Below are 58994 nucleotides of genomic sequence, written 5' to 3'. Positions count from 1 at the left end.
GGGTTAGGAAAACATCTCTCATGGTGAGCAATCTGCCAGGATCCCAAGGGAAATGGTGAAAACCCTGCGGCTTGAGTCACTGAAAACTGGACCCTGTACAGGAAAATGCAGTGAGGGAACAAACCTGCCCCCAGAGTGGGGAAAAAACATGGAGAAGTTGGCTGATCTCAGATCTTTCCCATCTCTGGTTTTTGTGATTCCAGAGATGTGCAGAGGCGATCGTTAACACAGAGCAGAAGAGGTAAGGCAGATGATTAACAGTTGCTCAAACAACAGCATTTGGGCCCTGGACTGCTCAGACCAGGCTCAGCTTGAGAAGAGGAGCAGCTTCTACTAAGAGGAGAAAGATCAGCACCCACAGGAAAACCCACAGCCAGGACAGCACGAGTTTACAGCAGCCACCTTAGTGAATTTTAATCTTGGCTGGTTAAATCTGAAGCTCAAATGTTTGAGACGGAAGTTATCTGACAAAGAATTTAGTGAAAGCACAACGTTTACGTGTTTTCAGACAAATTCTTCCACATACTTACGAGTCCGAGGCTACAGAGCAACTAATAATCAAGGGAAGAAGCCCAGTAACACTGAATAGGACACTGCTGGTTTTGTTTTTTAAAAGCCATGTGCTTCAGAAACAGACTTACCTGCCATAAGCTGGATCAAGGAAGAAAACACCAGGAAAAGCTCATTCCTTGATTAAAATCAACCTCTCGTGCTTGCTTTCAGAGACAACAGCTGCTGATGCCTGGAATGGAAGATGCAGGACCAGACAGATCATTAGTTTCCAGCAAACGCAGCAAGGACAAGATAACACACAGCTCACCCATCAGAGACCCGCACTGGCCACTGTCTCCCCCAATACTATAGCAGATACAAGCTGGTTTAGACACCAAATTAAGACACCTTTAAAAGCAATGTCATGGGGATCCACTTCACGTCTGTTCTGTTACAAGATGTTTTATAAGGGCCACACGTTCCACAGAACAACTACAGCCACAGCCACAGGCTGGGGCAGAGGCAGGGAAGGAGCAGAGAGGCCCTGTGTTTCATGTTAGATGTATTCGGGCAGGCAAGCTGCTATTCAAAGAACAAGAGAAATTAAGGGCTGGATGGAGGCACCAATTTGGGAGAGAACAGCTGAAGAGTGCTAAAAAGGAAACAACCAGCCTGCAGATACCAAAACACTCATCCTGTGGACAGTGGAATTATTCCGGACAACGCAAAGGACTGTGGATATTTCCTAGAAGTCATGGGATGAGAGGAAAAGGAAAATTTCAGCTGCCTACCCGGGACCGCTCCCAGGAGGGAGGTTCAGCTGAATCTCTTCTTCCAGGGAAGGGACAGAGTGTTCTCCCTCCAACCAGCTTATCACCCCACAACTGCACATGGGAATATAGGAACAGCCCCACCATGGCCAAGAGTATGGAGGAGATTAACTCATCCCCTCCTCTGCGCGCTTGTTCCTATAGATCGAGCCACTCGGAATATTTATTCCTCTGTTTCCTTCTCCAAGACAGGACAATACTTCAGAACCACCTCTGTGGTGAGAAAAGACACGAGTTGTTACCATTACAGCAGATGACTTCATACAGACATGCAGGTTTCACCCCAGCAAGCGTGTTTCACAGAGATGATATTTCCTCATTTGGGGAATAGCTCCCGGGAGCTTCGAGCATCGGTCTCTCTCTAATTACTGCATTTCACCCAAAGCAAACACAGCTCACATGGCGAGGGCTGCCAGGGCCACTCATCCCTCCCTCGCCCAGCACGAAGGGTTCATGGGTAGGCAGAAGGAAAGCTGAGCACATGTCCTGGCCCAAAAGGTTGGCATCAGTGCTCCTAAGTTTGGATTTGGAGCTGGACTGCCACAAAACTCCGAGAAGCTCAGGATACAGCCTGTGTCACGTCTATACATGTGCCCAGGTCTGAGCCAACTGTAAGTCCTGTGGCTGCATTAACTCAGCGTTAAGTCAGCACTAAAGGATCCCACCTCTGCACTGAGTTCACCACCGCTACAGGGTGCCACTTCAGACCTGGTTCACATCCAAATACCTCCGAACGCAGACAAAACGAACACGCACCTACCTGCAAAACACCGTGCAGAGGCGCCCAGAAGGAAACTGGCCGGTTCAAAGTGAAGTCAGGCTCTCCAGGGACACCATCTCAGTCTCTCAAAGGCTGGTTCTTCAATATCCTGGAGCAGGCCGCCATGAGCTCAACAAACCACATGCAGCAAGTTACCCAAATTCATAGGAGACACAAGAAAAACTCAGGTTTGCTAAGGCTCTGTGTCTGACCCAGAACACCATTGTAACAACTAAAGTGTCTGACACCATGGTTCGTATCCCACAAACACCCAGAGACACCTCTAACTGATTTACTACCTCTTTCTCAAAAACGTCGAGAGAGGTTAAGGATGCTTCCCAAACTTCCCCACCAGACCTCATCTCCGCTCGCAGGCATGGGTGGTGCTGAGCATCGCTGCTGCTGGGCAGAATTGTTCAAACACACTTTGAACAGGATCCACAGAGAAGAGGTTTGTGTTTCCTGAATGGAAATGAAACCCCTTTATATAGGGCTGGATTGGAGCTTCAATGGCCAAACTGTTCCCTTCAGACCTTATTTTCTTTGGACCTCCAGGACACCCCACACGAGACATCTGGCGCAGAGCTTACAGGACACAGTTTGCTTTGGCACCAGCCAGGGTTTGGAGCTCTCGGTGTTTAAATAGGATTTTATGAATTGAACAGTCTTGCTCTCTTCTATAATGCCTCAAATTAAGGTTTCCACATGTGCCTTTAATAGAGATTCACTAAGACACTTATTGCATGTTAAATAAACATCGCTCAGTGATATAGAACACCCTCACTGAGGATTAACAAACATACAACTCACTCAGGCTGCTGCAGCTGTTGAACCTCAAGTACAACTTCAATGTCATAATCGGTCACTTTATTAAGATAATAATTGCCCTATTAATACTAATTAAATGACTAATGTCTTCACACTCCTGCAACACTGTCCACTGATAACCCCTAAAGGTTGGTTAACAGGAGAGCCAGGACTTCCTCACTGTCTGCTACCCCAAACCAGCTTCTAGACAGAAGTTAGAGAAGTGTGATCTGGTTCTTTGGAAAATAAAAGAGGATGTGCACAAAAACAAAAACCAAAAACACCAGCATCTTCCTGAAAAATTGTGGCCCCCACCAGGACCTTGCTTGGAGGGTTGGGGCAGCCCCAGTGAGCCACCAGTCTGCTCCGAGGTGCTCAAGCCACCTGGGAGGTAGAAGGGAAAGGGAGGATGATGATGTGCAGCCTTCACCTCCCAAGCTGAGCTCTTCCTCCTGCAGCAGTCGGGCCCAGACTCCGTTGCCCGGCTTGTTCAGGCTGACCTTCCATCGTGAGATGGACCAGATGTTCCTGCACCAAGGGGCTGAGCAGCATCCTCAGCCTCTGAGGCCAAAGATGTCGTAACACTTGGCTGCCCATGCAGAGAGATTCCCCTGCCCCTCATTCCTAGATTTTCGGTAATGATTATTACTTGAAAAAGTTTAAAGAAAGCAAAAGTGAATTCCTTGCAACCTCGTCATTTTAATGGGAAGAATATCTTCCCTAAATGGTAAATGTAATTGAGCTCATCTCAAAACAGGCAGGGAGGAGCAAGTCATCGCTTGCCATGTGATAGTAACCTTTATTGTAGCTCAGGGATTCGACTATTGGCACAGACAAGATCCCATTTATTAGGCTATAAAATAACACATTGCTGAGCCCTATAATGGCCTGCAGATATTGATTAATTGTTAAACTATCTCCGCTATGTACTATGTTAAAAGGGAAATGACCTCACGGTTCCTTTGGGACTCTTCACCTTCCTCCTGCTCCAAGAATTTCTCCAGCACGGCTCTTGCTGCAGTCCCTGCCATCCCCTTGCTGCGTGGGACTCAAACGAGCCCTTTTTCAGAGTCCATTCTGTAAAGCAAACCCAGCTTGAAAAAAACTCCAAACAGGCTCCTTGTTAATCTGTTCACCTCTCACTCAAGCTTCTTCTGCTGACATTGAAGAAAAAACAAGAAAAAGGGGGAAAAAGTCAGTTTCAAGCCAAAGGCTCACAAAGAATCACCCCCATGGTTCACTTTTAAACTAGACAGGCTGTGGTTTGAACACATGAGGTTCAGAAAGGACCCCCTTGCTTTCTAAACTCCTTCTCAGAAAGGAGCCTACGTGCGGCTGGATCCAGACTTAGCCTCAGACTTGGTCTACAGTTTACGTCTAAAGGATTATATATGTGCAATCAATCCTTTATGTGACTTAGCAAAGGTTTTAGCAACCTCAAGAGGTGTCCCTACTCAAGGCTGACAGAATCCTTGCCACAACACACCCTTGGTAAATAACTAATAACATGCTAAACTTCATTATGCGTCTCCCCAAACCCACTTTAAACACACCGATTCAGTAAAAAGATAAGGGCACCAAAGGCTCTTGAGAAACCCAAGCACATGTGTGTGCGTTAGACACCAGTTTACCAAAATGTGCACATTTGAAATTCAAGGTGCCATCTCAACAAGAAACACCGAATCCTGCTCCAAACCCAAGGCTCCAGGGAAGACATCTGGCAAGCCCAGAAAGGGGAGGCCGGTAACCATGACAACTGCTCATTTCTCAGTATCAGACAACAAAAATCACTCCTGAAGACACAGGCCCCGCGACCACCGCTTCCATTTCCCTGTCCTGGGAGGGCTCTCCATGAGTTATGTCACACACAGGACTAAAATGCAGTAAAAGAGGCTCCCTTTTAATGGAAAAAAGCCCAATAACCTTACCTTCTCTCAGCACACACAGGGGAAGCTGCCAAATTTCATCCTTCTGGGTCACAATCTTCCCCATTTCAAAACTAATAAGGACAGATGCCAGGCAGTCACTTCCGAGCATTTGGCTTCAAAAGGCCGAGAAAAAAACACAAATGGGAAAGTCAGAGGAAAATTAACAACATGGATGCTAAGAGACAGACAAAAAATGGAAATCCACCATTTTGTAGCATAGCTTCATTCATCTAGGACAGCAGAAACAATTCTGAAACATGCGACTTAATTCTCATTGTTATTCACCGTACATATCAGGTGAGCAGCTTTCATCTCCACTGAGCAGCCACATCACTGATTTTTATGATCTGTGCACGGTGCATAAAATTAGGAATAAAATTGAAACTGTTCAGACCTCAAAACCAACACAACTGTGGTGCAGGCAAAAGGCCCTGAACCAAGGGGCATCCTCACCCTCCCAGGCATCTTAAACAGCTCACACAGAAGTAACTTCCAACCAAAATGATTCTATGATTTGAAGTTCCACGTCTTACCTTTCGCTGCCTTCATGTCAGCTGCATCTTCCCAGCACTCAGGGCACCTCTTGATCCTGTTGTCCTCCCAGGGTGTTCAGCTGGATACAAGACAGAGAGCTGCTCCAGAAAAAGCTTCAGTTCTTCAAATAGCTACTCACTTGCCACCTTGGTTCTCCTGCATTTTGATCTCCTGGATCTGATACAGAAGAATTTCAGCCAATCTGAAAAATAAAACAACATAGAATCCTGTTGGAGCTCCTCTCCTTCAAGCTTCCCCTTCCCCAGGAAGCAGCCCAGAAGCTCACCAAGCAGAGGGCAAGGCCAGACAGCTCTCCCCCACACCCAGCACGGTGTTTGTGTTGAGCCTAATTGGCAGATTTGAGCCAAGCTGCACCTGGCCCGTCACAGACACACCACCGCAGCACCCACTGGCCAAGCAGCATCCCCACGTGCTGGCTCCCTGCTGACCAGTTAACCTGTCAAACTGGGAGTCATGCGGACAGCGATTAGCGCCTGGTTTTGTGGGTGTCACACCACTTCTGATGCCAGGATTAAACGTCTGCTCTGGGGGAACCTTTGGGTGGCCGTGGACAAGGACACGCATCCTTCCTGTGTTAATTCAAAAGCTGATGCAGGGCAGGTTCACAGCCCTGGATAAGCTCCTGCCTTCCCATAAAACTGTCTCAGAGGGCAGTGGTCGCTTACTCAGATAGGACAAGGCTATATATTCTGAGTTAAGGGTTCATCATCCTCAAGCACCTGCTTTCCTGGCCTGTGTTCATCACGAGGCACTGTGTGCAATGCACAAAGCCCCAAGAGAAACTCCATGCCATAAAGAGAGCCAGGACTGTTTCAGATGTCAGCGTCTACAGCTGCTGTGTTGATTTTTTGAGGGAACAAATGTGCTTAGTGAAGCAGAGAGGTTAACATAACCCTGTCACTGCTCGGCGCTACAAAAAGCATTAAGGTTCAAGGAGTGAGTACAGAGATCAGCGGTGAGCACACAAAAACCTTATTTGGAAATGTGCTGATTTAAACACACAAAAGAGGAGGAATGGAAACGAAATGCGCAGAATTTCAAAACTGACATCAAATGAGCTCTGCAGAATGAGCATTTAATTAAATCATATTACAGACTCCTTTTCCAGAAAAAAAAAATGGCCAGAGGCTTAAATCTGAAAGTTCTTCCTCTCACGAGGGGACAAAGAGGCTGGGGGATTGAATTTTGAGTTTAATTTTGACAGGTATCACCTTTAGGGGCTTTATATCTGGAGAGCAGATGCACACATGTTGGGAAATGGGGAGGGAATAGGAGGAAAATATGGCAGGGACAGGAACAGTGAAAGGTAATCAGGGTCTATAACTCCATGCTGTATTTCAAGCCTGTGGCTGCAAGTTTCTTTATTTCCAAAATTCTTCTTAGCCAGCTTTGCCAGGTGCTTCGCAACAGGGAAGAAGGTGCTATGTGAACACAGGGTGTTAATATTGCCTGGGAAACCTTCGCTTGTTGAAATAAAAATAAATGCAGAAAATAAAATTATAAAGGATCCCACAAACAAAAAAAATCAGGAAAAAACTGAGCTGGACTAACTAAGGAAATGAATTCCCCTAATTACCACAAGATGCTCCCCAAGTCTGACGGTATCTCTTGGAGCAGATGTGTTCAAATACTATTTCCTCAGCTTCCAGCCTGCGTGGGCAGATTCCAGCACCAACCACTAATGCTAAAAAGTACCTAATGAGCACCAACGTTAAGAAACTGCCTTGGCTTTTGGTGTCTGCATTTTTCCCATCCTCCAGGCCAAGCTGCAAACATTTTCTTGGTGTTATTCACATCAGAAAGTGCTTTATTTAAAAAAAAAAAAATAAAAAAACTCAACAAACCACTAAAATCTGGATCCATGAAAGCAATTGCTAGAAAGGAAGGACTGGAGTCCTTGAAGTTCTTTACACAGCGTAAGTGCAAAGGGGCAGGTCTGAGGTTTTTCTCGCAGTGACAGCAAACTCTGCCTGCTGTGCTCAGAAGCCCCTGCAGATGTTATTATTTAGGGATGAAGAATTATACACACTCACACATGCACCCCAAGCGGGTTTCGCCCACTGATTTCCCTGCACGGCGATGGAGGTTCTCAGAGGGATATCTTTGCAGATCAACAGGCACGTTTGCTCCCCTTGCTGCCTCGAAAGGGACTGTTCGAAGAAATCAGAGATCTTGTTCAGATCAAATATTCTGAATTCTGCCATCCATTGCCTCCCGTCTACCACTGGTGTTACATAGCGGCTCTACAAATGTCTAAGTGGAGATGATTATAACAACTTGTAAAGGATGACTTCTCTTTTCCACTTTCTTCTCCCCTCTCCCCATTCTGATGTTCAGAGCAAGCTCGCTCTCCTTCTCACCCCGGTAATCCACATTCATGCTCAGAAAGCAACTGCTTTAATTAGACAATGATTGCTTTAAGCAGAAAAAAATGCACTGGAACGAGGGGACTCTGGGAAACTTCGCCTTTAGCCCGTGGGAGCCACCTGACTTCTTATCAGCACGATGCTGTGTGCAGCTCCACCAGGACGGAGAGAGGATTGCTTCTTGGAAGAGCTGGAAATTAAGAAACGCTCCTTGAAACCTGGCCAGTTAATCCTTCAAAGGGTGCGGGACGGGTCCCTACAGCCCTATGCTGACAGCAGGTATGTCCCCTGCTTGTTCCGAGCTCTAGTTTCAGAATCCAAAATCTCGTCCTCCTCAGGGCCCCCCTCTCTACCCCCGCTCTCCATCCTCATTTCTGAACGAGCTCCAAGGTTGATTTCCTGCATGTTTGAATAGGACCAGCTTGACACAGCCTGTCTTGGGATGAAATCACCAACTTGGCTTGCCTTCTGTCTGAAAAACAAATCCTTCTGCAGGGCTTTCATCTAGAAAAAGGACAAGGATTCTGAAATGCAGGCAGGCCTCTGCCAAGTTCCTGTGAACTGCTGCCTGAGTACAGCTTATGTTTGCTGTGTATTCAGCTTGGCTTTAATAAAGATTACCTAGCTGAGATTTTACGCTACAAATAAGCAATGAACCTCCTCCTGTTTGCTCCCGTAGTAGATCAAAATAAGGAAGTGCAAACACAGGTAAGTGAGATCCAGAGGGCTGGCAGGGAGGAGCTGTTTTCAAAGAGGGATGGGAAACCACGCGTGGGGAAATCTCGCACGCCGCTGTGGTTCCTGTGCTGGGTTTGGGACTGGGTTGCTTCTACAACAGCCTTCCAATTTGACAAGTAATTGCTGGGCTGTTCTAGCTAGGGGTGGTAGGTAAATTTGTGTCCTAAATGAGCGAGATGCCAAAATTTTAATGTACCTATTGCACTTGGTTTGTCCATAAAGCTTGAAAAAGTAGCCCAAGGCCCATCTCTGCCCTTCCCCAACCCCTCTAATTTTCTTTGCCAGAACAGAAAACAAAGTTTCTGTGCTCACACTGCAGTGGAGATGGGTAGCACTATCCTCTCTCCCCAGCAAAGTGCCCAAGCAGAGGTTCTGTACCTGCTCTGCAGGAGTTTGCGCTGGTTTTTACAAACACTTCTCCTCATCGGAGAGCTGGGGTCCGAAAGCCACCATATGGTTATCATTGGTACCGGAGAAGCGTGTGGCCAGGACATGTGTAACTCACATTTTCCTCTGGACCACACTCAGCCTGCACTTGTTTATTGTGGGGGAGGGACTGGAAAAATCATTGACTCACCATCAGGAGCAAACATTTAAAATCTTGAATTGAAAATGTCTCTTTTTTTATTTGTTTTTTTTTTAACAAAGCTTTTCTGTTGGTGCTGAGGAAGAGGAACAGGTATTGATGGGGAAGTTTTTGATCTACACACTGTGGCTCTAGCCAATGTCACGTTTGTACTCTGGCCTTGCTTTACTCTGGACCTGGTTGAACCATACAGAAAAACAAAGAGCTGCACTGCCTCTGTTCCTCAAGCCATGTGTGATTTAGGTATTGCCACACTTAGAAATGGCTCCATCAGAAATGAAACTCAGATGGGACCCCTGTATCTCAAACTACACACCCATCAGCTAGAATATGATGTCGCAGACAGACCTCAACTGCAGTCTGCAAATGGCATGTGGTGCTAAAGTGCAGCGTACTGTGAGAAAAGGGGATTAGAGGTGGAATTTGGGGCATTTCAGGTACCACACACAGCTCTGCTAAAGGTTTGCAGGCAACTTTGCACATGTCGTTTTGCAGCTTTGTGTCTCAGGTTATGTATATTAATGGGTCAAAGTCTGCAATGCATGTGTCTTGTATGATCTACAGCAAAAGAAGAAAATCGGCCTGTAGAAAAATCAAAGGCATAAAATGGCTGTGGGCAAAATGACCTCAAAATTGGGCAACGCTACCCACTGCCCTGTTCCACAGCTGAATCCAACAGCTGCACTTGTGTCTGGTTCAGTGAGGCTGGCTCAAACGCATTCGTCTACTCACAAAGCTCCTGCAGATCTAAGGAGGCTCTGCTGGGTCTAAGATCTGAGCCAAGCTTAAGCCTGGATTCTGTTGCATCCAGCTCCATTTGCCACGACGGATTCTGCCAAGCTCGCCTGAGCACGGGAAAGGCTTCCAGTTCTAATTCTCAGCTCTGCTCTCCTGCCTCTTTCTGTTCTTCCTCTCTCGTTCTGCTGCCGGAAAACACATGAACAATGGAGATTAGCCAGAGCTCAAAGGCCTTTCAAGTGTTTTCCAAAAAGCACAAAACCTCTGCCTCTATTCCTTGCTGGCGTCACACGAAACCAATTCTCCCCCCACCCCACACACTCTCCCAGACGTCTGAGAACAGTGAGTGCCTCACATAACTGAAGGGGGTTCCTGTCCTCAAACCTAACAAGCAATGAGATGACCGAACATCTGGAAGGAACAGTTGCTTCTCATATCCCCGGACAGCACATTTCAGTGTGTACTTTATGCCACCCAGGGCTGCCTGCCCACAATGAAAGGGAATATGGGCTCCTTGGCGCCCATCAGCCATGAGTCAGAGAGCTGTTGGTTCACCCGTCTGTAGATGCGCAGTCGGTGTCTCACTGCAAAGAGACTGAACAGCACAGTTCACCTGGTGATCTCAAAACACACAGCAAAGATAGGCAGGTATTCACAGCACACATGGGTAAGACAGATCCAGGAATAACTGGGTGCAAGCTGCTGGCTGAAGATGGTGCAAAATCGGCAGGTTAGGCCCAGCTGCCCCATGGTCTCGTTCTTTAGCAAATCTCTCCCAGCTTACAGCAGAGTGCCGAGGAGAACTGACTTGCTGGAGTCTGCAATCAGAAAGAGCGCCACACATTTGAACATCAATAACAGTGACCGAACCCACAACCACTGACTGCAAAAGAGCCAAAACCACTACTGGAGCAGGAGCTTCTTGTTTCCTGTTGCAGATCAAGGAACAAAATACACCTGTCCTTGAGCCACGACATCTGAGCACCCTGCTCAGGTATCACATTTTCTCTGCCTAGTGCCCAAGAAAGTGGGAGCCGCTCACTTCATTTTCCAGAAAGTGAGTGGCAGCACAGACCCACTGAGGCTGCCAAGCCAAGGTTTTACAGGAAGGACACTCTGAAGGCTGATCCTGCGCTATTTTCACTGCCCAACCCTTTGCGGTCTCACCTTTGGAGACAGTGAGCGAGAGCGTACCTGCTGGGTGAGAACAAGGTGTTGAGAAGTCCCACCTACCAGCACCGGGAAAGGGAGATGAGGATGTTGCAAGTCCCGTAGCTCTAGTCTGCGCTCAGCTAAGCTGAGTCCCAGAACTACAACCTCATGGAAGTTTATAGTTCAAATCCACAAGGCATTAATCTAGTTCAGTCACTTCCAACGTGGTCACTAAGCTGCCAAGTAGCAGCGTTGGGAGTTACACTGAAATAATCCCAGCCCGAGCTTCTTGTGGCATCATAAATTGCCTGTGTCGTCAGTCAGCAGAAACCTGAGATGAAATTCTTTCCTTCGCAGTTAATTATTTCCAAGCCTTTGCAGCCTTGGTAGAACTGATGAAAGGTGCCGAACTGACAGCTCTGGAGAAACAGGCTTTCCATTTGTTCACAGAGGTGGGCAGAAGTGAGCCAGCAGCGAGAACTTCAACCTGGTCTGCAAACCTTGTGCTTGAGCTGGACTATTCTTCTTTCCTACGAGCCCACACTAAGCCACTCTGCCTGCATGCCCCTGTAGAACCGCAGCCTTGGAATAATGCAACTTATTTGCAGGGCCAAACCCAATGTGGATTTTAGCCCGTACGTCTGACAGCTCTCCAAGGGTGAAGCAGCCTCCTCCAGACCCGTTGCTGACGTTTATCATGGCCAGGTGCAAATCTTCTTGTGCTGGCCCAGCGCCATGAGACCAGCATGTTTTTTAAGAATTTCACTCTCCTACCAGACAGTGTTTTTCAATATTTTGCATTAAATCTTCTGCTGTATTTGATTAGCCCACAGCAGCTGTTTTCCACTCTCACAACAAACCATAAATCTATAAGCTTATGTGTGAGAGCCTGTCTGTGCCCGAGAATGCTTGTGTCTGAGCAACCGGGTGGCTGCACAGCTGCGTACGAGCTGATACCTGAATACAGGCTCGAGTGAGATAGAGCAAATCAATAAACCCTCATATACCACCACCAGTGTGAACCCATGTATGTGCATGTGCCTCTAGGAAGGAAGGTGAGTTTCAGCACAAGCATATACAACCTGTGAGCATGAGATTATCAAAGCACAGGTAAGAAAGAATTATGAACCCCTGATGCAACCGTTCTGATGCACAAAAACATGAGCCTGTGTGCAATCAGGTTTGCGATTGTGTCTACTCGGTCAAGAACTGCTTGTTGTGAAGCCAAGATCTCCCGTGCCACGGTCGATTCAGATAAGGAGAGCAAATGGCTGAAAGAGAAAAGGGAGGGGAAACTGCTACATACATTTAAAAAAAAGGCGTCATTCAAAGACTATAAAAGGCAAAAGTTTGGATGAAGGAGAAGAGAAAGGGTTGCCAAGACACTACAAAAAAAAAGAAGGAGCAAGCTGCTGCCAGGTCTTGGCACGTGTGCTTTTACTTGTATAAATCAGTCACTCTAGACCTATGGTAGTTCTTGCTGACAAGCTGTCAAGCTCCTTGGCTGGGGGAACAGGGCATGTGCTTTACATGCACTTACAGAATAGTAAACTGTTATTAAAAGTGGGGAAAAAAACCCAGTCTGATTTACTTGCGGTTTTGCCTGCTCGGCTGTATTATCACAGAAGAAATTCACTCGTGCGCAGAGTAGTCTGGGTGCATGGAAAACTCCAGGCCATCCTCCCCGTGGAAGCACTTGACCTCTGAAGGGGATGAGCAGAAACCAAACCTCTCCCAGAACAGAAAACATGAACTGGAGAAACAGGCTAAAGCCACAGAAATGCTGTGCAGGCTTCAAACGGCCCAAAACACCGTGGGACGTGGTTCATCCGCGCCTGAAACCGGACAGACACCTGTGAACATCTCAGTCTGGTTCAGGAGACGGGAAAAGCACCTCTAGGCAGGCTTAGGTCAGGGCTGGGATTGGGTCCATCGCTACGTAAAAACCAGACACATTAACTGGGACCAGAGCGGAGAAACTGCAGATCAGCCCTGGGCTGCTGGGACCGGTGGTCCGCAAAAGATATGAAGGATAGATGCTCAGCCTAGGGGAGGAAAGGAGAATTAAAAGCAGAAAAGCCAAAAAAAGGATTCAGAGAGATGTTACAGGAAGTGAATAAACAGATAATTGTCTGAGGAAAATCTGACCAGACTAGTTCTCTCTTTTCAGTTCAGCACAGCCTCATCACTGCCTGCCCACATTACAGAGATCCATCCTGTTTTATCGCTTAGCCAGCTGCACAAATGCACGCACGTATATGAACACAGGCACGTATATGAACACAGGCACGTATATGAACACAGGCACGCACCAGTCAGGATGATGTGCCTGTGTTGCCCCAGCGAAACACCACGTCGGGTCTCATCCCGACTCCCATCTGAACCTGTCAGCCTTCCCAAGACAGACATCTGAGTTTCTACTCTATCCAACAGAAAGCGCTTGGAGCAGTAATACAGCAACCCCGGTGTCAGCCCACGCACCAGGTTTTTAGGAAACTTACCGGAATAAAAGTGAAACCCAACAAAGATATCAAATTTTATCGTGCTGTTTGCAGCAACACTTCCAAAACCAGCATTGCCTGGAACGCAGAGTGCTGATCCAAGAACCACACACACATTGAGCATCCTTATTGGAAGGGACTGAGTTTTTCTGTATGTTTTTTACTGTATTCTTCAGCTTATGGGGTGTAACCCCATACCCCTGCTGTAAACTGTTCTGATTAGTCCTCAGGGCTGGTTTGTCCTTGACAGCACATTCACCCCACTCATTCTGAGTTTTAATGCTTATTTATTGCAGTCACGTTTGGAGGAAAATGCCTATAAGATAAAAACCAAACTATTTTAAAAACCAACTGTCTGCTAACACCACAAAACTCAACAACTACTACAGTCTCAATCTCAGCCCAGACCGAGAGCTTATTTGAGCACGCAAGCAGACAAAATTCCATTAATAATCCTACCACTAATTCACAGGGAGTACGAGTACTTCAGGACACAGACTGCGAACACAATGGAAAAAAAATGGAGAAAATTAGATGTTTGTGTGGATTTGCAACGCAAGGCTGTAGCCAAATCAATCACTCAGGGTTTCCCAACCACAGCTCCTGGCCCCAGCTGATGGAGTTCAAGACATGACCAGAACGGCGCGGAGGATGCTCTGTAATGGCTTAAGCTGCCAAGGTCTCGGGGGGGATGGCGGGGAGAAGGTCAGACTTGTGCAAGACTCGGTGTGTTAAAGTAGGTCACTGATCCAGCCCATCCATTTAGGGTTACGCGCCTTCTCGATGACTTCAGCATCTAACTGTCCTGACAACACCGGCGAGGAAGCGCTGCTGCCAAAACGTGAAGGGATCTAGGGCAAACCTCAGCCCCGAACAGGAAGCCACGGTAACACCCAGGTGCCTAAATCACCTTTCAAACAAAACTGAACCAGGATCTGAAGTTCATGTAAGCAAACCAAATCGTCAGTGAGCACCTTAACAACAGTGATGTTCTTGGGTGGTCTCTGTGGTTACACAGCAGTTGCATCCAACACATTCGACTATTCTATGTGCTACTGAGGATCGCCGTCTGCCTTTCGCTTTATTTGCCTATATGGCAAATCCAGGGACAGACCCTGGCCCAAATGGTGCGTTGTGCTCGATGGACATCATCACAAAAAAAAACACAGGCTCTTTTTGAACAGTAACAGCAAACCAAAACATCAATTACAAATACCTCAGTTGTTCAGTACTTAGTTATCTCAGGTTGTTTCCTTTGCTCTTCTTTAAAAGGTGTGGCTGTGAACAAGGCATGAGGCACGGGGGATTAAAGGAAGAGGGAGTAAGAGGTTAATTGGATTCTATATGGAGAGGGATTTAGGTTGGCGGAATTTCTTCAGTCAGCAGCACATAGTGGAACATGTCACTTGTAATTGAGCTAATGAAACACCTCTGGAGATAAAAAAACATGAGCTAAATTCAGACTTGGCTTAGAGACTTGAAGTTCATTCACCACAAGGTTACGCAGAGATGCGACTGCTTTGTTTAAGGACAGTGGGCTGGAAAGGTAACAGCGGAACTGGTTTTGCTTTCGCAAAATCTGCTTTTTCTCACTCAAGGCTGCTGGACCTAGGGGTAATTAAGCAGATTGTTTTGTTATGGACACTATTCCAATATGCTAATGCAATTTACTAAGTCCAGCCTCTCTCCTGCTCTAATGATATTATAGTTGTTCTCTATAAATAGAATAAAGACAGCAAGCTGCTATATTCCAGCACAGTTCCTTTCATTTTTTACAGGGAGAACTAAGGGTTTGTTTCCTCGTCTTCAAAGCCGCAACAAAACCCCCTCTGCCCCAAAGCCAAATTACCAAACATGACTTGAATGCAAGTAACGGAGAGCTGGCTTCTTGAGGCTGCCAAGGGGCTACGCCAGAGTCCTGCAGGGATCTGCATCCCCTTCGTGAAAAATGTTAATGACCTAAAATTACCGTGTCTTCCGAATCAAGAAGAAAACTTTCAATGGCAAGGTATGTCATGACAAAAAAAATCTGAGAGGTTTTCAGGAGGAAATTTCAAAATCGCAGAAGTATTTTGTCAAAAAAAAGCCTGCTTTTTCAAAATTAACCACCAACTCAGATTGAAAGTTACTTTCTAAATTAAAAAGTTGTAGAGAAAATTGGCTTCCAATTCGGCAGGTTTTAGATTCTTGCTTTGGAGATAATTACAATAATCCAGTAATTTTCTTTCCAAGACACTTTCAGAAAACCAGAACTCCATGTCTTTATTCCCCCATCTCCCTTCAGGAGTTTAGGAATAAACTTAGCTTTAATGAGAAAAGAGGACGCACTTGACATCTTTGACTTAAAAAAACCTGCAGTAATGAATTTTATGCAATTGCATAAAAATTATTACGGGCATGAGGATCTTTAAGCGCACTAGAACACTTCTGTGCCAATCTCACAAGAAACCCTGAAATGATGTGGCTGTACCCTGTGTAAGACAAAGCCATAATTGCACACAGCATCACATAAAACACCAAGTAATTGCATGAGGAGACAGAGTGTGGACTTACGCCTAAAAGATTGAGATGATGGCAAGGAGATGCAGGAGGTTGTGTTTTTATATCCTGGTAAGAGAGATGTTTGTTCAGCAGGAATTGCCTCTTCCTCTTTGATTCTTCCTGCTGTGGTTTGATTTTTCCCTCTTCCAGTTGAGGTTTGATTCTTCCTTCTCTGGCTTTAGGGAAGAAGACAGATAAGTAGCTGCCTGGTCTACTAGGAGATATCTAGAAAATGGAATGTCTCAGGTTAATTAAGGGATCAAAATAGCGCTGGAGGAGAGGAAAATGTACCCCAATACGTCAAACTGTGTTAGGCTCTTTGTCTCTCCCAACATCCAGCGCAGTGTCTCTGTGCTGGACAGCAAACACAAAAAAACCCACAACCAGGTTTTTTAGGAACGCAGGTCCTGCAAAGCCACTTTGAGACCGGAATTCAGGCTGCAAGCTTCCTGGCACCATCACCAGCAATACAGATGAACACGCATCGCGCCCAGTGACTGCTCTGCAGCTGATGCAGTGGATTTGCACCAATGGCAGCTGATGGGGAAAAGGCACCGTTGCCACCAGAGTCCAGCTAACAGTGCAGCTGCCAGTTCTCCAAAGGAAGGAATCCAGCTCCCTCCCATAAAGCTGCATTGCTCCTACAATGCTGAGACAAAGAGGGGCAAAACCAGTAGCTAAGAAACTACTTAAGACATCAGACAGCAAAAAGGATCATCTCCACGGAACAGCTTTATTGTACCAAGAGCTCTATAGCCGCTTTTTTGACGAGAGCCATACTTTAAAGGCAATCTGTCCTGGATTATAAACTATGTAATATTCGAGGAGCCAAGAGCTTGCTATTTCACATTAAGTGCTATTAATTGTTCTGGTTATCATGTTGTGCAGTTTGACCTCACCTACCGATTTCCGCCCACTCCTGCTGCAAAAACATCCATCACTTTTTAAAGGGTTACACAAAGCTACAGGGAGAGGTTCTGGTTTGTGTTAGCTCGATTGCTATAGACTTTAATAAAGCACCCATCACAGCTGTCTAGCCACACTATAGATCAAACTCCTATAATTCTTTTCATGTCTCCAGAGGGGAAGGCTAAGCAAAATGTAAAATTTAACCTCCCAGGGCTTTATTTCTGGCTTGGAGAGAAGTCAGAGGCCAGGCGAGCTTCCACTCCTTCCTTGCTCCCTTAGAATCCACAGCAACAGAAGGAGGAAAAGCACGGACAATGAGATGGTTACACAAACCACACTGTTCGTCACCTAACAGCGCTCCAAGGACAATACGCAACACCAAATCATTTGCCCAGCAAGGACAAGTGTAAAGAAGCAGCCTTTGGAAATGCAACAAGTGGCCTTTGGAAACGCAACAAGTGGCCTTTGGAAACACGATATTCCGCAGGCTTTCTTTGGCACTTCTCTCACTGAACCTGTTGCGCACAGGGCAGTGAATTCCCCGGATGACTCACACTAGCACACATGTCAGTGGGATGTGTAGCAAACCCGTCTTGCGTAGGAGCCTCCAAAATCTGCTTTCTTCTCTCCCGGTGGATGTGACAAGCTGGAGGCTCCTCTGCCTCCTACCACTCAGGCCGGAAAAGGTGAGGAGGAACCAAGAAAAAACAGATTTCATTCCTGTTCCCCATCTCTTTCTGGGTGCATTATTCCCTGAATCAAGAGGAAGAATCCTGTCTGTGATAAGAGATCCACCCTGGCATTGTTTTACAAACCTACCTCACAACAGTAAATTAATTCCAGGAGATTAGCTCATGTCTGCACAAATCCATTAACGGTACCAAACAGTAATTGTATCCTACCTCTGTCAGACAGATCACAGAAAAGGAGCTGAGCACAACTCCTGTACGATGCAGACAGGACTCAGGCTTTGCTAGTACAGCCAGCTAGACTACGAATTTCCTCGTGGTTTCTTTACGTGAACTCGAGCACTACCAAATGGAAGGAAGCGTTCTGCTCCGAGATACCAGATGCTGCCCGTGCAACGCAGCCTCGTCACCTTCAGTTCCACTCCAAAACATCTGAACGCCTGCCAGATGGCGAGCGGAGGAAATACTGTGCACACACAAACACCTACGCGGGCCTTCTCCTCTCGTGGCGTCAATCGGTGACACTGGAATCACAATACCCAACGATACAATGTGATAAACAGCTTTGAAAAACGAGTTCTGAAGTAGAAGGAATTCGAGCAAAATTAAAATATTGAATTACCTCACTGTCAGATGAAAAAGGAAACAAGAAGCCTTAGAAGATAAACAAAATTCTGCCTCTAAGACAAATAGAATTTCTAAGAGCAGTTCACTATGTTCTTCAAGGAGATTTTTCACCCTGGGCTTGCACACACTTTTGAAAAAGAGCCTGACCTGAGCGTTTTAAAATTTATTTAAAACATAACGAGTCAACCCAAAGCCATTACTTTTTGTTTGGCTTTTTCTTTCTCGGTATTAATTTCAATTCAATCAACGAGGCAGTTGCGTAACTGCTGTTTATAATTGCTGTCACGTCAACCCTGAAAGTGATCACTGCAACACTGAAGTTATATAAAAGGGTTTGTTAGGATTTTTGCTATTTTTCTCATTTAAATTGTGGGAAGATGATGTCCTACCCTGGTGAGATGTTTTGGTTTTCTGAGCTCTGTTGCCTATTAGTCCTGGGCTTTGGTGTCTTTTCTCTCCAGTTTGGTTTTACGCAGTGCAAGGGTCTGTTTATGCACATAAATAAACTCTCCAAAACCAGTTCTGCACACCCCGTTAATACACAAGCTATAAAACACACTGTGCTGAGTCAGAGAAGCAACTGGCAAAAGTGAAGTTCACTAATGGGTGAGCCCTTAAGGAGTGATTTAACCACTTTTCTGCAAAAGCAGACTATTTAAATGCTAAAGCGGACAGGGATTGTGATTCACCTCGCTCTTCCGAAGCCAGGGGCCTGTTACTCTCCAGTGATATAGCATCAAACCCTGCAGGATCATTTCTCCTTGTGTGTTTGTGCGTCAAAATGTCCTTCACCTACACACACAATCCTGGAATTGAGTCACCTCCTCCACCAGCCCACAAACACATCACGCTCTCCTTACTCGTCTCCCAACGCTTCTGGTGATCCCCCTTTAAGCTGTACTCACCTGGCACATTTCTCTGCTGCCTGCAAAGAATTCAGATGATCCATTTTACCATTAGATCTCTGTCTTTCCAGAGGCACAAATGCCAGGGACATACTCACCGCTATCTTGGGCCCAAGGGATTTTGAAAGCTATACTGCACTGCAGACATCAATGCTTTAAGCCAACAAATAATTAAGGACCGTACTTTGTTTTGGCATAAATGAATACTGCCTATTCTTATTTGATGCTACTTTATACTTAACAGCAATCTGTTTGTAGCTGACATTGTTCTTTCTTAGAAACAGTCTGGAAAACGTCAGTCTACAGAGAAAAATCTAAAAATACATTGAAGCACCTCCCCAAAAAAACCCTGTCAAGACCATGAAATACATCTCCTTCCTTACAATTAATATCTTATCCCTAAGTCCTCCCTCCCTGTGGAGGAGACGCTATTCAGAGATGAGCACGGGATTGCAGGAAGCTGTGTTTCTCCTTTTCACTGCAAACTCAAGAGAGGTTTGTAAGGGCTAACAGAAAAGGGAAGCGAGGTTCTTGCTGCAGGTTTAAGCTAAAAGACAGTAGTACCAGCCGCTTCTACAAGGAAGCAGCAAGGAAGGAGTTGGTCTGTCGATGTTTTTGCATGTTCGTCGTTCAAAATTCCTTCTGAATGAGCACATACAGATTGCGTGTGTGCGCGCGTGCGTGTACAGGGGAACAAGCAGTACTTTGTGAGAAAAAACTCTTATCTTCTAAATGATAGGAGTATTACAAAACTCAGGGCCAGGGTATCCCGCTTTATGTAGGCATGTGGAAGACTGAGAACGAAGTTTAGCCAGATGCGGTGGATCTATTCTCAAAGATAAAGCCACCAAAAGCCAATCAGTGTATTGAAATGGGGGGGTGGTATCTAAAAGTGATAGTGACACAGCCACGCGAATTAACAGGCAGTCGAGCAAAGCACCTAGGTCATTAACTTCAAAATTTGGACACAAGTTCAAATTTCAGCAATCAGAGTTGAAGGTTCAAGTGAGAGACACAAACTGATGCCTCATGAGCTGCTCTCTCTTCTTCACTGGAGACCTTGTGACTGACATGAAGGCAACTCGTGATCAAAGGCATTAACTCCAGCCTTCAGAATGATTTTCAAACACTGGGGGTTTCACTCGGGGTGTCTGTGGTCTGTTTCTAAAGGATTTGTGAAAAGAAACTAGGAAAATCAGTCCTACTATCAGCAAGTGTAAATCTGCTATTCTAAGAGGGGATGTCTCCTCTGAAAAAAAAGAGTTAATAGGTCCCAAAAACCAGAATGACTGCAAACCACGTGTCTGAGCTGTAAGTGAGGCTCTAACACGTACACACTTACCCTGCTCTGCTCCATCACGGTCTCACAGCGAGCTCTGCTCTAAGAATGGTGACGACAGAGTTACGCTCGGGACTCTGGAGATGCAGCGTGCACAAGCAGCTTGTGAAAAAGCACTTTAGACATAATCCAAGCCAGGTTTCTCATAGCAGCTTCATTTTCACCAGGATATCATACGTAGGAATGGTGCAGTAAGCCCTGGGAGAACTCTGTTCCCTGCTCTACTACATTCTCAGTAGCTATGAGTTCAATCTCAGCCGCTCTCCTCTGTGCAAGAGAAATAGTATTTCATTATTGTCAGGAATAAAACGCTTATATGCTATAAGGAAGCTACAGGAAAAACCTCAATAGTGCTTTGTTAAGGACATCTAAAAGATGTTTCATACTAAAACATGTGGTCGTGCTTTGGAAAAATCTGCTCGAGTCACAAGTCTGGACCTCGCTATCCATCAAAAGTATGTATTGAGCAGCCTTGCCTTGGCTTTCTGATAGTATATGTTCATATACAGTCACAGAGGCTTTCGACTTGAAATGGTCTGGTAAGCATCACTGCACACTCCTAACTGGGTCTGTCTGTCTTCAAAGCAACAAAATTCTTGCTTTTGCGGGAGACCAGCAGAGTCAAAACCTTCACATCTTAAACTTTGTCTCCAAAGCCTCCACCAGATATATTCCCTCGTCCAATTATGCTTTTGATAAAATACTTCTGTCCCTGCAGAAGGTCCTCAGGAAAACATGAACATGAAAGTATCTAGAAATTCTCAACCCTCCCCATCCAAGGTTCATTGTGGCCGCTTAATCTGCACCACAGAATGCTTTTCCATTTTTGTTTTTGCTCCCATGTCAGAGGCTGAACACAAACATTTGACTGTTAATGTATTCATCGTGTCAGCCTGCTTGTTATTCATACAGGTTACTGTGCAGAGTTATAATCATTTTGGCCAAGCATTTGCAAAACTTGCATTTGCCTACCTGTGCCCTAGCTACGTGTCGATCCGGCCAGCATTCCAGCTCAGACAGGTGGGTCTGTAGGAGGCAAATTAATTTAATTGCAAGGGCTGCCAGAAACAGCAGACGTATATTTTAAGTCCCATGACTGTCTTGACTATTCTGAAGCTCACAGCTGCGATCGCAATGACTCTGTCTACTGTCCTTTTTAAACATCTTCTAGCTTTGACTGATTAGGCTCATTCTTGGCTGGCTTTCCATCAATAAAACCCCGCTCAAAAGATGGCCCCACCGCTTTTGCAGAATACAGCCTAAAAGAGAACATTAACAAAAGGAAATGTAATATACAATGGAAAATTAAACAGCAACGTGTACTTTATTCTTAATACTCTTTACTCATGTAACTTCTCCAACCATTTATTAATGCTTATTTTGTTTTAAACTACCTTCCTCTCAACGACGGCTTCAGCAACAGCGAGTTCTCCTCATACTCAACTAGTTTGCGACTAATTATAAGCAAAAGCTGTAAGAGAATGTAGTTCCAGCAACAGAGTTGCACCTTCTTACACAAGGTCAAAGTCAGACTTCGGTACTACAAGACAAACTCTGGCATAGTTAAATAACGACACAAAGCAAAGATGTACTCCATAAAACATTAATATTTTAATGAAAAATCTTAGCTTCATGTTTCTATCCAAAGACACTCAAAACTAGTTTTTCTCCCCCCTTAATTTTGACCTATAATGGGACCAGTTTGGAGATTTTTTTTTTGTATTTTAGAACATTTTTTTTTAAAGATTAAACAACCAGGCTAGCAAAAAAGGTACCCAATACATACTTTTCTTATATCAAACAAGCTAGTATTTCAATACAATGTAACTATACAGAATATATACATTACACATATGATCACAAAGCAAACACTACAGGCTCAGAACAGATTTGAAAAAACATGATATTCACATTGATTACAATAACTCTAAAAATGATTGTAACGTTGAAACGGCACTTAGTTTACAAAAAAAGTCACAAAAATATATATAGCCACCAAGAACTATGGTTCCTGAAAAATACTAATAGCCAGATAGTATTATATAAAATGTGAAGTGTATTTAAACATCGTATACATTAAAAAACAAAACCAAAAACCAAAAAACAATTCTGTTAAGTCAATAAACATGCCAAGTAATCTAGCTGTGGCCAGCGTCAACAAGAGAAGCTGTACTGTGGATGAGATGACGACTGGATATACGGCTGGTGACCGGAGACTGGCACAGTTAAGGGGGTTTCACTGTTACTAAAATGCACAAAGAAGCCCAACAATAATTTAATTCACATTTTTGTAACTCCAGCTTACTCTTTTCCCTCTCGGGGTTTTCACCGTAGGGCAGCACCTAGAGCGAAGGCACTGCAGGAACGGGGGCAAAGAAGCTGTCCAAGAACTTGGTGTAGCCAGGGCTAGAAGTCAGAATATCCAACGCATGCATCTGCTAAACGAATGGTTAAACCAAAATCACTCCTCTGGGCACCGCAGCAACCCTCAGGAAGACTGTAGGTCCAGTTGCCACACAGGCTGGCAGCACCAGACAATGATCCGGCTTTTTATTTTAGTGCAACCAGATTTGAGACCTGTGGGCCACTGAATTACCGTGATAGCACACATTGAGTTAACAAAAACCCAGCAGTACGTACTGTTGCATTAAAACAAAATAAAATCACATTTGTTTTCTTTGTTCTGGTACATTTCCTCAAATACTTTGAACCGACTCTATTTACTGAGGACCTCTGATGTGGCTGAGGCACCGTCCGGCCTTGAACCCTCTTAGCTGTCATCGAGATGCTGTGGAATTTATTATGTAGATGAGAACCCTGCAAAACTGGGTTTTCACCTTGTAAGCAAAACTCGAACGTAATCGATCTGAACGAAAATTAGCTATTTTCTGTATTCTGATGGTGTGGAAGTTGCAATGGATCTAGGAGCACCAGGTGCTCCCGCATCTGCATTTTCTCCATCCCTGCAGGGTGCGCGAAGCTCCCGTTCTATTTGCATATAAAATGCTTCATGGTTGGTCTCGGAGAGAGACCAGCAATATTCTCAGTGCTCTTCCATCCTGGGGCTGGAGGGGAACGCCAGCGACCAAGAAGCGACTGAAGCCCTCATATAAAAATGTTAAACCGTAGCTTAAAAACAATAAAATTCCATCCCGTAAGGGACATATAGGGATCATAGTCTTATAAAATATATTTTACTGCACTGGCAGCTATTACTTTTTAAAAAAGTTTAAATTCACACCTTTTAGACTCAAGATACACGCGAACCCAGAACCATTTTCCATAACCCAGTCTACTAATCTCTCAGTATGAGAGACACGACCGTAGTATCTGCGAGCCTGACAACCCAACTCAAACTGTATTAAGACAGACAAATCATCAGGAACACACATCTTTTTTTAACGTGGTGTAAGAACAGTGACAAGCAGTTCTGACAGGGAGCTTTAATTTGTTGAATGCATAAGCATCCCCCGGGTATCCAGGGGAGCTGTGCTATGTGCCTGCATCGAATAAAACAAAACAAACCCTTAGAACTTGGCCAAATTTCCCACACAGCTAAAACATCCTTTTCTTTTTCTTCCACTCTTGGTGGGGAAAGAGAAAGCCTCTGATTTTTTTTCCTCTCTCCCCAAATGCCACTTTAATTCAGAAAAATCCCTATCCCTTCCTTTGCTATTGTTTCCATCCTACGTACTGCTCTAAACAATAGGCAAGGAGTAAAAACCCTGCACAGATTCTGAGAACGCGGGTCCCTGGCATACGGCAGAACCTTGCTAGTTCTGTAGTGACGAAGGCACTCTGCTTGCAAAATAAATGGGTGAGGACAGGATTTCCCAAAGACTGGTGCCACAGGGGAGGTGCTTATGCAAAAGCAAGGCATAAATCGCTTTGTGAATTAATTTGGAGACGACTCGTTGACAAAGAAAGTGCTCCAATGGGTCACACGTGGCAATTTGGAAGAAATTCTGAATGACTTGTAAGGGCCACGAAGATGCCGAAAGGAGCGGAGCATCTGCACAAACTGAAATACAAGAAATCCCATCTAAACACACTAAAACCTTCGTTACAGGAGGGTGGGCACACACTAGAACAGGTTTCCCAGTGCACCTGGGGAGTCTCCAGCTTGGTAGATATTCAAGACCTGACTGGAGTGAGCGAGCTGTTCTGGCTGAGTCTGCTTTGAGCACGGGGGTTGAACTGGATCACCTGCAAACGTGCCTTCCAATCTCAACTCTGCCGTGATCCTGTGATCCTTGTCAAGCAGGAATACAGAAGTTCAGAACCCTCAGAGTTCAGAACCCTCTGATAACGTACTGAAAGAAATGTATGCATTAGGTTTAATCCCAAGTGTAGTTTAAGGCAAGTTTCTTCTAACTTAGATATCTATCTCACTCAATTTGGAATCTTAGGGTACTGGCAATAAAGATTGTTTTAAGATGTCCTATGGTTTTACATCTCTGCTGTGAAGAACACCAGCATTTCAAAGAACTGAACACTTCCACCAAGTTAGGGAGGAGAAATAGAATTTGTATTTAATCTGTGTTCACCTCTATGGAGATAAGTGATATTAACAAGAAACACTTACAAACAGGAAAATTAACAAGTAAACTCAACTCTAAACCAAACAAACACACAAAATCCTCTAAGAACTCTACTGTTCCTGCAGTTGAATCAGTGAGAACTAAATGAAGATGTTACACTTAGATTACAGGGTTGAAAGGATAATGTGTATCACAGCGCAGTGAACAATGAAACTCTTGTACCAAGGAGTTAACAGTTAATGATACCGATTTCTTTTCAAAAAAGAACAGATTAGAGCTACAAAGTCTTTTCTAACTTTTGTTTTCCCCTTCTCTTTGGTATTTAGAAAGCAGTTTGCCTTCTGACACAAAATTCTAAGACTTAAAAATCCAGTATCCAGATATGTCCATTCTGTATTTGCACATCTCCTCACCAATAAACTGATTAGCAAAATATCTAATGGGTGAAAATTACCAGATTCTAACAGGTTATGTCCATCTACACCTGAGCACCTTTGTTTAACACACCTATACAGCCTGGAAATGTGTTTCTTTGTGAAGGGCTTTTTACTACATCCATCACAAAGGATCTTCATACACCTGCAAAGCCGAGTAATGCTTATCAGAAAAGAAGGAAAATCGGGTATTTGAGTTCAGTGTCACAGCCCTATAATTCAGGACAAGTCTGCAAAAGGCATTGTCCTGTCTCACTGGCTTCTCAGCTACAGCAATCAGAGCGGAAGAGAACTGGTCGTTAAGTTCAGCCCATCGAGAGGCACTGGACTAATTCCAGTACAGTATCCCCAAAACCAGCATTTCTCCTTCAAGCCCTTTGAAGACAGACAAGACTGGATTGTAGCAGAGAACATCATTGCAGCATGTTTCTAAACCACCCTTTGGATCTGGTGGAGAAACTTCATTCCAGTAACTTGGAAAGGCCTTAAATCCCAACTGTTTTCACTCTATTTAACTAAAATTGTGGGGTTTACCTAAAACACAGCAGAGAAATATTGTTAAAAGTCACTGAAACCCTTTAAGCTCTTTCCAAAGGGCTTTTCCTTACAAAAGCTGGCTATCACTAGAAACAACTCGGACCTAGTGAGTATCGGAGCTGCCCAAGCTAACTGAATACAAATTGATCTTGCAATATAATAAGACTTTTGTGTCTTCTGTTTCTTCGCGAGCAACTTTTCTCTATCGGTTGTATTTCCTCCTCATGTTCGTGTAAAACGAAACTGGACAGAAAAGAGCAATTTAAAAAAAGAAAACCCAAGATTCAAAACTAAGGGAGTAGACGATGCCTCTGGAATACTAAGATCAACACCCACTCGCTCGGCACGTCATCTGCAGGCGATAGGCATTTGGCATCAAACACTGAGTTAATTTCAGAAGCAATAAGAAAAATCACAAAGCTCCTAATGTATTTCCTAATTTAGGTTTCAAAGCAGTGCCGTAGCCCAAACAGCCTCGACAAAACAAGACTCGCTGCGCTGAAAATCCCACACCCTGCATTTGCAGCTTTTTCTAAATATGGAAAAATGAAATTGCAAATCTTTCAATTTATTGCTTACTTGAGCTGTGTATGTAGCTGGAGTAATGGCCTTTAATAAACTGAGTTGGCAAGGATTTAAAATGTTCTGAAACAGGAATAATTCATCATTGCTATATAGGCTTTTTGTAAACAACCCCCTGTTGGGTTAGAAAGTTGGCCTCTAAAGAGAATAAATTGCTTATTTTGTCCAAAACAGACTAATAAAAATCTCAGAGACTATACATGCATATGTATAAACAAAAAAAAATGTGCAATAATGCACAAAAGAGCTCATTTTTCCCCATCTGTAAACTCCCTCTAGCTAGCTTTTGGAGATTAGTAAAAATACAGTATATGTGAGAGGGGGAAGTGACCAGAACTGCAAGTAACCTGGCCGTGATTTAAGAATTTCAGCTTGGGAAAACCTTCATTTTCAGATGTGTTTCCCCTTCTCCAACAAGATACAGTCATGAGATATTTGTCAGGCTTGCATGGATATACACTTTTCTACCATCCTCAATTCACTATGTACCAGCAGACTTTTCCTGACCCTAGCGTTTCCACGCCTAACCTTGGATGGGCAAATCAGGTTATTGACCAAGCAGTTTCTAAAAGGACTGGAACATAAGAAGTAGGAATACCTGGCATGACATCACTTGGGTTTGTCGAAATGGACCCATCTGAGATGAAAAGGGACGATGTGTTTTTAAAAGGCGTGAGGCTGTTAGTTTCCCAAACGCTTACCGTTTCCAAGCAAAGGGTTACAGTGAGCGCTCTGAAAAAACAGCAGGCACCGAGATAGGAAGTGTCATCTTTTTATGCAGATGATTAAAGCACCCACTCAAAACTAGTCAAAACTGCTCAACAATGATTTCCAATGCATCCTTTTGTTTGTCATTTTAAAAAGGTTCCCTCTGATTTCTTTCCCTTAACCAGAGGGCCTGCAGAAGCAAGAGAAACTTAATGAGCTGCTCTAACTGTGGAAGAAGAAATAGTTAAAGTGATCTGAATCGGTTGTTCTTCTTTAGAAGTGTATCACAGCTTCCATGATGTTCTGACAGGTTCTTTTTGTGCATTCAGTCTTAAATATTTTCACAGAAGTGATCATTCAGTCATGAAAAATAATGTAACATCTGTTGCAGTTTTCCGTTTAAAGCATAGCTTACAAAGTAAAAAGGGAAAATCTCCCCACTTCCGTTTTAAAAAATTAAATTAAAATGTACAGGACCAAACACAGGCACTTTCCAAAGAACAAAAATGAAACCAAACCATGAATTATTCAATAGTAATCGATGACAGCTCCGGTTTCGGAGGGTCACCTGCGGCTGCCTCAGCAGTGGCGTTAGTCTTTGGCTGCTCTGGCACATCTTCTTCCTTCTCTGCCAACCCACCCAGAGACCCCAAGGGGAAAGTGCTTTCACAATTCTGAGTTGACGACACCTGTGAAATGACAGGCATTTGGACAGAAGAGTTGCTTTCAAAGCCATGCTCCCCTAGCTCATACTGCCCGAGGGTCTCTTCTTGTTCCTGGTTTAAGTAGTCCGGTACTAGGAAGTCACTAGAAGAGGGGCAAAGGACAGAAGAGAAATGTCATTTCTCACACAAACATCAGCAATATCAGTTGCATCACACAAGCTACACACACTGCATTGCACAGAGAACAAAGATATTAATTTCACATTGCTCTAAGATCATCGCAGTGACACACTTCACTAAGCACTATAACCTGGTCCTCATTTAAACATGCAGACCATTTATTCAAAGGCATCTATTTCGCATTGTTGTGCACCCATATTTCCTACACAGCAACTTCTTACTATTTAGATTGTATCACCTTGATGAGAATGAAAGTTAATGTCTGGAACACTGAAAACCTCATTGAAAAAAAAGGGAGCACACGACCTTTAAAAATAGACACAAGAATGGGTTCAGCGCTGGCGCAGATGCGGCAGCACTCCTCGGAGCGGATGGGCTGCGAACAGAAGCGTGAGGCGAGGAAGCAAAGGTTCTGCTGAAAGCACAAGGGAAAAAAGCCAAGTGCAGCAGCGCTTTGTGATGTGGACACGTATCACACCACCGGGAAAAGAACACAATTGGATTTCCTTCCCAATTCAGGCCTTTCTGGACAGCACTTCTTTAACTTACTCTTACCAAGCATATCCCAAGAAAATCTACCAAGAGTATTTTCAGAGCACGAAGGCAAAATAAAATTTCTTTGCAAATTTTCAGCACCAGACACGTTTGTACTTGAGGCAAGTACATGCATTATACTTGGAATCCATTTAAAAGCAGCTGTTTTCTTCCACTACAGCAGCATTCACTGCTTCAACCCCAAATTGGCTATCAACTATGCTAAACCTAGTGTTTGCAAATTCAAAATACAGGAAGGCCTACAGACAATTAAAGTCACACACTTTAATCTGATTTTAATTTGATGTCAACGATAAAGTGCTTACCAGTCACAGCATCATCCCTTAGAGCTTTTGCTCTAGTTTTGGCACAAGCGCTAAGAACAAGAACTGCGTAAACCCACAGTTATGAAGCACTTATACTTTTAAACAATATTCTGTTGGAAAGACAGCGATTGGCTTTCCTGGTTTGTTTTGCAATTTTTTCAACCTACATCATTCTGAGATAACCAAATAGAACAAAATGCTGAAATGTTTTGCAGGAGAAAAAGAATAATGTCTAGAAATCACAACGGATGGTTTGCAGAGGCCGTAACATTTACAGTACATTTCTTTTCCATTTCTGAAGAGAGGTGACTTATACACACCAAGCTGCACTGTCTCTATGGATTTAAGAGCTGTGAGATCTATCTATCTAATTTACCTATCTCATATTCCCTCGGTTACAAACATTAATTTCAATAGGAGAATACAGTGTTGGTCTGATGCCTCAGAACACTTTAAATGGTCTTCAGCGAAGCGCATTTGTGAGATATGCCAAGTCTTTCCTGTCCTGATAAACAAGAAATGTCCAACTGGCCCTTACTAATTCAAACCCTGTTAGTCTGAGCATTTAGTAACATGTTACCTAGAAAATGAAAAAAGAGAAGGCATGGAGTCATGCAATCCTTCTGCAATATCCACCATCAAGCAAGTACTTAAAATGAAGTAATAAGTCTAATTGTTATGTAAGTGAACAGGCTATGTACAAGATTTTGAATAGCAATCGTTCAGAGAACTCCACAGATAGTATTGTATATAGTGCTACGGTTTAACACCATTAGCCTGCCCGCAGATACTACTGAAAAGAGAAATTAAGTAGCCCAGAAGCAGCTTGTGCATCTCACTCGATTCTTCAGTGCCCTCTTATATAGCTTTTATGCTGTAAGACAGATTAGATATAACAGACAGTGGCGCAAGAATGAATTTGACTGGAATTAGCTGGCAACCTGATGAGAGGCACAGCAGGCTGCCCTGAAAGCAGGAGAAGATGATTTAGGGAAAAAAAAAAAAAGGCAAAAACAAAAATAAAAAAAGGCAAGTTTCCCTGTTAGGTTTTTGCTGTGCACCTCACCTGCTCTGGAAGTAGTTTGCTAGCTCTGACGCTTCATGGTTCAAGCTCCTCAGGTGAACGATTAAATTTCCAGAGTTGGTGAACATGGCGCCACATGTTTTGCACTCGTAAATCCGAGGCTTGCGGATAATATGCCGGGAAACCCGCATGTGGTGTTTATATTCCCCGAAGGAAGTGAAAGTGGCACTACATATCTGGCAGCGGAAACAGCGTTTACCTTCGTGCTTCAGGCGATGCATCTTTAGCGAGTAAGCTCGGGTGAACTTTTTCCCACAGCGGTCACACTGAAATGGTTTAATGCCTGCGGAAGAGAGAGCAAAAACAAAAAAACGTTCACCTTTTGTAAGGAGAGGTCACTGGCAAAACCCTTCCAGATTTCTAACAGCGAGGGGACAGCAGCTGTGGGCAGTCACAGCAAGGCGCTGGTTTAGGAAGAAATACTCTGGTTAGCTTTAGAATGGCAGAAGCGACTAGAACAGAACTACACCTTCTCAGAACCAACTGCCAATAAATATCATAATAACGTGACCTGTCCTCAATGCTTACACGTCTTCTTCCTAGCAGTTTAAAATGAACATGAGCCTCTATGGATTATACTATGGTTATGATCTTGAGCCACAGCCAAAAAGCATCCAATGCAGCAGTCACCTCAAACCATCTTTGAACTCTTTTGATCTCGGGAGATTCTTGTGCCAGACTGGTTCCCAACAATGCAATTATCAGACTACCCTTAATTGCAATGTCTTTTTCTGGCTGCCTTTGGCCTCGGAGAAGTGTTCTGGCAGGGGGACTGCGCGCACAAGGACGCCCCTGTAATGCAGCAGGAATGGTGATAAAAGGGTGAAGTTAACGGCCTTTATATTGCGTGGGAACCTTTCTATACCAGAATTTTCAGCAACCTTGCCTGACAGACAGCTTTCTAAGACAGTTTAGGTTCATGCCTCTCATTTTTTTCTTGTATTAATTTAGGAATTCTGTTACTTGTTCACTTTTCATTTATTACAGGCACTAGGAAAATCCTAAAATGTAAGAGCTCTGCAACATGCTGTAGTGGTTGAGAGTATGTAATCACACCCAAACAGAACTATTGCAGCATAAAAGACTGAATCACCAAAAAGTGAGGATTTAATAAAAAGTCTGAGCTCCAGAAAGTGTGGAAATCCAAACATGAGGCTAAGAATCTGGAATATGGAGCTCTATTCATAACAGGGCTGTCAAGGAATAAAAAAGGTTTTTTCAAAAGGCTGAATGTGCATCAGTCCAGGCTGTTAATTCCACCAGCCTTTCACTCTGCTTTCCTTATGTTCAAAGCGGGAGTTGAACTTTTAATTGGGGCTTTTATACAGAGAAAGCTGTAGTTAAGGTTACACCAAAACTCCTCGTTAAGCATGTGAAAACAAGTTAATATCCTAGAATATTGTCTTGCGAAGCTAAAACTTTTCATGCCTTCCTACTATCCAAGGGCATCTATTTCCTCTGATAGCTTGAGGAAAATATCTTCAGCCATTTTGCTTGTGTGAAAACACTTTCAACATTTACAAGTTGTGAGAGCTTCGTTTGCATGCTAATTACTCTAAAACAGCCACTCGAATCTCTCCCAACTTTGCCCAGGGGTTGCCAGTCGGCAGGTTGGCCAGAGATGCTTTGCTGAAGTCTGTCTGCCAGTTAAGACTTTAGGAGCTGGCTTGGGATAATCTTACACTCAATATGCCCACAAAGTTTGCTTTTTTAAGTATTAAATGGAGATTATTACATCATATGGTCATTTTTGCTTGAAGGGGTTTGACAACTAATGGCTGACAGTGAAAAAATGACACCTTGACCACTGTGGTTGCTCTGCCCAAAAATGGTACAGCATTTACGTGCAGGTAAGAGTCAAGCTCAACCCAGGAGATGCTAAACCACGAGGCTTAGCACTCAGGTGTAATAACCCTTCAATATCCCCATCATTCATTAAAATATCAAGGTTATTGCCAGATAATGCTGACAAGTCTTGAAAAACACTGATAGCAAAGACATTAGGAGTTATCACAATCATTAGGGATATCACGATTCAGAGGAGGCATTCAACAAACCTTTTGCTACCCGTACTATATGTAGTAGCTAAACTGATTATCAAACCAATTCAGCTGTCCTGCAATCCCTCCAAAAATTCTGAGATCCAAAGCCATACAACATTCTTCAATGCAAGGACATAAGATGGATAATATTCTTTTATGGCTGCAAGTCTCCTCTAAAACACAGCAGACAATTACACGTATGAGGAAAAATTTCAATCCACAATAATCCATAATAAAAAAGCCAAGTACACTTTATTTCATCTCAAGTCTTTATCATGAAAATGGCTTACTCTGATGAGTTTCAGGCAATTAGAATTTTTTTAGTCCACACAAATGCTAATCATCCACGAGCAGAGCTATCAGTCAGATTTGATGTATCAAAACAAGCATTCGATGAGCCATACCTCTACCTAATCTTTCTGAAATAATTCTGAAGCACTTGGCAGGCGATGAAAAAAGAATCACATTACTATATTTGCTGCACAGTGAGCAAAACCTCTGTGAGTCTATAATTGAGTTTCTTACCTGAGTGGATGAGCATGTGTTGTTTTAAGTTCTGAATGCGAGTGAAGCGGACCCCGCAGGTTGGGCACTGAAAAGGTCTGTCCGGACCGTTGGGGCTGGGTCTCTCTGTGCTGCTGGTGGAAGGAGCAATGTAGAGTTGGTAGGGGTACTGAACGTTCTCCAAACTACAAAGAAAAAATTCACTCATTTACAAGCAAGCTAGAGGAAAAAAATAATTAAGAAGTCTTGCCCACGGAAATCTGAACCTGGGATACATTTGTATGAGAAGAAGAAAAAAGAGCAGCCTTTCGCACTTCTGGTGAGATCTGTATTTATGCTGGAAATCTCTGGCTCTACAGCAATGTGTCAGACCTGCATCTGAACCAGACCTCCAGCTTCTGCTTCTTTGGGTAACAGGTCTGAGCACCAGCTGCAAACTTAACTTTATTTTCCAGGCATGGGCATTTTCTCAAGCATATCGATGACTTACAATCTGCAACCAGTCCCCAAGGGAGAATTTAAAGAACTGAGCAGATGAGAAAGCCAAGGAGTATTTTGCAGCTTCAGTGATATTTACAAACGAAATTAAAGCCAATTCATTTTCATTTCAATCCAAGTTCAATGAGAAAACATTAGTATCGACTTCTCCTTTGTGCCATCTCAAGGCAGATCAGGGATAAGAGGGTCATTAGGGGCAGTCAACATGGCTTCACCAAGGGGAAGTCGTGCTTGACCAACCTCACTGACTTTTATGAGGACATAACAAGATGGATGGATGATGGCAGAGCGGTGGACGTGATCTACCTTGACTTGAGCGAGGCATTTGACACAGTTTCCCACAGCATCCTCACAGCTGAACTGAGGAGTGCGGTCTGGATGAGCGGGCAGTGAGGTGACTGCGAACTGGCTGACGGGAAGAAGCCAGAGAGTCGTGGTCAATGGGCAGAGTCCAGTTGAGGCCTGGATCCAGTGCAGGGCCTCAGAGGTCAGTGCTGGGGCCGGGATTATTCAATATATTCATCAATGATTTGGACGAGGGAATAGAGTGACTGTCAGCAAGTTTGCTGGTGACACCAAGCTGGGAGGAGTGGCTGACACTGGAAGCTGTGCTGCCATCAGAGACCTGGACAGGCTGGAGAGCTGGGCGGGAAGAAATTTAATGGAATAGAACAAGGGCAAGTGTAGAGTCTTGAATCTGGGCAGGAACAACCCCAGGTTCCAGTATAAGTTGGGGAATGATCTATCAGAGGGCTCCAGCAGGGGGACTGGACGAGCTTTTGAGGTCCCTTCCAATCCCTAACATTTTGTGATTCTGTGTATCTAAAATTATATATTTCTAAGTTTAAAATATTAATCTAATTAATCAATACTTGCTCCTTGTCTGCTTCAATTGGCTCTACGAGAACACCTCAAATGCTGTATTTAAAAAACAGCACACAGATGATAATAAAGGAACAATTTAGCTTTCAAAGTAATTTGTTTAAAACTGAGTAATTGCTCCTCCATAGCCTCTAGCTGCAAACTGTTTAAGGGAACTGCAGTGTTATAATCCAAGTCCTCTGGCAAGGAACTTGCTTTGCTAAAGGGCGTAGTGAAATAAAAACAAATTCGCTGGTACAAACATAATAACAACAGGAGTTTGTACTTACCTGGGGTTTCCCTTTCCTGAGCATTTAGGTCTATTTTTTTGTTGAAATAGTCATTTCAGCTTGCTCGCAGCCTGATGGCAGCTCAGATGTCACTGCTCTGACCCTGAATGCAATTTTAGTTTTAATAAACTGTAACGTCTGAAATGTATTGAGAAATAGTACCACGATGTCTCCTGTTGCACATGGTCAGAAGGTATTCCTAACTGAACAAACCCTTTCACTGGTCTGCTTCCACCTTGAGCCCAGATTGTTGCCTTCAAGTTTAGGCTGAATTTATGGACTTCTAACGCTCACAGGGATGAAACGTGCAGTTTGCACAAATACATTTTCCTACGCATCATACAAAAAAAAGCCACAGACTGGATCAGTATAGCAGGACAAGAACTAGGATCATCTCTTTAAAACCAGTACCTTAGCTGTCTCTGTTTACTCTGGAAATGGGTGTCAATAGAGCTGTGAAAACTGGGTACCTGAATTCTGAGTCAATGATGGGTGTCACTGACAGAAGTTCCAATTGTAAAATTTATATGAAGGGAGAAAGCACCAGGCACCTCTTGATATAAACAAGATAAAAGACTTTCCTGTAGGAATTCAGCATCCACCAGTCTGTAAAACCCAGGATTTCTGGTCTCACATGGAACTGGAATAATTTGGAAGAAATTGTATTGCCCTTCACTTATTTTATACACAGGAGAGTCCTGGAGAGCTGTGGAAAAGATACATGGCAAATACCTTCCTTGTGCTCAGCTGACTGGAGAATTCACAATTAAAATGTTCACAAGCTATGTGCAACAGAAGTAACAGCTGCAGGGCCGGGGTGACAAAGGGAGAAAGGAGAAGTGCTACGGGGACAATCTCCCTAGAAGAAATTTAAAATAAAGCATTTTTTTCCTCCATAAAAGCTTCATGATGAGACAGGCTGGTTAAAAGAGGTAAAATGGGGATGCGGAGGCTCTCCAGCTCCCAGTGACGGCATGCCTTGTTCCATCCTTACACTGCAAGCAGGCTGAAATACCTATTGGTGACATAACCGCAAACTGCAGCACAATGAAGAAATTACATTTGAAACACAATCATATTTTCTCTTCCCTGCTTCTTTTTCTCCAAATACACTCCGTTTTTCATGACTTGCAATTTGTGATAAATGTGGCGTTTAACAGTCAAGATTCATCTAACACCTCAGAATTTCTGTAACAACTAGTTAAAGAGATAGGTTTAAAGTGTTTTCACTGTAAAATACTCTACTTGTAATTTTTTCCACTTTTCACCAAGAGATGATATACATATTTAACTATGTAAAACTAAACTCCGACAAATGTGAAAGCCACAATGCTCAGCGAGCTACAAATGTTCTCCATTTGTAAATACAATTACTTTAGAGAAATGAAAGTTCTCATTAGATTGGATCAGAGAGACCTTTTATGACTGAGCCTTTGCAACTCCCTTTCAAACGCAGCCACGAACTGTCACAGAGACTGCTAAACCAGCCAAGGCTGAACTACAGGTCTATGTTAGAAAAGTGTACCACAATCCAAATGTGAAATATCAGAGAAAGAAATTTATCAGACTTCACTGTGAAACAGTAGGTTTAATACCGAATAGATTCCCGGGTGCCTCTTAAGCTGACAACAATTACATGTGACCTGATGTTGATGAAACACTGATGATGGAGGAGGATCAATTAATTGTGTTAATTCTTTAACACAGAAAGTCAAGAGATAAGACATCGTAAATTTCGAAATATTTATGATTGCTTCCACAGTGTGTTTAAAGGATTTTATATATTTTGAATTTTCTACGTAGTTTGTGCTGGAGCTCTGCAACGTTATAGGAAATTTCTGAAATAATCCACTGCTGAAAATACATATGCCACTTGACTCTAGAATTATAGCTTTAAAAACCTAGACTCGTTCTAATGTAATATGTGCTCCCACTATAAATTCAAACCCTGTGTGCTGAGTATTATTTTCACACTGAGATTTGTTAGTAGATAGATAAAATCTCCTATGTCATACAAAATATCTTATCTAGGTAGTTATTTTCCCTTCAGATTTAATCCTACAATGGGAAAGGTTTTAGATGGCAATGGCAGCAAAGATTTTATAAGCTATGAAAATGCCACTCTTGATAGTTATCTCTATAGGGAGTTTCACTTGACACAGTTTCTGGAACAACTCCCAAAGGTTCACACTCCTTCCTCAGACTCGCTTGTCTAACAAAACACTGGGCAAAAGCCAACTTGCCAATACTTCAGAAATTCTGCTTAGAAAGGGAATAGCTAGCTATACACCACACTGGGCACATACCACAAAAGCAAAGTAATAAAAGTCAAACCAGTTGTGGGGTTTTTTTCTTTTTCTTTAACAGAACTATGATACATCTTTGACCAAACAGACCCATTTTAGTTGGGTTTTCTCTGCCAGTTTTCCCTTATAAGGGATTCCCTTAATAAATCGCTCATCTCGGCACAGCAAAAGACGGCTAAATATTTACAGTAAGTGACATATAGCATCTTGGTACAGAGCTACGCGCCGAAAAGTTTGGAAGAAGAGATTTAAGGCTGCTCTGCCTGTTCTGTGGTTTATGGCAATGTCTGGTAAAGCCAAGATTAGTTCTTGTTTTCATTTTGTTGCTTTTGTAGCCAAGATTAGTTCTTGTTTTCATTTTGTTGCTTTTGTGGCTTTACGTCAGCTTTAGCACGCATACACCAACCACACCTGTTTCACAGTAAAGACTGAGGGGTTTTATTTATTAATCAAGAGGAAGAAACCGCAGAAACATTAATATCTTTCTTCATCAGTGTTGCCTGGAAATCAACAGGAAATTAAAAGCAACAAGTAAGCAAATTCTGACTTTCACCACCTCCATTCTTCTAACGCATCTGAACCTTCAGGCACTGATCGTACTTTGAGCAACACAGAGACATAGATGTAGGAACAACTAAATGTTTTGGGATTAAGGCTGGGTGGGTTAATTACAGCACAGCACTTGCTGCAGGACAGTTTGCACATTACATTGGTACATACCGATCGTCGTCATCTGCATGAGCGTTAGTGCCAGAGGTACTTTGGAGTGTGGGTAATCCCTCTGTAACCCCCTCGTCTATTGAGCCTAGGCAAAGAAAAAAGGGCAATTTAATGCAAATAAGTGTTCAAAAAGGACTGGGGGGACAAGTGAATACACATGAAGCTTGCTTTCCCCAATCTCTGACAGACACTGCTTCCTGGGTGGTAAGATATTAAACGTTCTTGGGAAAACCATTTAGAAAACCCAGAAGCAACGTGTTCCAAATCGACTTCTCCTGTGCACAGATTATCTAGTAAATGGACGACTCAATAAAGGGTAAATATCTGGCACACCTAGAAAATGGAAACAACCTATGTTCAACACAGAGTTTTCAAAACACATCCAGTACTAACACTGTAAAGCAAATGTTATCTTCACCTAAAGGGACTATATCATCAATTTTCAAGGCTTCTTGAGCAACAAAGAGTTCAATCCTGCTACACTACATTGCTTTTGTGCTCTAATCTTCCATATATTTATTAGCTGATAATGCCTTCATTTATTAATAAGATGCTGAGACAGGAAGAGCCCTCTGAGAAATCAGAAATGCAACACTAGAGAGACCAAACATCTGCTTGGAAAAGAAATGTATACACAAAACCATTCCAGAGCGTTGTTCAGTGCACCAAAAAGTAGCTCAAGCAGGTTTTGGATACAGAATCTAAGGCAAATCCAGCACTAAAGCAGAATTATGACTTCATTAACCTGATGTGTCTTGCTCAGATGGGGGTCCCTCATCTCTGCTTGAGTCTGGTGTTCAATCCCTGGTTAGATGTGTTAAGCAAGGTTATTTTGCCCTGATGTCACCATAACAGGGAGGGACGCTGGCAGTTCAGGACTAAAACAACTCGAAGAACTGGTACCTGCTCTCCACCAACCATACCCTTGATAAAAACCTCCTCTGGTTTGGTTACACGTGACCATTCAGATAAACCACGGTTTGTTCCCTCTTCAAACAGTGTGGAGCAGACAGGATCTCCTCACACTCCTTTTCCTTGCAGTTTCAAAACACCACTGCTGGGACCAAAATTCATAATTTTGTTATGAGCTGACAAACTATATTTGGGAAATTCAGCAACTCTGCAATCTATAAAGTTACAAAAGTTAATCCCATTTTGATTTATCCTTCTCATGAAACACTTAACCTAAAGACTACCGAAAAATAAGCTCTTATGTTTAATTTTATGCCTTCATCTCTCAAATGGAAACAGTGTTAATGAGTTATGAAAATATCTTCTCAGACATGGCTATTGTTGTAACCATAATGACTTATTTATCAAAGCCCTGTTTCACGTCTCCTTCTGTATTACAAAGTGCTTCCAAATATAATAAATTGCAAATGAACAATTCTTGAAATGGCCCAAAGAGTGAATAAGAGCTTTCTGCAATATCAGAAAGAGAGGCAGGAATGTTTTTGTAAATGCACTATAAAACACTAAGATAAATATATGCAATTATACTAGGAAAATACGTTCAGGGAAGGGAAAGCTGTACTTTAACATATCTTGCTGTCTCCATTTACTATTCTTACATTACTGCATAAGGAAATACATCTTTGGGAGGGAAAAAGTGCTTTCTAGCTACAAAGCGTACCTTATCATATGTTAGGTCCAGGGGAACTGTGCTAAAAAGCAAGAGCACCGTTTCTCTTCATATCAAAATGTGAATAAAAACTATTCTGATGATAGTCAATAATGTTGTGCAAAGACCACTAAATATTAAATCTAACATATTCAAGAACAAAGAACTGATCTGTACAAAGGGCAATGGGTTCAAACTGGAACACAGGAGGTTCCACTGAAAGAGGAGAAGCAACTTGTTGGGGGTGAGGGTGGCAGAGCCTGGCCCAGGCTGCCCAGGGAGGTTGTGGAGTCTCCTTCTCTGCAGACATTCAAACCCGCCTGGACCCCTTCCTGTGGAAGCTCAGCTGGGTGTTCCTGCTCCATGGGGGATTGCACCGGATAAGCTTTCCAGGCCCCTTCCAACCCCTCACATTCTGAGATTCTGTGGCAAGGCCTTTCCGAAGTTCCTACTTTAATGAGTTAGAAACTGAATCAAACTAAACGCGGTCTTGAACAAGGATCACTTTTCCTGGAGACTATCCAGCAAACACATTGTTTTAGTTTTTAATCTACGCACTATTTTGGCCAAATACATTGAAAGGTTTATATTTAAACTGATATTAAGTCTGTTTCTCAGAAAAGGTAAACAGCCTTGTCTCCAGTAAATAAAACATTTTCATGTGGAGATCTAAAATATCAACACATGAGCTATACAAGTTGATGAATAAAAACAACAAAATGAAGTCTTGAAGGATGGGATAAATGGAAAATATTTTCATTTCTTTTTAGTGAGTATTACCTGAACAGTTTAACAACACTGATTATATGTTGCAATCCTGGTATGGTCATACTGATCTAGCACTTTCTTCAGAGAAGTCACAGCATTATGCTCACCAAACAAAACAAATAATGCAGGCTACTAGGTTACATTTATTTACTTTGTTCTAGCTTATTTATTTAATTAACTGAAGCAGCCTTTCATGTGTACACCATTTGAATGAAGCAGAGCAGTACACCTGCCATTCTTACGGCCTTCAAACCAAACACGCTTTATTAAAAATCTTTGAGTAAACAAACTCTACAGAGCACAAGTCAAGCCACTTAACTGGAAGAAAAATCGCTGACTTGGGTAAAACTTTGGTAATTAAACTAGAAATATTGCAAAACCTCTATCTTCTAACTTACTAAAAGCCATTCAATGCATTCTGTGCAGAGTGGAAAAAGGGATTGTTACAGCAACCTTTAAGTATTAGCTATTAATGAACAACAGCCCGCCAGAAGAACCCAAAATTGGCTTCAAATTGTTTTTCATGGAAAAAAGGTTTCTCTCAGCAATTGGCAGTACTCGAAGAAGCAACTTGAGAAGCAAATCCCACAAAAATGGAAAGATTCTCAATATTATGACTCTGTGGTTTTCTTTTCGTCTGGGGCATTAGGATGAGAGTGTTCCACCACTTATTTTGCAAATCTTCTTACAAAGGCTCTCTGTCATTATTATACAAGATCTTATTCCTGATACAAAGCACCATTCTGTCTGTCTGTGGCTACAGCCACAAGTCTTTCAGATTTGGTGCTGCAGCTCAGCTGAGATCATGCCTTTTGGCACTAATGAAAACAGAATTACTTCCCCCAATCAAACTACTAGAGGTAAAAAGGCATTATCAAGCTCTATTCAATAAGGAGGTCTACTAACAATCTTTCAGCTGCCTTCTGCAAACTTATTTAAAGAGCTCTGAGTCTCATCCCCCCGTCAGGGTTTATATGCAACATTTCATAAAACAGGCAAAAAAGGCAGTTTCACAAAAGTTCAGCATGAAGAAACATGAAGATTTCATCCAATAAAATCCCAACTGCATGCATATCTATTTATACATATATCCTACCTATCGAGGACGACTGTGGGCTGATCAGGAGATCTTCCTGCACTTGCTCGCTGCCTGGGACCGTCTGCTGATCGCTCAGCGAGCTCTGGGATGCGCTAACGGGCTGCGATACTTCCTCGTGAACCTCCTCGTCGCTTAACCTTTCCACTTTGACACGCACGTCTTCTTCGATCACAAGGGGAGAACTGGCTTTTGTGCTCTCGCACGTCACGTAATCCGCAATTCTTCTGTTGGACTCGGAGGGCCCAGGCATTTCCAAAGTCCTAGAGTTCTCCGCCTGCTTCACCTTCTCAGACTGAAGCCTTCGATCAATCCCAAAAGGAAAAGTCCAGGGAAAAGCTAAGGACGAGTCCACGGGCTGATTTCTGGACTCCGGGTAAGAAGTTGAAGGATTCAGCACTTGCGGGGAACTCGTTTGTGTGTTACACTTAACGGGGCTCTCGGGAGACATAACTATGTAGCTTTTGCGCTTTCTTCGTGACTCTCGGCAAACGGGAATGGTTCTTTCCACCACGCTGCACTCGGAAGAGACTGGAGAAAGGCTGCCGTCTCGAGAAGTGAAATTGCAGTTTGCGCTGTTCTCCTGTCCCGCATCCAGCACCTTCTCTTGCTGGCTGTTGGGCGTATTCCACAAAATGCTGGACTTCATGAATTCTGAGCACGTGCTAGCAACGCTGAACATCTGCATGTAGCTGGCTGCAGCCAACACATCAATAATGTTTTCTGTGTTAATAGATAGTGTTGCTGTGTAAGCGTATTCCAGAAGAGGTATAAAACCCGTCACTGTCACATGGTGCAGGTCCAACACGCTCTTGCTCTCGTCTTCGGCTTGGCCGACGAGTTTGGAACGGAAGAAGTCGCTGCAGGCTGCCAAAACCACCTTGTGCGCCCTGAAGATCTTGTCCTGGACGCGGATGGTGATATCACAAAAATGTCCATCGTTGCGGAGCATGTTCAGCTTTCCCAGCATCTCCTGACTGTGCGCAGGGGAATTATGAGTGAATGTTTTAACACCCATCTTTTCACCTTTCTGCTAGCGTTCTTTCCACATACGAGAGATCACAGGTATCCTAAAACAAAGAGGAAAACTGTCATTTTCATCTCTGAAAGCAAAAGTGAACCCGCTTCATGATCGTAAGACTCTGTACGAAGAAAATTCAACCGAATTTCCTAGGGTCAGGTTTTTCTATGATGCAGACTGTGAAATGGACTAACTCTACAGAAATGCAATTACCTACCTGCAATTCTCAAAAATGGAGATCAAATTATTTAGTCTGTCACTAGCATCATCTTCCATGTTTCTGCTGCTGCCCACTCGAAACGAATTCCCAACACAGCTAAGACAAAAACAAATGTCTGTAATACTAAAAAGAAAGTATTTTTGAAGCTATCATCTGTGTATGAAACCTGTGGTTTTATTTTCTGGGCTCAGGAAACCATCACTCATGGTTCTTAAATCTGACAGACTTTGTCAAATGTTTCTTTTAAGTGGAAAAGACATTAGCTCGGGTCCACTTGCAAGAGTGCAGGCACAAGCAAATCTCCCAGAGAAGGTATTTAATACCAGAAAAGCTTTAGAGAAAGTACGGCATGAATTTTCAGAGGACGGAGCTCAAGCTAGTAAACATAAAATAACAGTTGCCAATAGCTCTGCTTTGCTGCTGTACTGCAGGTACCGATTGCCTAAAGCTGCTTTTAATAAATAGTTTTGGACTAGGATGAGAAGTTATTGAAAATTCCATCCAAAACACACTGCATTATAAACCTCAAAGGAAAGTTTAAATCAAATACACACAAATTGATTTTATAGCTGTGATAAATAATACAACGAGGGTAACTTCTGAAAAATAAAACACTGCCTTCTTGGGGACTAATTCTTTCCTATGTGTGGGAGCAAATGCATGTTTTTGGTGCAAGCTTCCATGAAAAGTCTTCTGTGTTCCACATGACTCACACAATTAACATGATATAGAAATACCATCTCGGTAAAGTTCGTGGTTCAACATTCACAACATAATTGGCCCTGATTATTTTCAGGAGTCAGTCCGCTTCTTCACATCATCCTTCTCCTTTGCCTTACACGTATGCAAAAACACACCACGCTTGCAAACGGCTCATGTGGAGCTTCACAGATGCAAAGAGCACCACAAGTTTGGAACGACTTACCACAAATCTCACCAGTCTCAGCACATATTTCAACGGCAGCTGTCAGAGCCCACCTTGTTCTACAGACAATTTACACTTGGCTGCGTCTTGTTCCTACGATTTCACTTTTGATATTGCAAACCCTTTCAGACAGAGGAAAAATATCTATTTGAGAGAACGGATTAACTAACACTTAACAGTATACATAAAGTCTGAGTGAAACTATAAGGGCCATTTGGATTTAAAACGAAATTTCACGCTACTGCAGAGGAAAAAGTTAAGCACAAGCAAAACACTCCCTTCAGTGAAAGAAAACACATCGACCTCAAGAGGCTTTCTGAAGATCCAGACTGCTTGTTCTCTAGCATGAATCAAATGAAAAGCATATTTAATTGATCTCAGACCAAAACACTACAGCAAAATCTTGTAACAGCACTATTCTAAAATGGCCTTGGGATACCCTTCCCTCTCAATTCCCAGTTGCTGCAGCAATTCCTTGGCACATCAGAACTCCAGAAGTACTTCAGTTCAGCCACTGGCTACAAAAAGAATAATATATTTGCAAGGACTGTCCACAGTATATCTGGTATTTAGAACTAGTACCAATATATAATTGTAAACAGGGAGAAAAATCTAAGCAAGCAATACTCCCAATTTTTCTATGCCCAGAAGACTAAGCCACTTTCCCTCTGTTCATCTGAATGAGCAATGCTCAGCTCTCCAGTCTCCAAGAGCTCTGCTGCTCACCTCCTGCAAACCCTGCTCTGAACCACCCCTCGTCCTGCTTCCCCCTTCCATCCGCCTCTCCCCTCTTCTGCCTTCCTTTCCCCTTCTCCTTTCATCTTTTGCTTCCTTGACCTTGATCCGGTTACAGAATGTAAAATAAAACAACGGAAGCTGGTGATGTGCAATAAATCGATTTACATTTATTACAGGAGCAGCGTGCCTGCTGTGAATGTGGGATATTGCTCTGTTTAGTCACTTCTGTAAAATGATTTTCCCCCTCACTGCACCGACACCACCATTCAAACAAGTGGCTCCTGCGCGGGCTTCAGCGTGGACAAAGGATGTACACATATATATGCTATTTTCAGAAAAATCAAAAAGGGTCAGCTGAGGAGGGGGAACATTATCAGTTTTTTACAGTTAATGAGGTAGTAAAAACATAAAATATTTTTAGAAGGTAATTTAAACAATATGAAAATGCTTTCCACATGAAAAGAGGAGCACGCTAAAGCTCAGCCACCTTATAAAATGGTTCAATTCTCTTTGTTAATCTTTTAGTGGCATGGGGCACTTTTATGGTTTCACTAATCACGGTGACAAAAGAGAGTAAAGGGCTGCAACATTACAACTTCACCTCAAGTCATCACCATTTCAAAATGACACTTTGTCACGTCTTGTTACCAAGTATTAGATAGCCCATGACAGCAGTTTTTAGACCATAAGGTATAGGGTGCTGCATTCAGGAATTATTCAAGACCATAAACTGAATGTGTGTGAGGCCCTGGTGTAAATCAGATTGCTACAGTTATCTTCAGGGAAATTTATTTTTAACCCACAACACTTCTTGGGCACCATCCCACAAACAGCAACAGCAGCCCAGATACAGAAAAATCTTCTGTGGGGATAAATGTGTGACCTGGAAAGTCCTCAAGTGACTAAGCAGGAATGATGTACAGCTCCACCCTTCGCAGAAATATTAGTCTGATAACTTTGACAACACACCTCATCTCTAACTGCTCCTTCGACAGATAATAACTGGCTGTTGTGAGATAAAGGAGAAAAAACACCTTATCTCTATCAGTACCTCGGTGTATTACACAGGTACCAGCATTCCCTGCTCCCTCAAACTAACTGGTTAGTATAATTAAGTTTATAATTGAGTTACAACAACTACTCTTACTGTGTACTTAACTGCAAGTTTGCTACTTCTATTTCAGACCCGAAACACTTGCGTATCTAAACACGCATCTGTTTCCTCCAACACCAGCTGGCCTAGTAAAAGGGACTATCTCCCACTATAAATCTTGACAAAACTGCTGGCTGGAGCTGCCAAACATTTCTTGTCTCAAACGAATCAACAGCACTTTCTAAACTTGGTTTAAAACCGTATTTTAAGTCAGGTCAGTAAACCTAGTCTGAACTCAGCCCATCGCTGCCAAGCCTGAGGGTACATACGAAAAAGAGAAGGCAAACACAAGGTTTCTGTCCTCAAAATTGCGTCGCTGTGCAGTATTCACTTTGGTGTGCTGGAATTTGCGGAATGCAAACCTGTAACCTTTGGCTGCAGTGGGTGAGCAGAGCAGGGAAATGAACCATCCAGATACAAAACTTCGGTTCCCTCTAGGACAGCGGACTGCAAACTGCAAGCGCACAAAGGAGCCAGTGTTCAGTCAGCTACTTCACAAACACCGTTATGGTAAAACCTGAAATAGATGCCGGGCTGCCGTCTATAAATGGAGGCTGAGGCAATATTATACCCTGCAAAAAAACACACGAACATTCGGTTCTGGGGCTGACCTGAGTTTCTGTCTCTCGGTTCAGTAATCAGACTTGTATTCCCCAAACCATTCCCAGGGAAACACCCCGAAACACTGAAATTGCTCCTATGTTCATTTCCTCCCAGCTTGACAGTAGAGGACAATTTTCAGGCATTTTCTGCTTGAAAGAGTTTATGGGGGGCTTTTGTTCTTGGACAGTTCTCTGGGGAAGCTTCTGTCTATGAGATAAGTAACTCTGGAGAAGTCCACTTGGGAGCTTTAATGAATAACAACTTCACCCAGTAAGATGAATACTTGAAATACTATAATCCATCTATTTATTGTTAGCAGTAATATTCCCTCTCACAGTAGAAGGCATCTAAAAGAGTGTGTTGTGCTTTTCCTACGTACTCCAGAAGTACTGCAATTGATAAGGTCCTTTATTTTGTAAAACGTGGGGCTTTGGCACAACCACATTAGACAAAGTTCACATGCCAGAGCTTTTGAGGCCATTGACTCCATCTGCCATTACTGCTGCTCATAAAAAGAAATTTCTTAGCTTATTTGTATTCATGCACAACCTTGTACCTATGTTCACCATCTAATTTTTCTCTTTTTGCAAGAGCACTTTCCAATGATGCTACAGTGGCAAATTGCTTCACAAGCAGCCAGTTCTTCCTCTGAAATATTCCTGGCAAAGAGACTTTCCAAGAGGATTTTCTACATTTTAGGTTCAAACCACCAGAAGCTACTGCAGAAGGGTGGCAGGTAGCATTTCAGAACTGGAGCTGAGCTTCACAGAGGTGAATTCAAACACTATTAGGAAGCAGCTATGGTTCAAATGTGTAAGTGCACACAAATAACGCTAATTGTTCCAGGTCTGTGTAAACAGCCTACATAATTTTCAGATGAAAGATGAACTCTGTGCACCCAGGCCTTTAAGTGTTTAAATTTTATGACAATAAGCTCCCTTTAATCTTAGCTAAGTTCCTCTCCAGTGCTGAGGTTTACAAAGCAAAAGCACCGAGGCTGCAACTCTTCACAAAAGGCTGCTGAAAAGATCTGTACATTTGGAAATTCTGAGCTGTGCCAGGTCCACAATAACTTTCCTTGCTTGGTACCAACGAAGGTAAAGCTCTGCAGCATGGGGAAAAGAGGCAGGTGCAAAAACACACATTATTCCCTCACTGGAAGTTCTCCAGCAGACCAGGAATAGTATTTATATGCAAAGGAGAAAAGGCATCCAACAGTTCCTCCTCCAAAATAATTACTCAGCACCAAGGAAGGCCCAGTGTCCATGAAATACCCATTTCGTATTCCTAACATATCTCGTTTCCCCAAAAATTAAACCCTATAATACTAGAAAAGCTGTAACTATAACATGCCATGAAAAAGTATGTGTGAGGGCACAGTAAAGTCCTAGATAGCAGTTCCAGCACTGACTCACATTATCATTGCTATTGAAAACATTAATCTTTAATGTGGATAGGAAAAGAATGACTCAGATGATGGAAAAGTGAATTTGCGTGACGCAAATCTGGTACGTGCATTTTAAATCTGAAGAGCTGCCGAAAGCATTGAGACAAGTAGTGAGGTGCCAAAAACAGCAATTTATTCTATAAAATGGTTTTATTGTAAATTGAGATGGTAGGTCAGCTGCAACAGAATACTTCTGAAAGGATAAAATTAGAAAGCATTTACATACACATTTTAAGGGAAAGTTCAAGGTGCAATTTTTGCAGTAACAACAGATTTCTTTCCACTCACAAAGTGTACAGACAATCTTAGACTGGTTCGCATGCCTGGAACTTCAACTGAGTGTTGAATTTAGAGGGAGCTGACACCTCTCCCAGCCACTTACCACCCCTGTAACTTATCATTTGAAACTCACTGTTTTTGGCAACTGTGTCTTAATTGTTGTCTTTTTTTTAAGGAAAAAAAAGTTAATTAGATTGACTTCTTGAAGTGTTTTCCCATACAACAGATAGCAAAAGATACACCTATTCTGGCTTCGAGTTTTAACTGTTACTAGCATCAAGGTGTAAAACAATGTTTCTGCTGAATGTATCAAACTCAAGCTGTCCAGATGAGGTTTATTCAGTGGTGAGGAAACAGATAGGCACCAGGTATGAGGCTCATGAAGGAGTCCCCATTTCTGTGCAAATTCCTAAAAACAGTTACAAAAATTCTCTTCTCTCTCCTCAACTTTTGTCACAACAAGCCTGTGGCCAGCTCACCAAACTCGTTTAGTCATCCTCACTCATCACCTTGAAGTGGGTGAAATCTGGACTGCACAGAGCGTGCTCCTAGCCAGCACTCTCCAAAAACTCCAGCAGCGCGTCCCTCGGCTGCCAGGGCCCTCCTGGCACGCTGGGCAAGAAACGCGTCCACTTAGCACAGCTGTCTTGACTCAGAGCTGATCTGAACACAACTGAAGGGGCCTGTGAGAGAAGCCAAAGTATTTTGTTAGAGAACTTGGTAACAGCCTATTACCAAATCTCCTCTGCGGGGATGGATGGGGAAAGACACTGCTCTTGCAATCCACTTCTGCACATTCCTGTTACTTGATTTCGATTTTGTTCGCCAGAAGACGGACTGTACTGTAGCACAGGTTCTAGTTCCTCCTTGGGTTTGCAGAATTTTTTTTTTTTTTTTTACCGTGGATATTAAACACAAACAGCACATTACCTGCTGTTAGAGCAATACAGACCAAGAATAACTAAGAAACATTTGCTTAGTTCCAAATGTCTTCTTGTACTCATTCTAAAGTTCAAAAAGCGTATAGATTCCAAAGCGAGAAGACCCAAGTCTTCCTCATGCTCCAAGACTGCATCAGCAGATAAAGGCAGGATGTTTGCTGGATACATGAAAAAAACATCTGCTGTAATGAAAAAGACGGGAACATGTCTACTACGTTTATTTTACAATATTAAAACCAACATAAAACATATAGAGCTGTTGTTCTTGGATCAGGAGGTCATAACAAAGAAAAAGCTGTAAACCATTAATTAAACAACCACTAATTTTCAGGAGTTGCTGTTCCTACACATAATATGAAAAGCAACATGTCTTAGGGATCTTTGGTTTGTTTTCCCAATGAGTCATTTGCATGGAAATGAAGTCGGATGTAAAAATGCAGCAGTCAGGTTCTGACAGCGTGGCAGGAGATATTAGATAAAGAGAGCCTGGGTGAGGGCTGATAGGAACAAGTATTATATTACAGCCTAGAGGAGCGCACATTCGAGCCCCGCATACAGCAGAGGATGGAAACGCATACACCCAAACCAAGCCAGATCCACTGACAACAGTGCCTCCAAAAACCTTCAAAAACTTGCCCGTGATGGGATAGAACAAGACACAGAACTTACCACTTCGGGCCGACATATCTTCCAGCATGTCTTTCACACACTGTATCTGTTTGAAACCCCCAAGCATGTCCTGGAACTCAGAAAGGAACTTTTCCAACCCCAACATCTGGCAGAATTAAGAAGTCATCTGCCTGACCATAATAGATGACAGATGCCAAGGCCACATTCATTAACTTCAGCAGCCACGCACTTGCAGCAAGCTCTTGTACAGCTCTGGTTTGTCATTTCCTCATGAAAGTGACACTTCTGGATTTATTCTTGTCCCTTATCCCATATTTGTGGCCCACAGGAAGTGGCCTGAAAGGCTTTCTTCTGACTGATCTCAGATTGGCAAGAGAATTAAATCCTACAGTAAACCTTTCTTTTTAATTTCTGTTGCAGGAACTGCACACCACTTATGTCTCAGGCAAACGACAGACAAATCAGAGTTTTGGTCTCTGAAGCTGATGAATTCACAGCTGCCATGAGGCAGCTCTATAGCAAATAACCAATACACAGATATATCAGGAAATTATTAACTGAGGAAGTGTCACAGAGCTGGAACTCAAGTCATACATAGTGAAATTTAACCCATTCCCATTGGCTTCTGGGCAATGAAAATCAGTCTGCACCGCACTGTAAATAGCCATGAAGAAGCTGAGATGTGACAACAGCTTGTAACCAAAAAAGCTTGGGAAGCACTGACACCCAACGCAGAGCTCTGTACGTAGGCACTCAGTGTGCTGGATTAATACAGCAAGAAGATGAAAGCATAGCTACAACTCCTCCCCTAGATAAAACCTGGAGATTAAACATCACGTTGTAGGTGTGTAAAACATGTTACCACTCCTGTCATTAGAAGTCAATCAATCTAAAAATGTTTCCATTAGACACTGCTGTGATTACAAACATGCAAACTGATATTTTAGTTCTCAAGGAAAAGCTGCTAGTGTACCAGGAGAAGGGGCAGGACCGTTCAGAGATGGTCTCACTTTGTGGTACACACCTGCCAGAAAGCTTGGCAACATTAACACTGTGTTAGTTTTGTCTCTCAAATATTTAGTGCAGGAGCTTTGGTTATTTAAAAATACAGGGATGTTTTCATCTCACAAAGATACATGATTATAGGTATTTGTATACAACTGCAGAAATCTGGCTATATGAAAACAATCTGAAGAAAAGAAGCTGGAAGATTAAGAAAACAAACAGAAAATGGGATACCACCTGTGTTTACAGAAGCTAAAGTATGTCAAACTGACTTGATAATGTATTTTTCTGAAAAAAGGAAATCCCACATATGATGAGGACTTAATTAATATGTTTGACTAACTTGACCTATACGGTTACTGGTGAAAACAAGGAGGTGAACAGACAAACTGAAGGTGAGGAGCCAGATGAAGAGAAGTAATTCATGTGCTTGAAATAATAGGTTAAAGAATTTACCTGTGCAGTGCCATAAGGGCTTGTTTTAGCAATGATCTTCCGAGTGCCTCCGTAGAGACACTGGCTCAAAAAATGCTGACGAAAAGGTTAAGATGTACCGTCAGCACTATGCATAAAAACAAATGACTGAGAAGTGGAGCCCTAGGAACAGAACAAAATTCATGAGAAATCCAACAGTATGAAACTAAAACCTATTTATTATGTAATAGGGAGCTAGTAACACACTTGAGCTATAATCTGGAAGCTAATTAGTTAAAAGTGACTTTGGAGTAAGATCTCCATACTATTAAATCCAATTGAGCAGCTAACGGAAAGGCCCACAGAACAACCACACCATTTTAATCCTCGTTTTTCGGTCAGATGTCTGTCAACATCTATTTTTTTTGGTGTGTTTTTCTTCTCTGTGCATTTCTTCCTTAATGTGTCTGTAAAGTAAACTACACGTAGATCTTTTCAGAGCATCTGACTTACCCAGACAACGTTTCAGCTCGAAACATGCACCAGCTAGAACCGATAGGGCACACATTAAGTGCAGCAAGACACCTTTTAATCTCAGGATCTAATTAAAAGAAGAGATTACGATAATCAGGGCAGTACAGTAGCGCGTGCTGTATGTAAATTGTTGATCTGACACTACTGCTTATTTTTACGCAAGAGCCAGAAGACAAGATGTTTCTTGAAACCATTTACAGATAGACAAAGAAGATAGATGCAATTTTCTTAAAAGACTCTGTACCTTTCTACATAACTGAGGTTGACTGACTCCAACAAATTTTATGTTTGATGAACCAAGCTGCACTCTTAAATAAGATCTATCTGGGGAGAATTTAACACAGTAACTTTACACCATTCTGGTGCACAACGGGCAAAGAGATTCAGAATCGCAATCAGAATATTCTAGTTACTCTTTATTCCTAATGACACACAAGAAACTCCACATATTTTTTTCATAGCCTTCCCTCCCCTCCAAGTCTTGTTTTTCCCTAACCATGACAGAGTTTTTCAAGTTTTGGTGTGATCATCTGAAGTCAGCTCTTTCAGAGAACAGAATGTTACCATTCACAACTTCAAAGGCCCCAGATTTAACTTGTTGCCTTTTTGAAGCTGCAGTGCAAAGTATAAACCTTATGTGCCAAATATAGCTTTTCACAGGGTTGAATAAGCAAACTAGATAAACGCCACTTTCCCCAGCCACCAGCACTTTGAACTTTTCATTGTAGGAATTTCACATTAGTGTTCCCTATAACACATAAATGCAAATTTCCTGATAGAGCTCAAAACTGAGGCTCACTTAACAACATGAGCAGTAACTGCTTATAAAAAGGTCTTGTTATATATCGAGTTACATTTATTCTCATGATAAAAATTAATGTGCAGACTTCACCACTGAGATATTTCACAACAGATTCACTGCCCTACAATTTCTGTTTTCCACCAGTGCTCTGAAATAGCACATGACCGAACCATAAAACAGCTGGATTAACACTGGTTTGCCCCGAAAGCCCATGCTAGAGATGCCTGTGCCATTCATACATGAGCAAATCTCTGGTTTGGGAGGCTTTTTGGGGTTTGATTTTATTTTTTCACTAGAGTAAAAGCAACAGGTGAATTCATTTTGTCCTCTTCGCATCCTCATGTAGGCAATCCCCACAGAGCGTAATTACATTATACTGAATAGACTGATATGTTACATCCCCGAGGCGCACATTCAAATTTAACCACTCTTTCCATAACAGTGTTCATGCATAATTTTCAGGTGATCTTAATACGTTCTTTACACTTTTGGTCCATGCAAATTCACATTAAATTTTTTTCCCAAAGTTCTCAGGGTAGACAAGCCATTACATGGCTGTTTCCCACTCTGCATAATAAAAAGCAAGGCTTCGCTTTTAGAGTCTCTGGTATTTAACAGCAGTACAAATGACCAACACAAACCAAACAAAAAATACAAGTTGAACACTAAATTCTTCTAAGTACTGCAAATTTGCCAAAAAATATCCATAAAGTACTTTTACTTATCACACGACAGCAACCTTCTTGTTTCAGCTAATTGTAGAGAGCTATTTTTTCTCGTTTTACCATGGCTACCCAAAACATGTCAGTCTTCACTTGCACAAGTCCTGCAAGCCCATCGACACGAACCTGAGAAAAATAGACATCAAAAAGACTACTCAAACTAACCTCACAAATTAGTAACAAAACCAAAACTCTCCAAGCCCTTTTTGTGAAAGAAATACCAAGAAAAATGGCATGGGTTTTTGTATCTGCATACCAAAATTATTCTAGTAGCATTTCTTGGTAGCACTACTGTATTAAATTCATTAAAGAGTCAAAAGGCAAAAAAAAAAACCAAAAACAAACTATCTGCGCTTCCTCACACACTATTTACAGAATAGTGCCAAGTCCTACTACATCTTTGAAGAGAAACAAAGGCACACACCATGTGTTTTGGGGCAGAACAGGGCAAATTTCAGAGATGACAGTAAGCGATGGCACAGTGAAAATCGTGCTTGGAAAACAAATTATTTCTTCATTTCCTCCAAGATTAAGAATCAGGGCCTAACGGGGTGTGTTACACTCAGGAGCGGCCCAAAGGGAAGAATCCCTCCCCTCCACTCTCACCCCCAAGACGTGCTTCCCATCTTACAGTGCACGAGGCTTTAATTTTTGTCACTTAGAAGTGACATACACGTCTCTTGATTTTACAGAAACAAATGACTGTAACTGCGTATCACAATCATCAGGTTTGTGACAGCCAAATTTGGCTAAGTGCTGGCTTTTACTAGTTCTGAACAAAGCTCACCTGTCAGCCAGTTTGTTGTTTGAAGTATTCCGGTTTATTACCAAAAAAAATGACAGCTTTCCTTGTCTCATCTTTATTCCAGATTAGCAAGGAAGCATTATACATTAGTGAAGTCCATGTCAACTGCAATAAATGAATTTTTCTGAAGTCCAATGCAAATCTTTAAAGCACACTAGCCCCCATTAACACCCGAAGCACTGGAAGCCCGTGCTGACAAGAAACATCATGGAAAAACCTGTGTAAAAGAGCAAGGGGAGAGATCAAGGGAGAGTCACACATGGTGCGCAATCTGAAGAGGCGAGAAGGCTTTGCTAATCCAGACAGTGTGGACCAGGGCCAGCTAGTCAAGGTGTCACAGACACATAAACAAGCAGCCACCTTTCCAAAGGAAGCCGCTGTAAAGAATCCTGAACAAGTTGAAGCAAGGCAGGAATGTGGTTGTGTCATCACCCTTTTAGCACTATGTGTGCCCTTTATTTTCCTAATGACTCATTTATGCAGATAAATGCCTAAAAGGAGTTCTTCTTGGCCCCAAAAACTAAAAGTCCTGGTATTTACCCAAAAATCACGCTATCAGGAGAGCAGCAACTATGCAGGCTTTCTAACTTTCCTCCCTTGTATGGCCAAACCTCAACTGGCAGAACCACATCCATGGATGGGGCTGGGTGTAAGGAGAGTTTTGTGGGGTTTTTTTAAACCTTCAGCATCTGTACTAACATTTCACAGAAACTTCTCAGAGTAGGTCTTTCTTAATGGGGCTATTTATCCACTTTAAAACAAACAAACAACAACAAAAAACCACAAGATGCTGAGAGAAAACCGTAGGAACTGTCAGACCTGCAGGGCCACAACACCACGTAAATAACTAGTGGGTTAAGAGACAAGTAGGTCCCACGGTAGGGACAGTTATTTCCAAACCCACTAGTGACTTTTAGGGCTCTTGGGTCTCCATAGGACTCAGTATCTTCATGCTGCCAAAACCTTCCAAAAGACTTAACCTGGGCAAGTACTCACCCTAATTGCAGTTTCTCCATAAAGTAACATTTAAATACAAAATGCCATCTGTGGCTAGATTTATAAACTAAGATCTTTGTCAGTGTCTGTAACTGTATTTCCACTAAAACAGCTCTCTCTACAATTACAATGTTTATTTGTACTTCTGAATATAAAACATTACACACAGTAAATGTTTATAATGTTATCACAGATGAGCTACAAAGTAGCCCTTTATTAGAAAGCATCTCTTCATGCTCTGAAAAAACTGCCTTTTTTCGAGCCTTCTTGGGTAAAGCACGTAAATAAACTCTGTGGTCAAATCACCTCAAAACAATACAGCAAAACTCAAACAAAAAAAAGTGATGCAGAACAGCCTCCACAAACAGATGTACTAAATAGATGGGGACAATATAGCGTGTAAAAGAAAAAAAAAAATAAAATAAATGCACCAAGGAACGATCATTGCCCTGTCTATTTGTGCTCTTCCACCTTTCCCCTAATTATTTACCCCTGGCCACTCTTGCAGGCCACATGCTGAGCTCAATGCACATTTTGCAGCCCTTATTATCCCATCGTTCAACCTGTTCATGTCAAATAATTACTTCCCCAGCTCTAAATTGGAACATATTAAAAACACGCTATCTACAAATAATGCACAGTAAAGTGACTTCTTTAACTTGATGAAACAGAATGTAAGAATTAAATGAAATGCCACATGGTTACAATTCCTCTCTTCCCATCTGTAAGCACAAATGCCATTTTATTGGGTTTGCAGTTCATTCCCCATCACCACCATTTCATTTAGGCACCTTTTACAAAGCAGTACTAGACATTTGTTTTCATCCAGTGAAACCATTAGAAGAATCAATTTGATCTCCAAGGCAAGTTAAGAGTAATGGACTCCTATGTTTACTTAGCAATAAGTACACAATGATTTAATTAGATCTATATGCTCTAAACTGCATCTTTCAAGGCAACAGCAGCAGTCACGAAGACAGTGAGGCATTTCAACTTACATAAATCAATGTTTTCAGTATTTTTTTTCTGCAAACCACCTACTTCCATATCGAAACACTATTGCAGGTAGAGGTGCATCTCCCACCCACCTCTGCTCCTGCAACCTCGCACTTTTTCAAAGAAACAAGCAGTTCAGTTGCTGCCCCTTTTCAGCCACACACGATTCCAAGATTGATGTCGTATTTCAAGCGACAGACTGTGAACGCGCTCTGCAACCGTAGCATTTAATTTAGAAGTCAGCACTCGACACATTGAAGTATTTGGAATTTCTGAAGTCTGGCTGTCTGCACAGTTGCATAATTTGAGCAGGGATAACCTACTTATAATCAGGCGAGATAGAAGAATGTCAACAAACAATCCCTTCTACGTCAAGGGACATCTCCTTCCTTGTCACGTGCCAACAAGAGCATCACTGCTTTGTCACAGTTTGACTTTCTTCTTGTTTAAGCTAGTGGATTACAACACCTAAAAGGATCGAAGGTACACGTATCGCCAGATCTTCCCACAAGAAGAAACTCAAACATTCTCAAAGCCCATTGAAAAATAAGTTTACCAAATGTAATAGACAATACCAGTGAAACGCCAGATGTGAAGCAACCAATACAAGCACAAAGTACCCGAGACCACCTCCTTATCAGTGACAACTCACACAAATACCATTCACCTCACAGCATCACACATTCATTCACAAGAAGGAAATAAAAATAAAAAGCCCCTTTCCACCAAGTCAGGGGATACCATAAAAAATAATGTTTGGACACTGGTGCAGCTTCACACAGAGGGGAAGAGCTGTATTTGTTTTTGATCCTCTTAGCAAGGAGCTGACCAGACCCTCTTAACAGCACACACTTGCTATAGACACCAAAACACAAACCCACCTCTTTTAAAAGTTGTCAGAGTTTACGATTAACCTCCTGTTGCAATAACCATGGCAAGGATTCAGTTTCACTTGCTGACTACTTCTCCTACGTACTGCAGAAGAAATACATAAGGACACTCCCCCACTTCCAAACCTCACAGTCACAAAAAGAGAAATTGTTTCACGCTGTAAACAAAAGCAGCGCGGAGCCTTCTGTGTGGGAAAGAGAGCACAATCCTCCCTCCTGACAAGTCAGCATCCGCGCAACGTCCACGTGGGGAGACTAAAGTAGGGCTGGAAATTCCCTTCCCCTGGAAAGGGACTGGAGTGTTCACACCAATTAAAGTTTCGGATTAAAAACAGCTGTTTAAACAGAAGTAGTCCCTGGGGAGAGACACTTAGAGCATTGTAACTGGTTTCTGGTATAAACAGTTTTACATCAATGGAGGAATTTAGACTGGTAGAGCTGTGTCTAAGCCAACAGGTTCACACTTGTTCAGCTCCATCTCCTTAAATAGATGCACTTCAACCCAGGCAAGGTCTCCAGGTGCATCACACCTTGGATCTGCATTATATGTAGAGCCATGCCGCCATAACATACCTCACCAGCAGGAGAAAAGCACATTGCACTTGAACACCCTAAAAACCTCCTGGACACCTGTCTGTGACCCACCTGAACTAAAGCAGTTCCCACTCAGTGCCACCTCTCAAGGCCCACAGTGCAGAGCTGCGGGTGTGCCCACACATGATAAACAACATGTCACCTTGTCTACAAAAAACACACAGCTAGAACCCGGGGATCAACTCGGGGTGGACTGGGTGACCTCCACTTAAATAACAGCTAAGTGTGCTAGACACCCCAAGGACAAATAAAACAAAAATTAGAAAAGGGGTAAAGGAAAATCCTCATATCAAGCAGAAGCACAGAGAGAAAGTGCGCTGAACAGGTAACTGGGAAACCTGAGAAATTTGCCACGTGGGTATGGAAAACCCAGGACTTCACATGAGGAAAACTATTAAAGGAAGAGACTTCTAGAAACCTGCAGAATAGATCCCAGGCTGGACATATTACATACAGGCCCAGAAAAGAGAAACTGAATGTATTTCTGACCTGCGGTTTCCAGCTTGGGATCTGCAGAGACCTAGAAGTACACAGGCTACTTCTTTGTGCTCTGGTGGGCTGCTCAGAACAGAAAAACCAAAAGTCAAAGCAAGAAACAAGGTAGATCTAACCTGTATCACACTGCAATCTCAGCAGGGCACATGAAGAAAAATGACTGAAAGTCTCTGTCATGAAAGATGTAGCAGGCAGCAACGAAGCGCAGCCGACAAGAGATAAGAAATGGGTAAGAAAGGGTGACCTCTCTGGCACGTGCAGCAGGGAAGCACCACGGTCTGGAGGCAGGCACCGAAACACCTGCCGCTGGGCATCTGTGGGAACATGCAGGACACGAAAGGACAAACAGTGGAAACCTGTGGCCTGGAAGCGTGCAGGAAAAACACCTGTGTGCATCCCCAAGGCTGCGGGTGAAACGCTGCCTGTGCCTTCCCTGATGTGCGCAAACAAGCACAGCGCGGGACACACCACCTTTTGGGAGGCAGTCAGGAGGAAAACCCACGTGCGTGTAAATATATATATATATATATATATATATATATATCTGTAGGATGCAACAGACCGTCCCTCATCAGTGGGCAGAACAAGCTCCACAGCACAAACAAGGGATGGGCTGGAAGAGCTGTCCCTTAGGCTTTGGTGGATGGTATCTGCATGTCTATTTGGGTGGAAAAAGAAAATAAAACACCAAACTTTTCAGCTTTACGTGGAGAGGCAGAAGTCTCCTGGGGTGTACGCATTTAACAAGCTGCGGTGGTCAAGCGTAGAGCACACCTGTGTGCGGAAAAAGAAGTCCAGCAGATTCTGGAAGGCAGCGGTACCCTTGTCCTGTGTGTAGGAAAGGACGCAACAGGCTCTTGGCAAGCAAGCTGCAGACTATACCCTCCTCAGCATCTGCCAGTGTTTATGTTTGCATATAGGAAAATAACCCCAGATACATGGAAGGGGAGCAGAGAAACAGATCTTGGCAGATGAGAACGAGGATCGCGCGTGGACGTGGGTGCAGAGGCAGTGCAGCAGACCCTGGTAGATGGACGGTGACAAATACACAGAAAGGGGTGTCGTAGGAAAAAAAAAAAAATAGAAATAAAAATAACAACAAAGGGGCAGCCAGTGGGGATCCCTGCTTCCCTCCCGCCAGCCCTTAGCGGGAAAGGCAGGCAGCGGGAATCCCGCTGGGATGGAGAGACGACACAATCCTTGCCCCCCCAAAAAGAAACTACACGTTTGCCTGTGCAAACACCGCGGAAAACGGCGGGGCATGGAGAGAACAAACCCCTCCGGAACGCGGAACCCGCCCGGGGGTGACACGGCCCCTCACGGAGGGACACACACGTGTGCGCGGAGGAAGTGCTACCCCCCACCCCCCGGGGACACCGGTCACACACACACAGCCCCCCCACGGGAAACACGCGTGCACGGCGCGGTGGGGCGGGCAGACGGGGACGGACCCGCCCCCCCGCCCCTGAGGGAACCAACAGCCGCCCCCCACCCCCCCCGCCCCAAGGCCCGGCCGCGCTCCCCCGTTACCTGCGGGTCGGTGGAGGCCCGGGTGTGCGCGGGGAGGCCGAGCCCCCCTATCTGTGGCCGCGCCGGGGCCCCGCCTGGGCCATGACGGTGAACCGGGATGCGGCGGAGGCTGAGGAGGATGAGGAGGATGAAGAGGCCGCCGCCGCCTCCCCCTCAGGCGGCCGCGCGGGAGGGGGAGGGGGCGCGCGCGCGAGTGCACCCCCCCCGCGAGGGGCGTGCGCGTGGGTGCGCGTGGACGCGGCGGCGCGCGCTGCAAACCGGGCGGGGGCGGCGGGGGGGGGGGGGGAGGGGGGAAGAGATCCCCGCGGGTCCGAGCTCCCGCGCGCCGCGCCGCCCGGGCACTTTGTTTGTGTCCCACAATGCACCGCGGCGGGGCGGTGGGGGCGGGCGGGCTGCGCGTGCGCAGGGCGGGAGCGGCCCGGGACCGGCACCCCGCGGCGGGCAGCGCTGCGCACGGGCGTTCCGGGCCGGGCACGGGCCCACCGCCCCCCGCC

The 58994-nt window shown here is 43.3% G+C and overlaps 1 protein-coding gene and 1 long non-coding RNA gene across 4 annotated transcripts; one reads left to right on the top strand and one right to left on the bottom strand.

The window, feature by feature from the left end:
- Positions 1–7745: 7745 nt before the first annotated feature.
- Positions 7746–9803, top strand: LOC139825571 (uncharacterized). Its single transcript, XR_011735694.1, has 3 exons — positions 7746–8017; positions 8154–8446; positions 9125–9803. It is a non-coding gene; the product is annotated as an uncharacterized lncRNA (long non-coding RNA).
- A 12249-nt stretch (positions 9804–22052) lies between these two features.
- Positions 22053–58764, bottom strand: ZBTB44 (zinc finger and BTB domain containing 44). Of its 3 annotated transcripts, none has more exons than XM_071798873.1 (6): positions 58501–58764; positions 40761–41830; positions 37276–37360; positions 32622–32734; positions 30037–30337; positions 22053–28072 (listed from the first exon to the last, which is right to left on the bottom strand). In XM_071798873.1, exons 2-6 carry the CDS (start codon positions 41776–41778, stop codon positions 27790–27792), a joined length of 1800 nt encoding a protein of 599 aa, XP_071654974.1. In that variant the 5' UTR covers positions 41779–41830; positions 58501–58764; the 3' UTR covers positions 22053–27789. The 3 variants fall into 3 exon arrangements, with proteins under 3 accessions (XP_071654974.1, XP_065711635.1, XP_065711637.1); XM_065855563.2 differs by having other exon boundaries at positions 32622–32785; positions 58501–58759; XM_065855565.2 differs by having other exon boundaries at positions 27932–28072; positions 30254–30337; positions 32622–32785; positions 58501–58758.
- Between the last annotated feature and the right edge of the window lie 230 nt (positions 58765–58994).

This window comes from Patagioenas fasciata, chromosome 24, assembly GCF_037038585.1.
Source record: "Patagioenas fasciata isolate bPatFas1 chromosome 24, bPatFas1.hap1, whole genome shotgun sequence".
Classification (NCBI taxonomy): Eukaryota; Metazoa; Chordata; class Aves; order Columbiformes; family Columbidae; genus Patagioenas; species Patagioenas fasciata.
Note: the sequence above shows the minus strand (reverse complement) of the source record. Positions and strands in the feature narration are given on the sequence as shown.

Excerpts from the sequence above, each read along its gene's own strand:
- ZBTB44 (XM_065855563.2), bottom strand. The coding sequence starts at position 41,778 with ATGGGTGTTAAAACATTCACTCATAATTCCCCTGCGCACAGTCAGGAG. Across the intron at positions 32,786-37,275 it reads CATGCAGATGACGACGATCG|TTTGGAGAACGTTCAGTACC; the intron begins GTATGTACCAAT and ends TTTTCTTTGTAG. Across the intron at positions 28,073-30,036 it reads GCAAACTACTTCCAGAGCAG|TGACTTCCTAGTACCGGACT; the intron begins GTGAGGTGCACA and ends CCCCTCTTCTAG.